Raw genomic sequence first — 72,089 nt, 5'->3', positions numbered from 1 at the left:
CACTGTCACTGTACTTCATATATATGTGACTGACATGTTTCTATCTATCTAATCTATGTGTGAAGCTCTATTCTGTCTGTTATAAATTGTCGGGTACCGCTGCTGAATTGCCGGCCGGCTTTTTTAAAGAGACTGTGCATGAAAACACTAATATTTTTTTTGATAAATCCTTTACACTAAATGACAAGTACAGTAAGCAACAGTGTCACTGTGCTTCTTATATGTGTGACTGACATGTTTCTATCTATCTAATCTATGTGTGAAGCTCTATTCTTTCGGTTCTAAATTGTCGGGTACCGGTGTATGCCGCTGATGAATTGCCGGCTTTTCATGTTTCACTGTTGGCACTGTTCCCATCGATTTGGGCAATCACTGTAATGCCACAACCACCATGGCTGTGGCATTACAGTGAGTGGCAGACAATCCCTGCATGATTGGTGCTCTAAATAGCGCCAGACATGCAGGACACGCTTTTGGTGCACGAACAGTTATCGAACATAACCTCGAACAGCCAAATTTTTTGCAAATCGTTCGGGTTCGTCGAACAACTCGAACACCGCCCAAAACAGCTCGAATTTGAGATTGGCGAACAGTTCTAGTCGAACACCGCTCATCTCTAGTCTGCACACGTCAGTATCTTTCCACAGTGTGGAATCAGCAGTACAGTTAGTGCTGTTCCCAAGCGCCGGGTGCTGAACACTGCCCTCATCATTGTCCCCTGCCAGGGATTCAATTAAATAAAAAGTCCTTTTACTCACCTGTCCGAAGATGTCCCCCACTGTAATCCATCTTACCGCTCACGCCAAGGAGCCACGGAGAATGTCTCGCTGCAGCGAGCGGGCCCCTTCTCTGTGCCGAGCTCAGTGAGTGACAGGACACCGCTCGCTGCAGCGTGTCATTCTCCCCAGCTCCTCGGCATGAGCAGTCAGATGGATAACAGCGAGGGACATCTTTGGATTGTACCGCTGATTCCCATGCGCCGATATGTGTGCCACACTTGTGCACACACACGGATATCTCCGGTACTGTTTTTTCGGTACCAGAAATATTAGGATGTGTGAAACTGCCCTAACAAAAATGTTCTTCTGCTATGAAACTGACTGCTGGGCAGTGTTCATAGCAGATCGGCTACGGGCCTGGTTTGTGACGCACTTCCAGCATGTTAATTGCCGCAGGTGGATCGCGATTCCATCCGCGGCTGTTGGAGGTACATGACAGCTGATCAGATCAGTTGTCATGTCTCCGGAAAGGTGCAGCGATGAGCCCGCATCAAAGCGGGAGACACAACACGCGCCGTATATATACGGCGCATGTTGTGAAGGGTTAAGCATTGCATAAGCCCCGATCTTGAAGTATTTAGAGACACATCCAGTGAAAACGGATGCAAATCTGTGAACAAAGTGTGCATTTGTTTTAGCTCTGTAACAGATCCAGTTTTTTTTTTGAACTAGTGGATCCATTACAATGACAGCTTTACATGTGAAAAGAGCCTTACCTAGTTTTCTATACAAGTCATACACTGGCTCTATACAAGTCAAAAATTGTAATGTCGAATTTAATCCACTAATATGTAGTTGAATAATTTGACACTAATCCAGTCTTAAAAGGGGCTGTTACATGATGCAGCTCCAGGAGTGCAATGCTCCTGGTTTCTTGGTTTGCCGGGGCCGGTGCACTCCTAAAGATTGACAGTTCGTACCACAGCATGGTCAAAATCGCCGCTAGTGTTCTCGTCCAGGCTCCTAGCAGAGGGAACTTTATCTCTGGAGCCTAGGAGAAGGGGACAGACTGCTTCAGCGCAACGTGAGCAGTCTGTAAAGCAAACAACCTGCCCATGCTCCTTTCCTAGTTAACAGCCAAGAAGTGACTGCAGGGTGGCCGGTAACTAGGCAACAAGCTGTACACTACAGAATTAAAAATCCCTCAGTTCTTCAGACCTGAGAGGAGTTTTAGTAAAAAATAAATTGCACAGTTTTTGTTTCTTTACAAGCACTTTGCACTTTTAGCCATTTATGAGCTGTATATTTATTTTTGATTTATGCTTTAGCATTTCTTCAATTTTAGCACTCCAAAAAGTACGAGATGCAAAGCAGATTGAAAATGCATTTATCCAGAAATATTATATTTCTGACCTAATATCCCCTTGCATAATCCTCATACGGTTTCATCTTTTAGAAATGTGCATTTAAATGATCTTGACTGCATGATTAACCTTGTTATTGCTTCAAAGAGTAGCCATAAGGTTCCCCTCAGCTTTTGCTGAGATGATAGAAAAGTTGTAAGGTGAAGCTTATGATCAAACAGCATTAAAGTAGCTTAGTACAGGATTATAGATTATTATAAGACAGCTACAAACTGACAATGAATATCTAGTGTTCGGTGACTTGTTTCTGTTGGAAAAGGAAAAAACTTGATACAGTTTTACAGTGGAAGAGCAATAATGGCCAGATATACTGTACCTTATAGTTTATCGAGAATTCTCTGCCAAATCACTGCTGCCTAATCGTTGCCTAAGGAAAATAAAGGGCAACTACAGTGAAAACTGTCTTTTCAAATGTGAGTAATAGTCTTTGCTTCCATTGAGGGCATGACAAGTCTCCATCATACTAAGTGAAATGGCATCATCACAAAGGAACTCTGGGCTCTTTCCTATCTCCCAGTACTCTCCCGAAAAGAGCTTAGCCCCTAGGCTATCCATAGGTGCCAAATACTGGTGCTACTCTTCTGATTCCAGCTGTGGACAACCAGTATGATTTCTGCAAATAATATAGTGACCAGAACGGAGTCACATATGTCCTCTGATTACCGTTCATACCCAGTACATTAGTAATGGAGTGCTACGTCCTTCCTACAATGAAGTCCATTGATGTTTGATGGACTCCATCAAAGTTGATAAACTCTTAGAAGACGTCATAGGATGCAGGTGTTAATAGAGCATTGTAGTATTACAATGAAACCAAGCAAATTTAGATTTGTTTTTGAGAGGTAAACAGAGCAGCATTATGATTTTGTTAGGTTAGGGGTTGGAGGGGCAAATATCGGAACACTGACAGATTTTAAGTGAAAGTGAAACGTTACCTTTGGAGTATTCCTGTGATCTAGGTCATGGCAGGATATGATATATCATCATTTGCTATTAAACTGCCAACTACTTATTAAAATTAGCTCAAATGAGATGTCCGGTGAAAACACCAGATAGACAATAACATGGCACTTTCATCCAAGCAGTTCACTTGCTCAACATCTGCTCTGTTCATTCCTTATGGGTACACTGAGCACTGCACTCGGCTTTTTCCAGCCTCCCCATAGATTTTTTTTGGTTGGGCATCCAACCTGCCTCTCCCTTTTGTAACCGCGATAAAAATTCCACAATCTGCCGATTTGTGCTGATCCGAGTGGTGGGACACACACAAATCAGAAAGTTATCACCTATCTTGAGGGTAAGTGAGAACTTGTTTTAATTGGACAACCCCTTTAAATTTATTTGCAATTTGCACCAAAAATAGAGTACTTGTCATGCACCAGATTTTTTATGTGACTTAGACAATATTTACACCTTCCTCAAAAACAGCTAGAAAAAGAGGCACGATTAAAAATAGTCTTAGAATGTGCTATATACAGATTTGGCCATTTATATGGATACACCTAAATAAAATGGGAATGGTTGGTGATATTAACTTCCTATTTGTAGAACATTAGTATATGGGAGGGGGAAAACTTTTCCAGATGAGTGGTGGCCCACCCTGTATATTAAAGATATGCACTGTTTTTCATGTTTATGTACGTCTGGCTTGAGAGGACATAAGGAAGAAAACTGTCTAATAAGCATGTGGCATCAAATTCATTTTGTCATGTACTATTTTATATATTGCTGCATTTTCACTGAAACCAACGAAGATTAGAATTGGGACTTTTAGTTGATATGCAATAAGGGAAAACACTGTTTAGTCTTAGCTTTGTGATAAATACCTTCCTTACCTTTCCCCTTTTGGTTTGGGATATTTAAGGTCAGTGTTTCCCAACTCCAGTCATCAAGATCCACCAACCGATCTTGTTTTCAGGATTTCCTTAGTACTGCACATGTGATCATTTCCTCACCTGGGCAATACTAAGGCAATCCTGAAAATATGATCTGTTGGTGACTCTTGAAGGCTGCCGTTGGGGAACATTGTTCTAACTGGTGAAAGATGACAAGCGTTGAAAAAAACACACACCGCTCTGAGTAGATGATGATCCCAGCCGAAAGCCTCCATGCTTCTTTACACATATGATTACAGACTGCGATGTACAGAACAGCCGCAGGTCTCATGACCCAAACTCAACTCCTCACCCAAGCTCAAAAGTTTTATAGGCAAATATGAGGCTGTTAATATTGGGTCAGGAGACCCTTGGCTGATCTGCAGTGGACCAATGGAAAATCAGGCTTAGTCTGTATTATTAAACAAATCTGATGGCAGCGTATGCTCTTCTCATTTGTCTGGGGCAGTGTCGTCATTCATATTACTAGATCCCTATGACAACAAGGCTCACAGCAGAAGTTAGATGGAGACATGGTGTCCTGAAAGGCTCTAGGTAATGTAGCATCAGGCACATACTACTGTAGGTATCCATAAGCATCTGTGTACTCTAGTACAGAATTGTATTATTTGAGGTTTTCACCAGTATAATGAATGTGTTTATAATATCAATAAAACATTTTCCAGTACGTCCCCATGACAGCACCATATGAGGAGTAATCCCATATCCTCTGTAGGGACAGGAAGCACAAGAGGTTAAAAGCCCTCCCACCCCCAACCTCCCCAGTGTTTTTCTTGTCACTACACAGGACAGGGAGTACAGGAGGAGCGCTGGTGCAGAAGAACGCTGATACTTACAGGGCCCCGGGGGATCAGGGGGACCGTGGCTCTCTCCTTCCCGCCGTCAAGCGGGTCCTGGGCTGACACTCCCTGTCAGTAATCCCTCAGCCCTCCTGTGTGCTGGAGCCTCTGAGTGCCTCTTCCCCATGGCTGGGGCTCTCGGCATCCTGCTCAGGGTGGGCCCGGGGACCGCCCAGCGTCGAAATCGGAAGTTTGGGGATGACTACTTCCGGTCAGCATTTGCACGGAATATTCAAGTGCGGATCGACTGTGGACGCCAGTGAAGCAGGAGAACATGACCGGACGACCAGGTAAGGTACAAAAGGGGGGCTGGGGAGCATCAAAGGCAGGCTTACAGCTTTGGCACCTCTAGCAGTACGCTACAATGGCTGATATAAGTGCACCATTATTTTCATAAAGTCATGTAAGTGCACCATTACTTTCATAAAGTTAATGGAACTTGCCCTCCATATTTTTATAGGATGTCTCTGTGCAGTTACCACCTCCTTCTGAAAAGAAGGATGCAGGAAAAAAGGCCATAGTGAAATCCAAGAGGTGCCTGGATTGTAACATCAGGCTTCCCAACTTATATATAAAGCGTCTATGTGCTGAATATAGCGCCTCCATGCTAAAGGAGGAGCACGGAGCTTTATTAAACGAGATGCATAGTATGATCAAAGAAGAAATTCAGGCTTCTATTACATCTCTGCAGCCCCCAGGTTCAGGGGTCCAGGATGGCCGGGGACCCAAAAGACCCATAGAAGATATAGTACCATCTTCTGAGGGTGAAGTCGACCCAACTGGCGACTCTGACAACGGTGAGACCATTAGTCCACCTCAGGGCGGAGTACATGAAAAGTATATGTTCCACTCAGATGGTATGGAGATTCTTCTATGAGCGTCCAAAACGCAATGCAGGTAGAAGAGCAGAAACATTCAAGATGAAATGTTTGGTGGACTTAGAACCCAGAGATCCATGGTTTTCCTTGTTAATGCTCATGTGAAAGACATGATCCTGGAGGAATGGGAGGATGTGGAGAAGAGACTCTCTATTTCACAAGACTTCCGCGTCCGACTCTCCTTTGATCCAGAAGACACAAATGTTTGGGACACTATTCCTAAGATCGACATCCCAGTGGCCAAGGTGGTCAAGAAAACCTCTATCCCCTTTGAGGATTCATCAGTACTTAAAGATCCTATGGATCGAAAGGCGGATGGACTTTTCAAAAAAGCCTGGGAAGCCTCGGTGGCAGTTATTAAGTCTAATGTCGCTGCTACATCTATTGCCAGATCCATGAAAGTCTGGCTGGATGAGTTAGAGGGTCACCTACAGGATGGCACCCCGAGGGAATCTCTCCTTCAATCATTGCCCCTATTAAAAATGGCAACGAATTTTACGGCCGACGCTTCGGCAGAATCGGTCAGATTTGCTGCCAGAAATAATGTGCTTTCCAACTCGGCCAAAAGAGCTGTTTGGTTAAAGACATGGTCTGTGGATACATATTCTAAGAACAAGCTGTGCTCCATTCCATTTTCAGGGCTCAGAGTATTCGGACCAGTGTTAGATGACATGGTAGAAAAAGCGTCCTATAAAAAGAAGGGTTTCCCTGAGGAGAAAAACAAGGAGCAGCCCTTTTGCAAACCTTTCCCCTTCCGTAAACATAACACTCAGAAAAAAGGGGGATCCACGAGCTGGAGTTTTAATAAGGGAAATAAAGATAAAAAATACCAGTCCAGTACCAGCTCCCATACAAAACGACATTGACTATGTCAGAGTAGGGGGGCAGTTAAGGTTTTTCAAAAACAGTTGGCATCGGGTCACTCAAAATCCCTGGATATTAACAACTATAGCGCAGGGTTACAGGATAGAGTTTTCTCAAAAATTCCGCCTAACAATGGATTATCCTACCTCACTTTCCCGTATATGTGCAGATGTAGAGAAGCTTCTACAACAGAAGGTTATTGTTCCAGTTCCAGAACAAGACCAACATCGGGGCCATTACTCCTCTCAGTTTTCAGTAAAAAAATAAAACATCAGGGGAGTTCTGTACAATTATCAATCTGAAACCCCTAAACCGATGGGTCCTCTACAAAAAATTCCACTTGGAATCAGTGAGATCAGCCATTTCCCTGATAGACACAGATGCGGTAATGTGCACCATGGACCTCAGGGATGCATATTATCACCTGCCGATACATTCCTCAAGTCAGCAATATCTGAGGTTTGCGCTACCATCAGGCAGTCAGATTCTACACTAAAAATTCCGATGTCTTTCCTTCAGCCTGTCATCTGCTCCCAGAATCTTTACGAAGATTATGGCAGAGGTGGTAGCCTATATCCGACTCAGGGATATTACCATCATTCTGTACTTGGACGACTTCCTTTTGGTGGCAGGATCCCCTCTAGATATGACTCAACATCTGGAATTTGTCCTACAGACATTAACCAGCCTGGGTTTGATTGTGAACAAAGAAAAATACAATCTTGTTCCAGGTACTTCACGCATCTTCTTGGGAGTCTATCTCGACTCCCGAACTCGAATGTCTTATCTCCCGGAAGACAAGATGCTCTCAATCTCACAAAAGATTCGTTCTTTTGCAAGGGAAAAAAAAAAACATTAATTCAAAAGGCAACGAGAATTTTGGGAATCATGACGTCATGCATCACCTGCGTCAGATGGAGCCAATTCCATTCCAGGCCTCTACAGAAATCCATCCTGGAAGTGACAGACAAACATCAGAATTACCTAGACATTAAGATGTCTTTGTCCAGAGGCACCCAGGACTCTCTACACTGGTGGCTCGAGCAGCAAAATCTACAGAAGGGAATGCAGTGGACTCTGGAACCTTGTCTTTTAGTGACCACTAGTGTTGAGCGAGCATGCTCGACACTGCTCGTTACTCGCCCGAGCATCTCACTACTCGGGATGTTCGGCGAGCACCGAGCATTTCCGGGTTACTCGGGTGGGAGCTCAGGTCTCCGCCCTGCACATTTGGTGCTCTTTACAGAGCCAATGAACATGCAGGGATTGCCAGCCAGTCACTGTAATGCCGCAGCCATGTTGTTTGTGGGCATTACAGTGATTGGCTGACCGCACAGCATCGACCTCGAGTATTTAAAACCGGGTGCCGCCATCTTGGACACAGTCGCTCCAGATTAGCCAGTGTAGGGTCAGTGCTGCTGAGCTAAGGAGAGATTTATACTCCGAAATAGCAAGTTTAGGGTCTCTAAAGACTGCCAAATCAAACGAACAGTCCTTCTCAGGACTAATATCCGTCCCAGATATCAGGCAGGCTGGCTGTATAGGAGACGCAGTGGTTATACCAGCAAACGCTGCATTACAGTCCTGTGTGCTCCTGTTGGTCAAATTGTTAGACTCATCCCCCGGTCTCAGGGGCCAGGAAGAAATCCTTTTTTTTTCCCTCAGTCAGCCTGTACAAATACGCATCTTAGTAACCTTTTGGTATCCCCCCCCCCCCCCCCCAAAAAAAAATAAAAATTGAGTGTGTCTGTGACTGTTCAGATACCAATATATCTGTTTAAAAGATTCTGGTGTACGCCACATAACTACAACTGTGGTTTTGCAGTTCCACGGGTCAAATCTCTGTATTATCCTGCTTTTGGCATTTTTTGACGTAAAAAAAAACTGTAATAGTGTCTCCCTGACTGGTCAGACACCAATATATCTGTTTAAAGGAGTCTGGTGTAGGCCAGAGAAATAGAACTGTGGTTTTGCTGTTCCATGGGTCAAATCTCTGTATAATCCTGCTTTTGACATTTTTTGCCGTAAAAAAAAAACAGTAATAGTGTCTCCCTAACTTCTCAGACACCAATATATCTGTTTGAAAGATTCTGGTGTACGCCACATAACTATAACTGTGGTTTTGCAGTAACATAGTTCAAATCTCTGTATTATCCTGCTTTTGGCATTTTTTGCCGTAAAAAAAACCCAGTAATAGTGTCTCCCTGACTGGTCAGACACCAATACATCTGTTTAAAAGCGTCTGGTGTAGGCCAGAGAAATAGAACTGTGGTTTTTCAGTTCCATGGGCCAAAAAATGGCAAATGGGGTTCAATGCCGATAAATGTAAGGTCATGCACATGGGAAAGAAAAACAGCAGTCACCCATACATATTAAATGGGAAACCGTTGGGGAAATCTGACATGAAGAAGGACCTGGGCGTCTTGGTTAACAGCAAATTAAATTGGAGTGCCCAGTGTCAGGCAGCAGTTGCGAAGGCAAATAGAGTCATGGCATGCATCAGAAGAGGAATAGGGGCATATGATGAGAACATTGTTCTTCCTCTGTATAAAGTGCTGGTAAGGCCGCACTTAGAATATTGTGCACAGTTCTGGGCTCCGGTGCTCAGGAAAGACATATTGGAGCTAGAGAGGGTACAAAGGAGGGCGACTAAGGTAACAAAAGGGAATGGAGGGACTAGAATACCCAGAGAGGTTGTCAAAGGTTGTCAAAATTAGGCCTATTTACGTTGGAAAAGAGAAGGCTTAGGGGAGACCTCATAAACATGTATAAATACATCAGGGGGCAGTACAGAGATCTCTCCCATGACCTGTTTATACCAAGGATGGTGACAAAGACGAGGGGGCACACTATGCGTCTGGAGGAAAGGAGGTTCCTGCACCAGCATAGAAGGGGATCCTTTACGGTCAGAGCCGTGAGACTCTGGAACTCTCTGGGAGAGGAAGTGGTGATGTCCAACTCACTTAAAGAGTTCAAGAGAGGCCTGGACGCCTTTCTTGAGAACAATAAAATTACATCTTATGCTTAGTTAATTAATCCAGGGATTTAATCTGACTGCCAGATTGGTGTCGGGAAGTGAATTTTTCCTCAATGATGTAAATTGGCCTATACCGCATGGTTTTTTGTTGCCTTCCCCTGGATCAACGCTGCGGAATAGCTGCAGTGCACAAGAAATAGGCTGAACTGGATGGACGCTTGTCTTTTTTCGGCCTTATAAACTATGTAACTATGTAAATCTCTGTATTATCCTGCTTTTGGCATTTTTTACCGTAAAAAAAAACTGTAATAGTGTCTCCCTGACTTGTCCGACACCAATATATCTGTTTGAAAGATTCTGGTGTAGGCTAGAGAAATAGAACTGTGGTTTTGCCGTTCCACGGGTCAAATCTCTGTATTATCCTGCTTTTGACATTTTTTGTCATTAAAAAAAACTGTAATAGTGTCTCCCTGACTGGTCAGGCACCAATATATCTGTTTGAACGAATCTGGTGTACGCCACATAGCTGTAACTGTGGCTTTGCAGTTCCATAGTTCAAATCTCTGTATTATCCTGCTTTTGGCATTTTTTGCCTTAACAAAACCCCAGTAATAGTGTCTCCCTGTATGTTCAGTCACAAATATATCTGTTTAAAAGATTCTGGTGTAGGCCAGACAAATAGAACTGTGGTTTTCCTCTTAAACGGTCCTAATCTCCTTTTTATTACGCTTTTTCCATTGATAGTGTGAGTGTAAGCTATTTTACTTCATTTACAATGGGCAAGGCACGTGGCAAGGGACGTGGAACTGGACGTTCTGGTGATGGTGCATGTAGAGGACGGGGCCGTGGCCAAGGTGAAAATGTGCCACAACCAACAGCCACAATCTCGCTCTCACTTCTTGACCGAATTACTAGGGAAGCACACTACAACACCAGTATTGCGAACTGATCAGTGTGAACAGGTTATTAATTGGATAGCAGATAATACTTCCAGTTACCTGGGCACCACCACCTCCGGTCTGTCTTCCACACGGTCAAGTTTTAGTAGCCGTGAGTCTCGACCGCATACTCCTCCTCACCCTGATGCTCCTTCCTCCCACCAGGCCGAGTGTCGTCAGACAGCAACTGATCCCACACTTGGACACTCTGAAGAGCTGTTCACTGGTCCATTTCAATATTTGTGCCCCTCGCCTGCTCCGCTTGAAGTGGTGGAAGAGGAGATCCCATGTAGCGATGCCCAAATATTTGAACAGCCACGGCCACAGGAAGTCGACGCTGGCAATTTGTCACAAGAGGTGGATGATGACGAGACACAATTGCCACGAAGTGAGGAGTAGGATCGTGGTGCGCAAGTGGAAGAGGAGGAGGTGATGGATGATCTAGTAACTGACCCAATGTGGCAGGAGGACAGAAAGAGCGAGGCCAGCAGCACACAGAGGGAGGGAGGCAGAGTACCCCAACAGGCACGAAGAAGCAGTGTGGTGGCCACACACAGAAGGAGTGCAACAGTTCCCCGTAACACCAACACGAGGGACGTTGCCAGTACAACCGGCAGGTCTTCCAGAGTCTGGAATTTTTTAAAAGACTCTGCTGATGACCTCAAAAAGGCCATTTGTACCACCTGCCATGCCAGCATCATCAGGGGTGACAAAACTACCAGCCTGACCACCACCAGCATGATCAGGCACATGACAGCAAAGCACCCGACTTTGTGGGGTGAACCCCATTTTCCACGACCAGTGTCAGCGGGTGTCACCACTGCTTCTTCCGCTGTTGTGCGTGTGATAGAACCCCCTGTTGTGCATGCAAGGCAATCCCCTGTCCATACTGCATGCAAAGATGCCCCCTCCTCTCAGTCTTCACTTGTTATGGCAGTTTCTCAAGAAACAGCATCAACGTCCACGTCCCACCGCAGCATTCAATTGTCCATATCCCAGAGCTTTGAACGATATCGCAAATTCACAGCCAACGCCCCAGAGGCCACAGTCCTAAATTTGCACATTTCACGACTGCTTGCATTGGAAATGCTGCCTTTTAGGCTGGTGGAGACGGAATCCTTCCGCAACCTTATGGCGGTGGCCATCCCTCGGTACTCTGTCCCCAGCCGACACTATTTTGCCCGGTGTGCCATCTCCGCACTACACAAGCACGTGTCCCAAAACATCTGCCGTGCCCTCAACAACGCAGTTACTGGACTGGGAGAGTCCACCTGACAACGGACACATGGACAAGTGCTTGTGGCCAGGAACTGTACATCTCCCTGACGGTACACTGGGTAAACTTAGTGGAAGCCGGGACCCAGTCGCACCTTGGGACGGAACACATCCTCCCCACACCGAGGATTGCGGGCCGTATGTAAGTCAGAGATGCCCCCACAGTGTACAGCTCCTGCGCATCATCCTCCTCCTCCTCCTCCTCATGTTCAGCCTCCATCTCAGATATCACCACATCAGTTACAAGCTGGAAGCACTGCAGTACTGCCTCAGCCAAGCGGCAACAGGCTGTGCTGAAACTCATAAGCTTAGGTGATAAACCTCACACTGCTTGTGAGTTGTGGACAGCTGTGAAAGAGCGGGCAGACCTGTGGCTGAGACCGCTGAACCTACATCCAGGCATGGTCGTGTGTGACAATGGCCGTAACCTGGTGGCGGCTCTGAGGCGAGGCGAGATCACACACGTACCATGCCTGGCTCATGTGCTTAACTTCGTGGTTCAGCGGTTTCTTAAATCGTACCCCGAGTTGCCAGGTCTGCTCGTCAAAGTACGCCGCCTGTCAGCTCATTTTCGCAAGTCGGCTACAGCTTCCGCCGCCCTTGCTGTGTTGCAGCAACGTTTGCAGCTTCCGGCACACCGAGTGGTGTGTGATGTCCCCACACATTCGAACTCTACCCTCCACATGTTGCAAATGATTTGTGAGCAGAAGAGAGCAGTTGTGGAGTACCAGCTGCAACAAGGCTATCGATATTCAGGTCAGACTCCACACATAAGACCTCAGGAGTGGACCTGGATGTCTGATATATGTACCATCCTGACAAACTTTGAGGAGTCCACCAAGATGGTGAGTGGCGATGATGCCATCATTAGCGTCAACATCCCACTTGTCTGTCTTTTACAATGCTCTCTGCAGAAAATTAAAGAGGAGGCATTGCAGCCAGAGTATGATGAGATGGATCAAGAAGCCATAATGGGCGATTACACACAGCCCAGCCTCATCTCATCCCAATGTGCATTGGGGGACAATGAGGGAGAGGAGGAGGAAGAACAGGAGCTGGTATCATTCGCTGTAGACTGTAGTACCTGTACAACTGTCATACAGTCAATTCAGCGTGGGTGGCCTGAGGACAGAGGGGAGGAGGAGGAGAGCATGGTCAGTCATCATCTTGGTGAGGACACGGAAGTCTTGCCCATTACCAGTCTGGCATGAATGGCTGACTTTATGTTACACTGCCTTAACCGTGACCCTCGCTTTGTCAAAATGTTGGGTGACAATCATTACTGGTTGGTGACACTTTTAGACCCCCGCTACAAGGAGAACTTTCGCTCTCTTATTCCTGAGGTGGAGAGGTCTACAAAAATAGGGCAGTAAGAGAAGGCCCTTGCTGCAGAACTGTTAAAAAAAATTCCCATCTGAACACGCTAGCGGCAGAGGTCACAGTTCGTTGACCAACCAAGGCATACAGAAGAGAGAGACGCAACTCCAATCCAGCAGAGGCAGGGGAACACTGTCAACATTCTGGGACAGTTTTCTGAGACCCGCCCAGCTTACAGGCCCTGAGGTGCGGGGTACTTTCACAAGGAGTGGAAAGTTTCAAAAGATGGTGAGGGAGTACCTTGCCGACCGTACCAGCGTCCTCCGTGATTCCTCTGTGCCTTTTAATTATTGGGTATCCAAGCTGGATACTTGGAATGAACTCGCTCTGTACGCCTTGGAGGTCCTGGCCTGCCCTGCCGCTAGCGTGTTATCGGAGCGTGTTTTTAGTGCCGCTGGGGGAATTATAACTGATGAGCGCACTCGCCTGTCAAATGACAATGCTGACCCTTATCAAAATGAACAAGGGCTGGATTAGGCCAGACTTCTCATCACCACCAAATGACACCAGAGTAACATAAAGTCAAATCCACTGTGTTATTTCGGGAGGTGTATTCCCATGCACCGCTTCACACCCACACATGGCTATACGCTTCCTCATTTTGGCTGTATTTTGCTCTTCTCCTTATCCTCAGCCTCCACCACCACTATCCCACCAGGGTGACCGTGGTCCGTGTTGCCAGCATTGCAAGTTCCTCAGTCCTAATTTTTGGCAGCTTTTGCTTGGAAGGCATAAGCAAAGACTATGGGAGACTTACTCCCCAATAATGGGAATAATATTTCAAATATGCTGTACTGCATGGCTCTTGTAAGGGGCATGAAAACCGTCTTAAGCTACTGCGACCTCCACCACTTTTCCCAGGGGCATTGATATTGTCTTTTTATTCCACTGCGACCTCCACGTCTCTTCCAAGGGGCATTAAAACCGTCCTTTCATTCCACTGCGACCTCCACTTCTCTTCCACGGGGCATTAAAACTATCTTGTTAAGCTACTGTGACCTCCACCACTTTTCCCATGGGCATTAAAACCATCTTGTTAAGCTACTGCGACCTCCACCACTTTTCCCAGGGGCGTTAAAACTGTCTTGTTAAGCTACTGCAACCTCCACGTCTCTTCCAAGGGGCATTGATATTGTCTTTTTATTCCACTGCGACCTCCACCATTCTTCCAAGGGGCATTAAAACCGTCTTGTTAAGCTACTGCGACCTCCACCACTTTTCCAAGGGGCATTGATATTGTCTTTTTATTCCACTGCGACCTCCCACCATTTTTCCAACGGGCATTGCATTTCCTCCTAATTTTAGTCATCTTTTGCTTTTCAATTCATAGGCGAACACTAAGGGAGACCCACTCCCCAATAATGGGTAGAAGGTTTTTAGTATGCTGTAATTTCACATCTGTTTCAAGGGGCATTGCAGTTCCTCATAATTTTTGGAAAGCCTTCCATTCACTGCTTAGGCCAACTGTGCACAGGAGACCCAGTTGCTATAAATGGGAAGAAATGGTTTAGTTAAGGCCCTCTGACCTCCATGTCACTTCCAAGGGGCATTGGAGTGACTCGAAATTTTTGGTAGGCATTGCACTCACTGCATGCCCTATAACTGTGTAGCCGAACCGCTCCTTTTAGTACAGGAACATATCCTACAAGACATGTGCAGTTGACTGGCCTGATATTGATGTGAATGGCCCCTGTTCCTCCTGCTCTTTCTCCTTTGCCACCATCTCATCCGTCATTCATCACCTGAAGCTTTGTTTTAACGCGAGTCATAGAACTGGGATAGTAGTAGGAAAACATCCAGCAATCCTCGGAGGAGGTAGGATATGCGCCAAAACGCTGACCACCTCAGGCCTAGCCGCTACTACATACATTTGCTTGCATTCCAAGAAAACAAAGCAGATGCTAACTTCTATCATCATGCTCCTCACCTTGGCACTCTCAACTCCCCTGATGGAGAAGCCAGGGCCCACCGGAGGAGTCTGGTTCTCTGGTGGGCTTGTCCAATGCTGCCCTAAAGCAGGTCAGGCTAAGAAAAGTGTGGGGGAACTTCTAAGGAGAAATTGGTGTGGCTGGGGACCTTTTATGGACACCCGGCCGCCCCCGGGCGGCTGGGAGCCGAGCGTGGACTCCCGGCCGACGGGCGGCTGGGGACTGAGTATGGATACCTCGCTGCCAAAGCAACCATGAGATAGTGGCCAGCTTCGGCCTCCTCCAAACTAAAAGGCCCCATTTCAAGTGCAAGCTAGCAGTATGGTATTGCAGCCTGGGTGTGGGTGGGTGGCAGGCTGCATACTTGCACTTGCATTTCAAGGCATGGGGGAGGTACAATTGAACACTGCCCTGGGACAAGGACTTGCACGGGGATAGTTGCAAGTCTGCATCTTCTGATGAGGCAAGGATCACTTCTGATGGGCACACTTTTAGGCAGTGACCTGGGTGTCAGAGATGCTTCTAGGGCTCTTCCCCATGCTGTTCCCATGTCTTTTCAGCACTGTATGCATGTGTCACACAGCACATGGCCAGATAAGATTGTAAAATGTTAAAATTACATTTCCCGGTGAATGCATTTATCACGGTTGAAAGCAATACAAAAGTGCAAAAATGCATAAAAAATGCTACTTGTGAACATAGCCCAAGGTGTAGAGGAGTAATTTTGTTTTTGGTTATTTATTTTACCTTATACACAAGTCTTTACCCTGGAAAGGAAGTAGACTATCATTGGGCTCGTTGCTCTGGTCGAGCACCCGAGTATCATGGTGAGCTCGGCCCAAGCTTCGAGCACCCGAGCGTTTTAGTGCTCGCTCAACACTAGTGACCACAGATGCAAGTCTCGGGATGGGGAGCTCGAGTGGGAGATCATTATATTCAAGAAACATGGTCCACAGAGATTCGGACCCGATCATCGAATTTTTGGGAACTACAGGTGATTTGGGAAGCTCTACAGAGAAGCCGGTCTGTCTTGAGAGACAGACATGTGAAGATTTGTCAGACAACATCATGGCAGTCGCCTTCATCAAACATCAGGGCCCAGTTCCTAGACCAAGTACCTTGAAGGTACAGATTGCGGCACTAAATGCTTTCTTCGACACATCATTGTCCTCGCATCCCTGGATAATCAGATTCGTCAAGGCAATCCAGAGACTTAGGCCTGCCCAGAGAATTTCTTCCCCTCCGTGGGATCTGAATCTTGTCCTGAGAGTCCTTTGCAAACCTTCCTTCGGCCCTGTTCATGAAATAGAAATCAAGAACTTGACTCTGAAAACAGTCTTCTTGGTGGCAATTACCACGGCTAAAAGGTTGTGTGAGATCCAGGCTTTCTCTGTTGTCGAGCCATGTATGCATATTCGGGATGATTGCATCTTTCTCAAACTGGATCAAAGTTACTCCCCAAAGGTGGTGTCATCGATGACTTTAAACCAAGAAGTGGTTCTTCCATCGTTCTGCAAAAACCCTAGAAATCCGAGGGAGGAAGAGTTCCACCATCTCGATGTCCACAGAGCAGTGTTGGCCTATTTGGAAGCCACTCAGAACTGGAGATTAGACGCTAATCTTTTCATACAGTTTGGAGGGAAAAATAGTGGCTGGAAGGCTTCAAAACCATCCTTAGCTAGATGGGTCAGATCCATGATTAATCTAGCATACTTTTCAGAAGGACAAGTCTCCACCTGAAATTATCAAAGCCCATTCTACCAGAGCAGTTTCCACCTCATGAGCAACTAGAGCAGGGGCTACCATTGAACAGATGTGTACCGCAGCCACATGATCAGGACATACTACATTTTGCAAACACTACAAACTAGATATTCTCTCTGTGTTTGGTAGGAAGGTGCTTCAGGCAATTATCCCACGCTAAGCTATGAGTTCTTGGGTATACTCCTATGGTGCTGTCATGGGGATGTACTGGAAAACCGGAATTAGTCTTACCGGTAATGATGTTTCCAGGAGTCCACATGAGAGCACCCTTATTTCCCTCCCTATATTGCTACTGTATGTGACTTTAACATATGTCTAAGTAGTCTAGAATAAAATTGTGTTGTACCCAGCCAATGTGGTTCTTGGAAAATCACTGAGGAGGTTTGGGGTGGGAGGGCTTTTAACCTCTTGTGCTTCCTGTCCCTACAGAGGATATGGGATTACTCCTCCTATGGTGCTGTCATGTGGACTCCTGGAAACATCATTACCGGTAAGACTAATTCCGGTTTTTCTTTCTGTGCTATTTATTTGGAATTTAACAGAAAATGTCCACGTAATTCCTTATGAAACTGATGGTATACTTTTTATACTAGCTATATAGTAGTGTGAAAAAGTGTTTGCCCCCTTCCTGATTTCTTATTCTTTTACATGTTTGTCACACTTAAATGTTTCAGATCACAAAACAAATTTAAATATTAGTCAAAGATAACACAAGTAAACACAAAATGCAGTTTTCAAATGAAGGTCTTTATTATTAAGGAAAAAAGAAATCCATACTTACAGGGCCCTGTGTGAAAAACTGATTGCCCCCTAAATTTAATTACTGGGTGGGCCACCCTTAGCAGCAACAACTGCAATCAAGCATTTGCGATAACTGGCAATGAGTCTTTTACAATGCTTTGGAGGAATTTTGGCCCACTCATCTTTGCAAAACGGTTGTAATATAGCCACATTGGGGGATTTCGGAGCATGAACCGCCTTTTTAAAGTCATGCGACAGCATCTCAATTGGATTATTGTCAGGAATTTGACTAAGCCAATCCAAAGTCTTAATTTTGTTTTCCTTAAGCCATTCAGAGGTCGACTTCTGCATAACCCAAGTGCGTTTCAGCTTCAAGTCACAAACCGATGGCTGGACATTCTCCTTCAGGATTTTTTGGTAGACAGCAGAATTCATGGTTCTATTTACCACAGCAAGTCTTCCAGGTCCTGAAGCAGCAAAACAGTCCCAGACCATCACACTACCACCACCATACTTTACTGTTGCTATGATGTTCCTTTTCTGAAATACTGTGTTACTTTTAAGCCAGATGTAATGGACATACATCTTCCAAAAAGTTAAACTTTTGTCTTGTCAGTCCACAGAGTATTCTTCCAAAAGTCTTGGCGATCATCAAAATGTTTTCTGGCAAAACTGAAACAAACTTTTATGTTCTTTTTTCTCAGCAGTGGTTTTCGTCTTGGAAATCTGCCATGCATGCCATTTTTGTCCAGTCTCTTTCTTATGGTGGAGTTATAAACACTGACCTTAACTGAGGCAAGTGAGGCCTGCAGTTCTTTGGATGTTGTTGTGGGGTCTTTTGTGATCTCTTGGAGTTGTCGCTGCGCTCTTGGAGTAATTTTGCCACTCCTGGGAAGGTTCACCACTTTCCCATGTATTCGCCATTTGTGGATAATGGCTCTCACTGTGGTTCGCTGGAGTCCCAAAGCTTTAGAAATTGCTTTATAATCTTTTCCAGACTGATAGATCTCAATTACTTTGTTTCTCATTTGTTCCTGAATTTCTTTGGTTTGCAGCATGATGTCTAGCTTTTGACTATCTTTTGGTCTACTTAACTTTATTAGGCAGGTCCTATTAAAGTGATTTCTTCATTAAGAACAGGTGTGGCAGTAATCAGGCCTGTGTGCGCCTAGGGAAATTGAACTCCTCTTCCCAAAGATGTGATACCACAGATAATTTATGTTTGGGGGGGGGCAATCACTTTTTCACACAGGGACGTCACGCTTGCAGGCAAAACACCGGAAATGGGGCAGTGCCTGACACTGGCACTGAACCGGAGAAGGGTGAGTACCTGCTTTATTTTTATTCCTGTTGGATAAATCATATTGTATGGACTGCGCCACTGAAACAAACAAATATTCACCAGTAAAGAATCAGGTTTTTTTTTATTCCCTTCTTCTTTACTGGTGACGATTTGTTCCAGCGGTGCAACCTATACAACATGATTTATCCATCTGGATTAAAGCATCTCCTGGAGGGTTTTTTCCCCAGCCATGGGGCAGCAGCAGCTTGCATTCATAGGAGTTGTGTCTCTCACAATTCCCGCAGGTGAGCGTAATCATGTTAAACCTCACTGTACCTAAATCGGATCTATTTTTGTGCACTCTGTTCCACCTCTAGTTTACATACCAGCTTAGTTATTTTAGGTATTTTATACAGTTAAGGGCCCACTTTCCTGAAAGTGGACAACCTCCTTAAGCATTCCATTATTGACACATAATTAACAGAAGTATAGAGCTTAGTGCTGAGCGAAAGTGGTCGGATAACGAGTTATCCGAGCATGCTCTGTCTTATCCGTGTATTCTCGGCGTGATTGGCTAATATGTTTGCCTCTCTGCGACTGCATGTTTTCCAGTGGTAGATAGATGCAACACATGCGAGGATTGCCTACCAAACAGGCAATCCCTGCATGTGTTGCATCTGCCTACTGCCAAAAAACGTGCAGCCACAGGGAGGCAAACATAGTAGCCGTGTACGCCGATAATACTCGGATAAAACCAAGCATGCTCAGATAACACATTATCCGAGCACATTCGCTCAACACTAATAGAGATCCATTTTGAATGGGGGAGCATCTCTCTCCAAAAGAGTAATGAGGTACTTTGCTGTAGTAAGGATATGGAGGAACAGTCTGGTATAATTCCTCTGAATGTCCTTTAGGCGGACAAGTAATAGGTAAGTGAAAGGATTAAGAGGGATATCCTGATTAAGACGTTCTGAAGCATGGAAAGAATCATCAATAGTGGGTAAAAAGGCACTCCCAGAAAATATGCTTTAGGGACTCTGACTAAGATTGACATTGCAACATGTCTCTATAATGGTGGCATTGAGTTTATGCAGCAATGATGGTGTATGATACAATGAGATTAATGGGGTATCCCCTCACGCTCTGTTCCTTTGTACACAGTGTGTGCGCCAAAGAGAAGACATATCTCCGCTGCTCAAAACATCAGTGAAGATAGTGGGCAGTGCGCAAGAGCGGTAGTCATGACTGAGTTGCTGTCTGGTTAGGCTCTGGTACGTTACAGACAAACAGTGCCCCAATCCCAGTGTGCTGTCAAGTGCTGGGTGCATCACAATCACTTGTAGGCTGCAGGCCTCCATTGCCTCTAGGCTTCCATCCTCAGGAGCCACTGCACACAATTCAGGGGGTATCAAGTTCTTTACAACGGGCAAACATTTACTAGTCAGTTCAAGTTCATCAGGTGGTGACATGTGAGTTAGGGAAAAGCATTTCATGTTTCTTCCTTCCTTAGTACAGTACCTCTTCATTCCTGCCACTCATTCATTCTGGACTACTCTTAAGCCCGCTGACTCCATCAGCCTTAGGGATTTTATGTCCACTTCAGCAGTGCACCAGGGACTGGCCACCTGCTCCCCATGTAATTCCACATACACCAACCTCGAGATGTCAGAAGACAAGGTCCGCTCCTTGGTACCCGAGCCCTAGGCTCCAGACTTACAGGAATCTGCATTAGGAATATCAGTATGGATTCACTGCCTCTAACGATTGGCCCATGCTGCCCCTAGCAGCCCACTGCACTTGAACTTGACTTTTGACACTGCACTTCTCTAACCACTCACTCGCAGGAAATGCCCCACCTTATATTAACACTAGTTCCCACTCACTGGGCTAGTTCTATCATTAACTATTTCCTATCCTATAAACTAAACCTATTGTTCGTATCTTATGTCCTATGCTGTTGCCAAACCACTTACTATATAAACCGTACTTATTCTAGTACTATGCTTACCTTGCAATATATACTACTCATGTTATACATTAACACTTTACATTACTTATGCTGTACATTACCATAATACATTACATAAGATGCACATCACTATTACAGGTAAAAGTACATGTCTCTATACACACAGCGCGATTGTTGTCTTCAGGAGCAGGAACAGGGTAAGACAGTCCACATCCCTATGCATGCGCAGATTAAGAACAAGGGAATAACTTGGAGATGCGACTGAGCATTTGCTGCCAGTTCCATTTTGTTGGAGACCATGTTTTTTTTTAGAGACCACAGCAATTATTGTGCCGGCATGATATTTAAGATCTTAGGCAGGTTACTGACGGATCAGTGATCTGTCATTCAAACAGAAGGATGAATAAAGGACCAGGATGAATAAAGGACCAGAGCACCAAGAAAAGACCCTGCCCACAATCTCACCCTGATCCACGAAGATATCATTAAATTAAAACTTTACAAAAAGATTACACAAAAAAAAACGGATTTCTTCACCACATGTATCATTTTAATCAGTATCACAGCATCATTATGGCTATGTGTGTGCTTTACTTTGCAAAATCCTGCAGATAGTTTCTCTTTAAGTATGATCTAAGATAGAAAATTGATTTGGATTCCATCCCCACTACTCCCACTGGATAAGTAGTTTCCACTGTGCATGATTAAGCGCACACAGAAACACTGATCAATTCCTCATTGAATATTAGGATAGATGAGACAGCATACCACATACTCAGTTTCGCCTGGTAATAAATGCAGATGCCTCTGCTTTAAATTGCAAATGGTGTGTTCTCTCATCTATCCTGATCTCGGATTCTGTAGCATTACAACTACATTCTGCATAAAGATTACCATCTCTGTGACTATTGATATGAACCATTAACCTCTGTCATGCTGAAAGTATGATGCAGCTACTAAACTCCACAGATTGGTCGACTGCACACATTTAGTATACTAAATAGGAAATAGTTTTAAATTGCTGGCTGTGGGCTTGTTTCGGGTTTATGATCACAGTATCTCCTAGTAAAGCTAGATTAATGGCTGCATTTACTAATGAGCTATTTATAGCCCCGTATTAAGCAAATTGCCTTCTCCCACAACGTAGTGAAGCAATAGAAATATACTCAAATGTTGTTTCCATATATTGTATATAATTATGCAATTACTTTTTTATTGAATTATGATTGTGTGATAAGCTGATTTCTACCAGTTCTGTGTTGTTGCACATACTCCATTTATTCGGATACTTGCTAATAAACTAGTGTTATAATTTTCTTCTTTAGGTTTTCTTGTATTTTAACAGAACTTAAAGATTAGTTTAATTTGTTGATTGCAGCTTTGGTTGATTTTGTGTAGAAGGAAGCGAACTAGCGTCAGTAAGATTGAATCGAGTCATTTACTGTTGCACACGTTTTCCGTTCAAGTCAGATGATATTTTTATGAAAGAAGGTTTACTTATTCATTAAATCAAGTCTTGTTAATGCAAAATATAATTCTTTAATTTGGCAAGAGGAAGAATCATTCATCTAACAGCGTTTGAATCAGTGACACGAAGAAAAGCATCTGTTTGGAGAGGATTTAAATATTTTATATTCAGGGGCCGCATTATAAAAAACCCAATTCTAAGTTAGGCACATTCATCTTAGAAATAAAGACAGATGGAAGTTTCCCTAGCTTCTCCTACCAACCAGTCAGCGAAAAAGGGTCATCACTTATCACATGCATGTAACACAGATGTCATCTGTGTGCCCTCTATTTTTGGACAGAAAAAAAACAGACACAAAACTGTGGCCTTCACATAATTTCAAATGATACACTTAAAGCGAACCTTTTGCTAAATAAACTATATACACTGTCAGGTTGGCGCTGTTACACTGATTAAAATGATATCTGGGTTGAAGAAATCCATCTTGTGGTTGTTTAATCTTTTGTTTGCAGTTTCCAGTTAATAATATTTTCGTGCTTTGGGGCAGGTCTTTCTTTGGTGCTCAGGCATTATCTTCATCATTGTGGCTTAAATGACAAGTCAGTGATCTGCTTTCTATTACAGTTAATAGTGTGGTCTTTGAAATTTTTTTTTACCTCTAGCAAAATGGCGTTGGTGGCCACACATGCGCTGTAGCATCTATCTGTAAGCGATGCTCTTAATCGGCGCAAGCCCCTCCCGTTGGTGGGCAGTGCTTGCACAAATTGAGGGCATCGCTTGCCGGTAGATGCTACTGCACATGCACCGCCGCCATTGTTTTGAAGCAAAAAAAAATTTGGCTCCAGCAAAATGGCGGTGGCACATGCACAATAGCATCTATTGGCAAGCGATAGATGCTGCTGCGCACACGTAGCCGCCAGCGCCATTTTGCTGGAGGTAATTTTTTTTTGTTCAAAGACCACACTATTAACTGCAATACAGGTGCTTCTCACAAAATTAGAATATCATCAGAAAGTTAATTTATTTCAGTTCTTCAATACAAAAAGAGTAAGAAGTAGATTAGAAAAACTCCAGCACCTTCTCCATATCCATCACAAGAGATGTAAAGTTAAAACGTCCATTTTATTAGTTTTTAGTTAGTTAAAAAAGCGCCATATGTAAGGCAGACCTTACGCGTTTCGAACCAAACAGGGGTTCTTAATCATAGGTTACATTGCTGTAGTTAAAAGACATATACCTGTATATACATATGGACTGAAAACAAAAGAGAAAATAGGGTGGAGACAACAAAGAACAGGAAGTTCATTAGTGAATGAAAATCCTCCTGAGGATAATTGCTCAGTAATATACATAGATTAAACTTATGTGCATGGTATGCTGGCAAATTATGTACACCATTAAAAACAAGTATCAAAAAATGTACATTAGATCATTGCAAAAATTGATTAATTTATGCATATTACTGAGCAATTATCCTCAGGAGGATTTTCATTCACTAATGAACTTCCTGTTCTATGTTGTCATGTCATCTGCTGGTGTAGGTCCACTGTGTGTGATCAAGACCAAAGTCAGCGCAGCCATCTAGCAGGAAATTTTAGAGCACTTCATGCTTCCCGCTGCCGACAAGCTTTTTGGAGATGGAAATTTCATTCTCCAGCAGGACTTGGCACCTGTCCACACTGCCAAAAGTACAAACACCTGGTTTAAAATCAACAGTATCATTGTGCTTGATTGGCCAGCAAACTCACCTGACCTTAACCCCATAGAGAATCTATGGGGTATTGTCAAGAGGAAGATGAGACACCAGACCCAACAATGCAGATGAGCTGAAGGCTGCTATCAACGCAACCTCGGCTTCCATAACACCTCAGCTGTGCCACAGGCTGATTGCCTCCATGCCACACCGCATTGATGCAGGAATTGATGCAAAAGGAGCCCTGACCAAGTATTGAGTGCATTTACTGAACATACATTTCAGTAGGCCCCACATTTCGGCTTTTAAAATCATTTTTCAAGCTGGTGTTATAAAGTATTCTAATTTACTGAGATAATGACTTTTGTGTTTTCATTGGCTGTAAGCCATAATCATTAACATAAATAAACACTTGAAATATATCACTCTGTTTGTAATGACTCTATATAATATATGAGTTTCACTTTTCGTATTGAAGAACTGAAATAAATTAACATTTTGATGATATTCTAATTTTGTGAGTAGCACTTGTATTTAAAATAGGAGGCAGGTCACTGAAGGATCAGTGACCTGCCATTTAAGCCATAATAATGAAGATGATGCCAGAGCACCAAAGAAAGACCCCCTCCCCACAGGCCCACCCCAAAGCACAAGAATTTCATTAACTGGAAACTGCAAACATATATTAAACAATAAGCACAAGACGGATTTAATCAACCCAGGTATCATTTTAATTAGTGTAACGGCGCCCAACTGACAGTGTATGTAGTTTACTTCGCAAAATCCTGATGACAGGTTTGCTTTAAGGACCATATTACTGTGATTTCATTAGAGGGTAAGGACTAGTGATGAGCGAGCACTAACCACCTTGTCCAGCTATCGCCCCATATCGCTGCTCCAATTTGCCTCCAAACTCCTTGAGCATCACATTCACGCTGAACTTTCCTCCCACTTCTCATCGAACTCTCTCTTCGACAACCGACAATCTGACTTCCGCCCCCACCATTCCACCAAAACTGCCCTTACCAAAATCACCAATGACTTACAGCCAAAGCTAACAGACAATTCTCTGTACTCCTTCTTCTTGACCAGTCCTCTGCTTTCGATACAGTTGACCACTGCCTCCTACTACAGATCCTCTCTTCCTTTGGCGTCAAAGACCTTGCCATATCTTGGATCTCCTCATACCTTTCTAACTGCACATTTAGCGTCTCCCACTCCCATACTACCTCCTCACCCTGCCCCCTCTCTGTTGGAGTCCCTTGAGGCTCTGTCCTAGGACCCCTACTCTTCTCAATCTATACCCTTGGCCTGGGACAGCTCATAAAATCCCATGGCTTCCAGTACCATCTGTACGCTGATGACACCCAGATATACCTCTCTGGCCCCGATGTCACCTCTCTGCTGTCCAGAATCCCAGCATGTCTAGCAGCCATATCCTCCTTCTTATCCTCCCACTTCCTCAAGCTCAATGTGGACAAAACTGAGCTCATCATCTTTCCCCCATCTCGCATATCTTTCCCACCTGATCTTTCTATCACAATAAATGACATCACTCTTTCCCCTGTACCGACAATCCGCTGCCTCGGAGTAACCCTTGACTCTGCCCTGTCCTTCAAATTCCACACCCAAGCTCTCCCAACCTCCTGTCGCCTCCAGCTCAAAAATATTTCCAGAATCCGTCCTTTCCTCAACCCTCAATCTACTAAACTGCTTGTGCATGCCCTCGTCGTCTCTCGCTTTGACTACTGCAACATCCTCCTCTGTGGCCTACCTACTAGCACTCTTGCACCCCTCCAGTCCATCCTTAACTCTGCTGCTCGACTGGTCCATCTCTCACCTCGCTACTCCTCTGCTACTCCCCTTTGCAAATCCCTTCACTGTCTCTCAATTGCCCAGACTATCCAGTTCAAACTACTAACACTGACCTACAAAGCCATCCATAACTTCTCTCCTTCATCCACCTCTGAACTAATCTCCTGATATATTCCCTCACATAATCTCTGGTCCTCCCAAGACCTCCTTCTTTCCTCCACACTTATTCCTTCCTCATGCAATCACCTCCAAGATTTCTCCCAAATATCCCCATCCTATGGAATTCTGTGCCTCAACACGTCCGATTATCCGCCACACTTGGATCCTTCAGATGGAACCTGAAAACGCATCTCTTCAAACAATCTTACAGCCAGTCATGACCTTGCTTGCTGACACCTCAACAACAGCAGAGCTACTGCAACCCCTCAACCTACTGTCTCCTTCCCCATTCCTGTAGAATGTAAGCCCGCAAGGGAAGGGTCCTCTTCCCTCCATACCAGTCTATCATTGTTAGTTTGTTTACTGTAAGTGATGTCTGTATTTGGTATGTAACCCCCTCGTATGCACAGCACTATGGAATCAATGGCGCTAAATAAATAAATAATAATAATAATAACTTGACCGACACACTGCAATAGAATAGAAATGGAAAAAATGTCTGACTTTGGAACACTCTTATAGGTGATATGTCTGACAGAGAATCAATGTTTTAAATAGCAGGACTGTAATTTACTAATATTATTCTACACAGAGACCTAGTGTGAATAGCTTTACCGACACACTGCAACGAAATGAAAATGGAAGAAAAGGCTGATTTTGGAACACTCTTATAGGTGATATGTCTGACAGAGAACCACGGTTTTAAATAGCAGGCCTGTAATTTACTAATACTATTCTTCAAAGACCTAGTGTGAATAGCATGACCGACACACTGCATTGAAATTTTACAGCATAAATGGCTGATTTTGGAATGCTGTTATATATGTGATACGTCTGACAGAGAATCACGGTTTTAAATAGCAGGCCTGTAATTTACTAATACTATTCTTCACAGACACCTAGTGTGAATAGCTTGACCGACACACTGCATTGGAATGAAAATGGAAGAAATGTCTGATTTTGGAACAGTCTTATAGGTGATATGTCTCACAGAGAACCACAGTTTTAAATAGCAGGCCTGTAATTTATTAATACCATTCTTCACAGACACCTAGTGTGAATAGCTTAACCGACACACTGCAACAGAATGGAAAAGGAGACCAATATTTTCCATGTTCAGTTCAAATTTCTGGATTTTTATCTTTGAAATATGGAACAGATCTGGCTTTATTCTGCAGTGAGAACAAGCAAATGGAGCAGAAAAATTGTGTACCCTGGATTGCTTTTTAAGCAAATAACCAGGATTAAGATAAAAAAATATTTGCCCTGGCCCCTGATATCTGGTGCTATGTCTACAAATATCTGTAATTATTACAGCAGCAGCAGACAGGATGTTCAATGGAACCTCTTGTGCTGTATCATACACTGTAGTCTGCCACATATACTGCCTGCCTGCCAAGCACTGATTATATGCAGCTGGATTAGTCCTCAGGACTGTTGTTCAGATGGATATATGTGTATGTTGTGGAATAACTATACTAACAGGACTTCAATGGACCCTCTTGTGCTGTATCATGCACTGCAGTCTGCCACATACACTGCAGTCTGCCACATACACTGCCTGCCTGCCTAGCACTAATTATATGCAGCTAGATTAGTCCTCAGAAGGACTGTTAGTTCAGTTGGATATATATATATAAATGTTGTGGAATACCTATACTAACTATAAACAAGCAAATCTCTCCCTGACGCAGCAGCACCTCTCCCTACTCTGCCTGATTCCGGGGTACATTGTGACGAGCATAGCGGTGCCAGGTCTTATGTAGACCTGATGATGCTGTGCGGCCAGCCAATCACTGTAATGCTCACAACCAACATGGCTACGGCATTACAGTGCATGGCAAGCAATCCCTGCATGTTCATTGGCTCTCTAAAGAGCGCCAAACATGCAGGGAGGGGACCCGAGTTCCCGCCCGAGCAACCCGGAAATACTCACCAAGCGCCAAGCTTGTCGAGCACAGTGATGCTCGGGCGAGTACCGAGCAGTGGCGAGCACGTTCGCTCTTCACTAGTAAGGGCCTTTTCCGCTCCCAAAATATCCTATTTCCTTTTAAAATGGTGATCTTTTTAAGGGTTTGTCCCATGAACAAAGTACATTTTAATATAATATATCTTGGAATACTAATAAGTTCCACAATTGGACATGTTAAAAAGTAATGTTCCTGTGCAGAGATAAACTTATAAATGTGCCCCTGCTATGTACTGTGTAATGGCTGTGTCCAACCATGCACAGCTGATCCAGTTCATGGTTGGAACATACCACTGCTCCTGACCATGGGGAAGGATAAGTTACTTATAATAAGTGAGCATACAGATGAAACAGCAGTGACTGTCAGATGCTAATTTCTGAGGTAACACATGTTCCTTGTTTTATCACAGGTGTTTCTGCAATGTCACTAGTCCTGTGAGCTCATAAATCAAGTCATTGACAGATAAGCTAAGTCACTACTTCACTGGCTTAATTTATGATGTGCTCAGAAGGCTGGATATGTGGCAGAAACACTCACTCCTGTATTAACTTAAGCAGAGAAATGTGTTATCTCAGAAAGCAGCACAGAATAGTTGGAGAAAAGTGAAGGGATAGTAAGGGGGAATAGTGCGAGGGGCAGCATAAGGGGACGAAAAAGTTGAGACAGTATGGGGGTTGAGGAAGTGTATGAGGGGACAGTATAGGGGAGAAATGTGAAGGAACAGTATGGAAGGAAAAAGTGAGAGGACAGTACAGGAAAAAAAGTGTAAGTTGACACTATGAGGGAATAAGTGTGAGGAGACAGTATGGGGAAATGTGTGAGGAGTAGTATAGAGAGCATGCAGCATGGAGAGATTATATGAGGGCACTGCAAATAGGGGAAGTATGCAGAGGGAAAAAGTGTGAGGAGGGGGCACATTTTAGAGACTTGGCTGCATAAGTGGGACACAGTGTGAGGGGACAGTTTAAAGAGGGGGCCCAGTATGGAAAGGGAGCAACTTGATGTGGGGCCCTTAAGATAAAGACAGTTTGGTGATTATGTTATAGTTCATAAGGATGATTGTGTAGAGGCAATATTTTACAGGAGAGGGTAATGTGAATTGCATGCACCATAAAGGAGATGTGTGAGTATCATATTTTGTGCAGAGTATACAGTAAAGGGTAATTATTTATTGAGGGGTGCAGTATACGGAATATATTTTTATTCAGGGACATTATAACCAATAGTTATTTTAAGGCCACTGTGTCTAGATGTGCTGCAGAAAACAAGAGAAGATAGTAGTCTGCAGAGAAAAGCTGTGGATGTGAAAAGTCATTGTGACATCTGGATAAGATGGAGAAAAAAAGAAAGAGAATGACTCCAATCAGAGAAGATGTCATCCATAAGGTACCTGGATGTAAATGTTTTTACAATGAATGAGGAGAGGGAAAGCGAGCGGTGGATGCTGGGTGTGATGCGCAGGGTTACCCCGCCCACAGTCCAACATCCACCGCAGGGAGCGCGTCACTGATGTCACGCCTCACTTGACATGACATCAGCGGAAGGAAGACCCGGGGGTCAAGTGATTCCTGTGAGCGGCCAGTGATAGCGCCACTCACAGGCAAGAATATTGGTGCAATACTAATTTGTATTGTACCAATAGGTATTTACAAAAACACTTATCGGCACATGCTAAATACATTGGGGCCGTTGTAAAGAGTTGTGGACAACTCCTTTAAGCACTGTAGCATGTTGAATCCTTATAGCGAGTAACATACTCACTGTTAGGATTTGGCTCTGTTCGGCGGCTCTAATGCTCATCACATGACCGACCACTCATATGCGATTTTCATACTTACCATTACATGCCAAGTAGTTTCACTTCTCTCATTGAAGCAGTGACTGTAGTTTTTCACTGAACATTGAGAGAATTAGGAAGATCAACTAGTTGTTACGTGACGTAACTGTAAGTATGCAAATCGCATATGAGTCGTCACGTGACACCTACTCAAACCGCCATTGCTGTGTATAGGAGGGGTTGACAAACTGAATTTTTGCCCCAAGTGCAGGAAAACCTATATTCGCCACTGCCATCTGTCCTTTTTTTTTTCTTTTCTTCTTTTCTTTACCTCCCTATATATAAAATTATAGGTTCTTTGCTTTAATCGTAATAATACATAGCAGGACAATTTTTTTTCATTTTTTTTCTATTCTCATAATTTTTATGGTCTACTTCTAATATAAAGCAGTTTAGTCATATGCATCTTGCATTGTATGTCATAAGATATTCATGATTATACTTGTTGATTATGTTGTCATTGGTTAGGATGGCAATGGTAACGTTATGTTGCACTGACTTTTATCTTCAGTTACAATTGCGTGCTATCGGCTTCTTGTTTTTGATGAAACTGTATTTTGAAAATAAAATAATTAGTAAAACACAAAACTGGGGTTTATCAGGAGTGATTCTGATAACATTATAGGGCGGCAGTAGAGAATAGATTTTTTTTCAACTTATCCTTATAGACAGAGTTAGCAGAAGAGATTTGTTGAAAAAAACTGGGGACAAAAAGCGCAATAGGGTCTTATCCGATGATAAAAGGCTAAAATTAGCAAGGAGTTGCTCACCTGGTGCAGTTGTGTTACACACAACAAAAAAGGAGCTTGAATAGATCAGCTGCTGCAGATGCACAGGTTAAAAAACCATAGACAAAAGTACAAGGAATATGTGGTTCTTCTGTGCTGCTAATGAAAATCCAAAGGAGAAATCAAGCAAACATCATAAACTTAGTGCCGTTTTATTAACTGTGCTGTCACGAAACTGTAGCAGGATTTCCCGGGGCAATGGGGTCCTTCCCTGTCCTTTAAGCTAGGAGGACCCTAGGCTATCCCTGTTCCCCAGATTACCCCTGATGGTGGAAATGCTGGGGTCTCGTACCTTGCTATGCTCCTATATTCACGCTGATCTGTTTCTTTTCCCACCCAGGGAGATATGGGACAGAAGTATATAGGATAGCACAAACCTGACAGGGGATACAGACAGGGATAAAAGAAAGCTACAATCATACAAATACACTCACAAAACAACCAAGTGAAAATCAAGGGAACAGTAGTAGGGGCAAACCAAATAGGTAGAGGATTAGGATAACACACAATAACAAATCCACGCACGTATCTCCTGAAACAACTCCAACTGACTGCTACTAATTCAGAACTCTCATTCAACACCAAACCAGGAAGTTGTAAACTATCACCAGCAATTCCCTTGTGCAAGAGGTGAGCATATATACCTGAGAGGAGTGGCCAACACAGAACAGCTGGGACAGTTTAGGACAGAGAGCTCCAGGAGATAGACATAACGGATTAACCCTTGCAATAACAGAGCAAGAACAATCTGCACTGCTAAAAGGAAGGTGAGCCAGATGTAATACGAGCAGGGGTTTGTGCAACCAGAAACCACGATCTTCTGGCCCCTCTCTTCATAGTATTCCCGTGAAAAGCACATTTTGAAGTCATCTGCCTTCTTTATCAGGGTACAATCACAATCAGCAGCGCAGATGAACCACATATTCTTTGTACTTCTAACAGAAGAGATTTGAAACCTGTATTCTGTTGATAATAGGCACATTAGGACAGTTTCTTAATGTGATCCATTCAAAGACTTTTCTAAATTATACAAATATCCCATAAAAAAAAATATATTTGAAAATGGAAAAACAACTCAGAAGCGTCACAAGTAGTTTGTGATCTCTTCTAAATCCTGCAATTTGGTAGAATAATCTCAGGTGTGTTGTACGGCAGAAAGGAGCACTGAGCCAAGTCTCAGGTATTCATGATGAAATAGCCCATAATGATTGGAAATCCAGTATTAAAAAATTTAAATAATTATTTGTTATTATAACATGATTATAAATATTTAAAAAAAATGTACATGATTAAAAACTAATTCAGTATTTTTTTTTCTATACGTTACTTGGTAAGAAGCATATCTTCAAGTATATACAATCCTAAGAAGTTTCAAAGCCATTCAAGACCAGTCATTCCTGTGATCATGGTGGTCACAGCAGTCAGACATTTATCGATCAGCAAGTGGTAGCATTGATTATTTTATCACTTAATGAGATAGGAAAATATCTTTACATTTAGGCATTTGTCCCATCTTGTTAACTGGATAACACTGGAGAGTGATCGTTAAAACACATAACTTTGAAATTTACCTCTTATTAAAAATTCTAGGAATGGTGAGATTTTTAATTCTGTAGTGTACAGATTGTTGCCAAAGTTACTGAAGTTTCTGGCCACTTCATTAGTGGTATGGTCTCTTAGGCAAGGGGTGCATGTTTACAGGCTGTTTGCTATATAGCTTAGAAGCTATGTCTGAAGCCCAGTGTCCCTATACTTGAGAAAGGCTCTACGACGAAACGCGCGTCGAGGGACGTACACATTGCGGTGGTCTTGGTCTGTTACTCCGTGAGGTAATACATAGGTGTGGACTCTGACCCTTATTGAATATATGTATGTTGGGGTTATTTGCTATATTTGTGGCACCCCAGGGGTCTGGTTTCCACAGTAACAGCAATGTTATGTCTGAGAGCAGGTGGGAGGTCTCTTGGTCAGGGATCCTATGCATGCCACACCTCCTGCCCAGTCCTGGGAGGGGAAGAACTTCCCCTATATAAACCTAGAGCTGAGGCAGGGTTAGTGAGTAGAGAAGAAGTAGAGACAGAGAAGAGAAGCAGATCTAGGAAAAGAACATCAGGAGCTCTGGGGGAGCAGTGCTATAAGGAGTCAGGGGCTGGCAGCTGCAGAGCTCGCCCTGACTGAGAAGCTATCACCGGACCCGGAGTCCGAGGCTGTGGGGACTAATCTTTACCCAGCAGCAGAAACCGCCCGGCAGGGGATTTCAGGTCCTCTGGCCAAGAAACCCGAAGGCACGGTCACGCGCGTGGGACCAGCACCGCCGTCGTGGAGCGGAAGCCACTAGAAGGCCCCGAGTCACCGGCCATACGGGTGAGCACCACACGGTACACTCAGGGACGTGGGCTACTTATACCCGCCTCTAGCAAGGTAGCCAGAAGAGTACAGTCAGTTTGGGAGGCCTACAACTCCGCCTGGCCAGGGGAGATCCCATCTGCTCAAGGACTGACCAGGCCCCGTTCGCTAGCCAGTACTCCGGGAGGGTCTATCTTTATCACCAGTAAAGACCCTGAATTACACCGCATCGTCTCTGAGTGGTTCCTGCTACCCCCATCATCCACGTCGGCTGCCCTGAGGCCATACCCCTCCCGTTGGGGGTGATACTATCACGCTGCACAATCCTACCACCGGCCTCAGCGGTCTGCCCTGCAGCGGCAGCTCCTTCGCTGCATTCAACGGGTGGCGTAGTCGTCCAACATCTACCGCTAATACATCGCCGCTCAGTTTGACTCCCTGGGCACGGACCGGGTCACCGCCACGAGACTACAACCCTCAACAGATCCGGCTCCAGGTAAGCTCCCGTGCGTGCGAAGGCCCAGGGGTGCGTCAACTTTTGGCGTAGTCGGCAGGATTTCGTGCCCGCAACCACCGGGTACTGCGTGCCTGAAAAAGACTGTTCAAACTTACCAGTGGTGAAGATTCCCGCCATCCGGCGCCATCTTCTGCCTTCTTCCCGCCATCCGAGAAGTTTTCCCGCCATCCAACGCCATCTTCTGCCTTCTTCCCGCCATCCGTGGAGTTTTCCCGCCGTTGGACGCCATCTTGAAGACGCCGCGCGGGAAGAAGAGGGGCGTGGACTCTGAAAGCGCGCGAGAACTGAAGACCCGCCTCACGTCCGGACGTTGCGTAAGGTCCTGGAAGGAGCCCAGCAGACGCCGACATCACAGGAGCGCGACGGAAGGTCCTCAACCCTGACGATCCACTGCGGAGCCGCGGCCTATGGAAGAGGATCATCGCAAGGTAGGCCACGGTCCACTAGGGGGGAGGAAGATGTCGGATACGGAGGAGAGCTTCACTGCCTCAACCCCCGCCAGCGCCACCGCTGCTGCAGTCATGCCTTTCACCATGCCCTATATCCCGGGAGCAGCCTGGCTACCCCAGTACTCAGGGGAGTCACATACCCTGCATGACTTTAGAGAAAAGCTGGATAGCCTCTTCCAGGTGTATCCCCTCACAGAAGAGCAAAAAGTGAGCATCCTGGTGGCCCAATTAACCGGGGCAGCCCAAAGGGAGGTAAAGTCCTGGCCACCTGGGGGGAGGACTGTTGCAGGGATACTAACCCGGCTGAGGGACACCTTTGATACCCGCACCTCAGCCGAGATCAAGCTTAGATTCTACGGGTGCAAGCAGCGAGCACACGAGAGTATAAGGGACTATGCCCTGAACCTACAAGAGGCCCTGAGAGCCATTAAGCAGACCGACCCTGACGGCGTGGGAGACGAGGACAGGCTGTTGACTGAACAATTTATAGAGGGTTTATATTGCAATGCCCACCGAACCCAGTTGCGGGCAATGGCCTTACAGGACCCTCATCTGGGATTTGCACAGTTCAAGGACAGAGCCATCCGGGTGCTCCGAGAACCGGCACCAGGTGGCGTTGTGACCCACAGACGCCCCACTACCACTTACCACCAGGAGGCGGCACCCTTGTCGGCAGGGCCTGTGGGAGCTGATGCGCAGGCTTTGAACAATGACCCGGCTCCAGACCTGCACCATCAGGTCCAAGAGCTAGCTAAAAGCGTTGCCGCGCTAACCCGAACTGTGCAGTCTTTACAGGTTTCCACTCCAGGGAAGATCCAGCTGGCATCCGGACCGGAGGACATCCCGTGGCGTCGACCAAGGAGGACCCCACCGGCCAGAGGAAGACCCAGCGACCGATACAACGAGGACGGACAACCCATCTGCCGCCGCTGCAATCAACCCGGACATATGGCAAGGTACTGTCCTTTAAACTGGCACAACCTGGGGTAGAGGGCCAAACCCCAGGAAAAAGATCATCAGGCCCATCGAACTGGCGCGACAAATATGTGGGAGGACGTCCAGTCTTGCCTGTGGTACTGGATGGCATCCCCATGAGTGCCCTACTGGACACCGGGTCACAGGTTACCACTATCCCGTACGTGCTCTTCAAGCAGTACTGGAATGACTCGGATATCACCCGCTACCCTGACGACGACTTGAGTATCATCGCCAGCAATGGTCAGCCCGTGCCACAGATTGGATTTAAAGAGGTGACCATTAAAATCGGTAGAGTCGAATTGGCGGCACAGGGACTGATCATTGTAGACATTGACAAGCACGAGAGTCACCCAAAGATAACTCTAGGAACTAATGTAATTGAAAATTGTCTTGCAGAGGTGATTTTCCTTTTACAACAGGTTGCCAAGAACGCCAGCTCCGGCCAGCAGCGAGTGCTCCAGAAAGAGATCCGGGCACTGATGCGACGGCAACAGATAGAACTCTCCGGTGGTGAGATTGGTAGCGTAAGAATGTGTGACCCTTTTCCTATTGCCATGCCCCCAAAAAGTGAAATGATGATTTGGTGCCGGGCAGCTATTGGTCTGAGAGGTAGAGATTACCAGGCAATGGTAGAACCAGTTTACTCAGACAGTAGGCCCACCATTTTGACAGCACGGGGGGTGGTCAATGTACGCCATGGGAGGGTGCCCGTTCGCATAATAAATATCGGGAAGAGGGAAGTGTACCTGCCCCGGTATGCCACGCTAGCCAAATTGTATACCATCAATCAAAATTCCATACAGTCCGTAGAACCCTTGCCTCCATCTTCCCCGGAGGAAAGTAACGGCTCTAAGGAAACAATGGAGGACTGGTGTCAGCAACTACATTTGGGTACTGACTCCACTCCCTCACACCAGAGACAGGGAGTCTATCGGGTGGTTCAAGAGTACGAGAGAGTGTTTAGTAAACACCCGTTAGACTTCGGGCGAGTCAAGGGGGTAGAACACCACATCCCCACGGGAGACCATCTTCCCATAAAAGAGAGGTATCGACCCGTACCCCCTGCACACTACCAACACGCCAAGGGGATGCTTAGGGACATGAAGGAGGCTGGGGTGATCAGGGATAGCTGTAGCCCCTGGGCAGCTCCACTAGTCTTAGTCAAAAAGAAAGACAACACCATGAGGATGTGTGTAGATTACCGGAAAATCAACCGTATCACACACAAGGATGCGTACCCCTTACCAAGGATAGAGGAGTCTTTGGCTGCTTTAAGATCTGCTAACTTCTTCTCTACCTTGGATCTCACTAGCGGGTACTGGCAGGTTCCTGTAGCAGAGGCGGACCGGGAGAAGACCGCATTCACCACCCCGATGGGACTTAGCGAGTTTACCTGCATGCCGTTCGGACTCTGTAACGCACCAGGAACCTTTCAACGATTAATGGAGTGCTGTCTGGGCCACAGAAACTTCGAGACGGTCCTGTTGTACCTGGACGATGTCATCGTATATTCCAAGACTTATGAGGACCACCTGAAACACCTGGCGGAAGTGTTCGAAGCTCTGGCAAACTACGGCCTAAAGGTAAAACCCTCCAAGTGTCACCTCCTAAAACCAAAGGTGCAGTACCTGGGACACGTGGTGAGCGCTGACGGAGTGGCTCCCGACCCTGATAAGATCACCGCAATTAAGGAATGGCCAAGTCCCTCCAGTGTAAAGGAAGTGCGGCAGTTCCTCGGGTTGGTAGGCTATTACCGCAGATTCATCCCCGGTTTCACCAAAAAGGCAGCTCCTATGCAGGACCTCCTGATAGGCCAGTCCCGGAAGGCCAAGAACCAGAAGCCGCCCTTCAAATGGGAGAAGTTAGAAGAAGAGTCCTTCCGCCAGCTGAAGATGGCCCTCACGGGGGATGAAATCCTGGCGTACCCTGATTACAGCCAGCCCTTTATCCTCTACACCGACGCAAGTAACATCGGGCTAGGAGCCGTACTGTCCCAGATCCAGCAGGGGAAAGAACGAGTAATCGCTTACGCCAGTCGAAAACTGCGACCCACCGAAAGAAACCCTGAGAATTACAGCTCATTTAAGCTAGAGTTCCTGGCAGTGGTGTGGCCAGTCACTGAACGCTTTAAGCACTACCTCGCTTCTTCCCGGTTCACCGTGTACACGGATAACAACCCGTTGACACACCTGGACAAGGCAAGACTCGGTGCCCTAGAGCAGAGATGGATGGCCCGTCTGTCCAACTACGAGTTCACAATCAAATACCGGGCAGGACGCTCCAATACCAACGCGGACTCCCTGTCCAGGATGCCAAACCTACCGGACGTAGGAGAAGATCCAGAGGGATTGGAAGAAGTCGAACTCCCCGCGTTCCACCGTCATGGGACTATCCAGTATTCCCATCGGGTAAGGAGTAAGCAAGCCGCTACGTTTAACCCCTTGCCTCACTACAACTGGGAGGAAACGCAAGACAGTGACCCTGCCGTCCGAATGGTGAAGGAGATGCTGACTCGGCCAGAGGCTCGCCTTGACCCCGACGCTCCGGAGGAAGCCAAACAACTGTGGGCTGAGAAGAGTCGACTGTTCCTTTACAAGGGGAAGTTGTGCCGCAGAATGGTTAACTCCCGGACGCATGAACTAATCTGGCAAGTAGTGGTGCCACGAAGAGACGCAGCCATGGTGATGGAGGCATACCACGACGGGGCTGGACACTTCGGATGGAAGAAGCTGGAGTTCCTGCTGCGCGGGCGGTTCCACTGGGTAGGCATGAGGGGAACCATCGAGAGGTGGTGCAGAGACTGTGGCCCGTGCAACCTAAGAAGGAAAGACCGTGCCAGCCAGAAGACCCCCCTTCAGTCCATCGTCACCAAGCAGCCGTTGGAACTGGTAGCCTTGGATCATGTAAAACTGACCCCAAGCAGAAGTGGCTACGTCTACGCGTTAACCATTGTGGATCATTACTCCCGGTTCTTGGTTGTCGTCCCCGTTAAGGACTTAACAGCTCAAACAGCAGCTAGAGCCTTCCAGCAGCACTTCTGCCGTCCACACGGGTACCCGGACCAAGTGCTGACGGACCAGGGACCTGCCTTTGAAGCGGAGGTCTTCCAGGAATTCTGCAATCTGTATGGCTGCCGGAAGATAAGGACGACACCCTATCATCCGCAAACTAATGGACTTTGTGAGAAAATGAACCAGGTGGTAATGGATCTTCTGAAAACGTTGCCCCTGGAAGAACACAGTCTGTGGCCTGAGAAGCTGCCCGACCTGGTGGACCTATATAACTACATCCCTGTAGGTTCCACCAACTGTACCCCGGCTTACCTAATGAGGGCAAGGCCTGGTAAGCTACCTGTTGACCTGGAGATGGGAGTCCTGACACCCGAGGACACTTCACCGGAAGCAGACTGGGACACAGAGAGGCAGCAGCAGTACCGGAAAGTACAGGAGAGCGTGGAGCGAAGTGTCTGTCTCGCTACGGAAAGACAAGAGAAAAATTACAACCAGTATGCTCCCGCTGTTCCCCTGGTACCCGGAGAGCAGGTCTTGAAGAGGAAGAGACGGCTCCACAAGTTGGACGACCAGTGGGAGAAGGACCCGTACACCGTACTGCCCTCAAGCCACGACAACCCAAAGGTTTGTACCATCAGTAAAGACGGAGGGGAAACCACAGCCATTGTATCCCGGGATCACCTGAAGAAGTGTCCCGAACAGCTACGGAACCCAGAAGGAGAGCAAGAAGACCCTCGACCCGTAGAGGAAAGGGAAGATATGGTTAGTACTGTGCTCGGAGACTTCCCTCGATCCTGGACTCAAGTCAATGGTGCAGTTGTGGTACCCGTCCTCACGTTCCTCCAACCAGCATCCCAAGTGCCTACGGAGCAACAGGTAGAGCTGGAAGAGCAGCCGGTCCAGGAGGCAGCAGACTCCACACAAGCAGAACAGGAGGATCAACCCTCTGCTCATAGTGAGCCTGCCGTACCCCTAGTGAGCCAAAGAGCTCGTAGACAGCTGCCCAGTTTACCCTTGACAGCTCCTACACCCTGTAGTTCAGGGCCAGACAGTCAACTCCGTAGGTCCACTAGGGCCACTAGAGGACAGTTACCCGCACGTTGGAGGATTTGAAGTGTTTAAATTGTTTTATTTGTGGTCACCTGTCTGTTACTTGTAAATAATTATGTGTTTCTAGTTATTTTTAGGAGTCCTTGGTGGATTTACCGGGAATCCTTGTACAATTGGTTGGAGCGTAACCCAGGAATGGACTAAAGACTGTTAAGGACTCGGGGCAGGACAGACCCCTACCTGGTTACGTCTCCCTGTTTTGGTGAAATGGACACCTTTGTTTTCTTCAAAACTGCACCCGGTTGCGGACACGTCGTAACCATCTTATTGTGTTTTTCTTATTGTATTATTATTGTTTATACCTTGTTATGTTTAGTCCCGGAGTACTAAATTTCACTAGGGGGGAATGTGGCACCCCAGGGGTCTGGTTTCCACAGTAACAGCAATGTTATGTCTGAGAGCAGGTGGGAGGTCTCTTGGTCAGGGATCCTATGCATGCCACACCTCCTGCCCAGTCCTGGGAGGGGAAGAACTTCCCCTATATAAACCTAGAGCTGAGGCAGGGTTAGTGAGTAGAGAAGAAGTAGAGACAGAGAAGAGAAGCAGATCTAGGAAAAGAACATCAGGAGCTCTGGGGGAGCAGTGCTATAAGGAGTCAGGGGCTGGCAGCTGCAGAGCTCGCCCTGACTGAGAAGCTATCACCGGACCCGGAGTCCGAGGCTGTGGGGACTAATCTTTACCCAGCAGCAGAAACCGCCCGGCAGGGGATTTCAGGTCCTCTGGCCAAGAAACCCGAAGGCACGGTCACGCGCGTGGGACCAGCACCGCCGTCGTGGAGCGGAAGCCACTAGAAGGCCCCGAGTCACCGGCCATATGGGTGAGCACCACACGGTACACTCAGGGACGTGGGCTACTTATACCCGCCTCTAGCAAGGTAGCCAGAAGAGTACAGTCAGTTTGGGAGGCCTACAACTCCGCCTGGCCAGGGGAGATCCCATCTGCTCAAGGACTGACCAGGCCCCGATCGCTAGCCAGTACTCCGGGAGGGTCTATCTTTATCACCAGTAAAGACCCTGAATTACACCGCATCGTCTCTGAATGGTTCCTGCTACCCCCATCATCCACGTCGGCTGCCCTGAGGCCATACCCCTCCCGTTGGGGGTGATACTATCACGCTGCACAATCCTACCACCGGCCTCAGCGGTCTGCCCTGCAGCGGCAGCTCCTTCGCTGCATTCAACGGGTGGCGTAGTCGTCCAACATCTACCGCTAATACATCGCCGCTCAGTTTGACTCCCTGGGCACGGACCGGGTCACCGCCACGAGACTACAACCCTCAACAGATCCGGCTCCGGGTAAGCTCCCGTGCGCGCGATGCCGCGCGACGAAGGCCCAGGGGTGCGTCATATACCCACCTGTAATCTTCTATTATTAGGACTGTGTCTATATACATCTATGATGGGTTTGTGAGTGATCTTTTAAACCCGCCACTTATTCTTTTTAGTATAGGAGCTTGCTTTATTTCTATGTTTGGTGATAATTAGTGAGTTCTTATGACTGGGTTTCACTGCAATGCGCACACTTTTGCTGTTTTTAGAGTGTATATTGACCCATAGCATTTTTTCCATTTAACTTGTATATGTATGATCAATAAAGAGTTTTTTCATGTTGACAATATGACCTTTTCTGTCATCCTTTATGACCTTAAGGTCATCCCCCTATCTATGCAACAGAGGCAAAGCTGACTCTACTAGCAGCATGGGAGTGCGGATAGGCCATGCCTCCGGCCGGGATTGTCACTCTACAGCGCATGTGAAGGCTGAGAGCGGTTTGCTCCCGAAGAAAGGAACATGAGATAAGCCCTTTAAATTAAATTCTGCACATTCTTTCTGCCTTTTCTCTACTCATTTCAGTTAACTGAAGACTTCAGCAATCTGTGATATTCTGTTTGCCAGAATGTACTCTCTGATTAGTCTACGTGTAGAAACTAGTCTTTTACCAATCTGTGTTTCCCTCTGTAAATACTGTAAGAACACTGGGAATTGGTGGGGAAAGGTATAATTACATGAATGATTTTACAATACATCAAACGGTTATCATGCTGACCATCAGTAACAGGAGGTAATGATTGGTATGCCCAAATTACTGCCTTGGACACCAACAGAGCATGTCTCATCCCTGCTTATTCTATTAACCATACAGAGAGTTAACTCTTTTGTGTTGTCAGTGCTTGAACACCTACAGAATTTGGCCAAAGCAACTGAGCGAAAGGTAAATCAAATATACTCGTCATAGTCAAAAATATAATTATTAAACCTATAAAAAAGTCAACACATACCATAAATAATTCACAAACATATATCTTTATTATTAACATATATCTAAGGGGTAAGATTTCTCATTGTGGAGAGTGACATGCCAGATCGGGCATGCCAGTATGAGGAGACTTAAACACCTTGCATGCTTCTTTGGGAAATTAAATATGCAAATTGTCTCTTCAGAGAGGAAAATAACTTGAATTCTAGTGCCATCTGTTGGAAGTAGCAATCCTACAAGTCACTTTATCAATTTCTGTATTTTGGAGCCATTTTTTAGATACATTTTGATTTATTCAATTAATGTTAGCATAACTTATTTCTTAGTTGATATTTGTAAGACTGTCTCCACACATATGTTTTAAATGCTTTTATATGTTAATAATAAAGCTATATGTTTCTGAATTATTTATGCTATGTGTAGTCTTTTTGTGTAGGTTTACTAAGTCAGTGCTTCTCAAACTGGGAAGTTGGCTGCACCAGTGAGGAGCCTCCTAGTTGTTGGTGAGGCATAGCTGGAGATGTAGTTTTCATAGAAGCAATAATATTTTGCAAAGTTTTTTTCTCTGGCTACAGAAATCTCTGGTTTATTAACAGAATTCACTAATTCTGTACTTATTGTAAGGTTATACGGAGTTCAGGACATTAAATAAAGAAAAATGTAGATTTTTTTTTTATCTGAACTTCTGCCACCAATGGTGAGATTCAGGTATTAGCTTTGTCTGGTGAGGCTCGAGAAGAAAACATTTGAGGGGCCATGGTTTGCTTCAATATGTAGTCTCCTTTTCAACTTATTTATTTCACAATATTTTTATTGAATTTTATCAAAATTGAAACACGAACTCGAACATGGTTCGTATGGGGAAAGGGAAAGGAGAGGGGAAGGGAATGTGATTGGGGAACGAGGGTAGTCAGGTGTATTAACACAGTTTATCCAAGATAAAACAAGTCAAAACAAAACAAGCAAAAAGCGAATACAATTAACAATGACACATTGGAAAAGCATGTTAAATCTGTGTGAAAGAGATTTGGGAATGACAATTATCTTGTTTCTAGAAATTCCCCTTAATCTGGGAATTTTTTGGACCATAGCGACCATTTTTTTAAGTTTCTTGTTGAGCTGTTTATGCTGGATGCATACCTAAACTCGTACGATTTATGGAGTGAGATTCTGCCTAAAAGTTCAAAGAAACGGGGAGGATCTGTTTTTTTCCAATTGTATGCAATTGAATTTTTTATTACCAGACATATGTGAATAATGAGGTATCTAGTATGTGAGGTTAATGATTCCAACTCTATGGATAAAAGAGCTTTCTGGGGTGTAAGGACGATTTCTTGACTAGTTAGATTATTAATTAGTTTAGACGTCTGAGCCCAGATTTTTTTAATTTTAGGGGAATTCCAGAAAATATGTATCAGATCTCCATGTTGCCCACAGTTCCTCCAACAAAGAGGAGAATTGTTGGGGTCTATATGCGAGAGCCTTAAGGGGGTAGAGTACCAGCGTGATAGAGTTTTATAGTATCCCTCATGTAACGCCATGCAAATGTTAGAGGAGTATGATGAGCAGAGGGCATTTTCCCACATTTCTAATGTAAAGGATGTATTTAGGTCTGCTTCCCATTTTTCATAAATGTGGTTTTATTTAAAAGTACATCTTTGTTAAAGCAAGTATAGATATACTTCAGACTCCAGAAGATATTATGATTTGTATTACAGAGTAGGTTTATAGAGGCTTCAGACAGAGATTTTCTGTTGGAAAGAAATAACATAATCAGGTCCTTAGTCATTGAGTAGTAAAAGAATTCATCAAATGTCAATTTAAATTTGGATTTTAGTTCTGTGAAGGAAATAAAGTTGGTACCATTAAAAATGTCCTTAATTTTGGTTATGCCTATGGAGGGCCAGTGAGAAGGAAACGGATGATTGTAGATTTCTGCGATATATGAAAGAGGAAAATTCAGTGAGCAATTGGAATTGTTTTTGATTCTATTGAGAGTAACGAACTTTTCCCATGCAAATAAAGCTGCTTGGAAGATAGGGTGGAATGGAGTATGGTGGGATTTCTTGAAAAATTTGCTAAGGAGTAAACTTTGAGGGGGAAGGTTACCGTTGAGTAATGTCTCCAGTTCTATCCATGCTGGAGGGTGTTTTTGCTATAGCCAGTATTGGCTTTGTTTTATTATATTAGCTAAGTAGTATGAGTTCACATTGATTAGTCCTATGCCACCGTTCGCTTTGCTTTTATATAGCAAAGCTGTCGGGGTCCTCGCTTTTTTACCTCTTCGGATGAAAGAATTGATAAGGCATTGCATTTTGGTTATGTATGGGGTGGGAATAATTAAGGGAAGGTTTCTCAGGACATATAAGATTTTAGGTAGAACAAATGTTTTTAGAATTAACGACTTGCCTAACCACGATAAATCTTTGTCGCTGTAGTAATGTGTGTCTTTATTTATAGTCTCTACAATTGAATCCATGTTTTTAGTGATGATTGAATTTATATTTTTTGTGATGATGATTCCTAGGTATGTGAATTCCTCCTCTTCCCAATCATAGTTAAAGTCTTTTTTGATTCTATTTATTATATTGTTGCTTAAGTTGAGTTGGATTATTTTTGATTTATTGTTGTTTATCTTAAAGTACGAAATTTCCGAGAATTCTTCCAGGGTATTTGTTACCTCTTTGATGGAATTGAGAGGATCAGCTAATGTTAGTAGGATATCATCTGCAAACAAATTAATTTTAAGTTGTCGGGAGCCTACTTGTATGCCTTTGATATTTTGGTTTTCCCTAATTTTCTGTGCGAGGGGTTCAATTGCCAAGACAAACAACAAAGGTGATAGGGGGCAACCTTGCCTGGTTCCATTAGTTATTTTTATTGGGTTAGAGAGGTGGTTGTTGGCGTATATTTTGGCCGAGGGGTTAGAGTACAAAGCTAAAATGGAAGACAAGATTTTTTCATTGAGGCCAAATTTCATTAGGGTGAGTTTTAGATAAAGCCAATTGAGACTGTCAAACGCTTTTTCGGCGTCTAGTGTCAGGAGTATTGAAGGGATCTTTGATGAGTTCAGTAATTTGATGATATTAATGAGGCGTCTCGTTCCATCTGTAGATTGTCTTTTTTCGACAAAGCCAATTTGGTCGCTATTTATTAGGGTAGGTAGTATAGATTTTAATCTGTTTGCCAGCACTTTGGAGTATAATTTAACATCAGTGTTTATGAGGGAGATGGGCCTGAAGTTTTTGACGTCCTCCAAATTTCCTTTGGATTTGGGAATAAGTATGATTGTGGCTTCCAGCATTTCGGCTGGGAATGAGCCCTGGGACGCTGCCTTATTGAATACTTGGGTAAGGTGAGGGGTTAGAATAGGTTAGAAAGTTTTAAAATATTCATTGGTAAAACCATCGGGGCCTGGGGATTTATGTGGTTTTAATTGTGTTATTGCCTCGGATATCTCTTTTCCTGTAAAGGGAGATGATAAGAGTTCTAAGTCTTGATTACTGGCATGTGGTAATTTAATTGAGGAGAGAAATTTGTTGATTAAGTCTTTATTGGGTTTTGGTACGGAATCGTCTGTATTGATGTTATATAATTTATGATAATACTTCGCAAAAGTAGACAGTATCTCTTTGGGGTGATGATTAAGTGTGCCATCCTCCATTAAAACTTTATCTATTCTATTGTGTATCCTCTTTTTCTTGATGCGGTTCATCATAAAGCTAGTCGGTTTATTCAAGGAGACATATATTTTAAATTTTGAATTTTTAACTAGAGAATCAAAGGGGGCGAATATTTCTTTTTTGAGTTCTACTCTTAAGTTGTTGATTTCTTGGCCAATTTTTTGAGAGGGTGGATTGGCGTTGGCTTGAATTTCTTCTTTAGATCTAATTTGGGATTGGAGTTCTGTAATTTTTGCCCTATTTTTCTTTTTGATGGAGGATGACAGTTTCCTCAATGTCCCTCTGAGGACTGCTTTATGAGCATTCCAGTATGTAAATGGGCTGATGTTATCATCTTCATTTTCAATGAAATATTGTTTTAAATTTTCCTCAATTATAAATCTGTACTCCGGTGAACAGAGGAGGGTAGGGTTGCACTTCCAGAGAAAATTATTTGTGAGGGAAGGGCCTAACCTAATTTCTCCCAACAAAGGAGAGTGGTCAGAAATTCTTTTTGGGAGAATTGAGATTTTTTCAATTTTTAAGATAGAAAAGACATCAGTCAGTATAAGATCGATTCTGGACGCTGTCTGGTGGGCATCAGAAAAGAACGTGTACTCCTTTGAAGTGGTGTTGATACACCTAAAGGTATCAAACAGCTCATTCTTTGCTAGCCATGGGTTCAGGGAAGCAGACCGACATCTTTTGGGTGATGAGGAGTCCATGCGACTGTCAGGAACCATGTTGAAATCACCTAGTATAATTAGTTCCCCCTTTCTAATTTTAGAAATCTTTGTCATTACCTTATTAAGAAAACTAATCTGTCCTTTATTGGGGACATAGATATTTACAATTGTACATATTTGGTTATTGAGTCTACAAACAAGAATATGATATCTACCATTTGGATCAGTAACCTCTTCTTCAAGTTTAAAGGGGACGGTGTTTTTGATTATAGTGGCGACCCCCACCTTCTTTTTATTCTTGTTTGTAGACTCAAAAATATTTGTGAATTTTTTATGGCCGAATTTGGGATGGTTAGATTCAGAGAACTTTGTCTCTTGCAGACAGATAGTGTCAGCTTTTTGGGAGTTAATTTCTTTCCAGAGGGTGAATCGTTTATTTGGGCTGTTTAGCCCCTTAACATTGTATGATGATATTTTAATACTCATTCTGGATTACGCTTGTACCAGGTAGGTAAAGGTAGGTAAAGTTTGAGAGTTGGAATCAGGTAGTGTGTAAGAGTTATTTAGATGGCTACACAGGCAAACTTTTATATTTGTGTCATGAAATGTGTGAACAAATCACAATGCAAAAACAAATCAAATAAAAACAACAGTACAACTTTTAAAATGTTCGTGAGGATCAAAATAAGTATTTGTACTTCACGACTCCTAGACAAACCTCCAGGGAATACCTACTAATCCGCAGGGTTTTTTTTTCTGGGGAAAAAGTTCGTGAAATTGTCCGATGTAGAGCAACCAAGTTGCTAAGAGAGGAAATATGAAGAAGTCCAGTTAGGATTGCATACCTCTAGTATATAAAACACAACAAAATACATATTAACCATAGGGTGAAAAAGTTATATAGTTATAACATGACATAAGATCCTTCAAGAACAGGGAAAGAAGATGCAGCTTTAATGGAATAAGCAAATTTTTAGAAAAGGTAAAGATAAGCCGGAAGATCAGCGGTTGTCCCTCTGGGAGAGAGGAGGATCTTTAAATGAGGAATCATCTTTCAGAGAGGCCACAAATTTATGTCCTTCCTCTGGGGAGAAAAGAACGATGGTTTTCCCTTTGTGAAACACTAGTAGTTTTAGTGGGAAGCCCCATCTGTAGGGCACTCCTGCTTCTCTCAGGTAAGTCGTCGTGTCCCTGAAAGATTTTCTGGCTTCTATCGTTTCCTTAGACAGGTCAGTGTAAATTCTTAAGTCCTTGTATGGTTCAGGAAAGGTTTTTTCTACCTTGATGAAGTTTTGTATTTTTTCTTTTGCTTCGTAAAAGTGGATTCTTAGTATTGTATCTCTTAGGGTGTCAGCTGAGACTGAGTTGGGACGGGGTAGTCTGTGGATCCTGTCTATAGTGAGTTCTTGGTTTGATAATGAGGGCAGAGCTTTTTTGAAGACTGATTTAGCGTAATCGGAGAGGCCATGTGGTGGGACCGTCTCCGGGATGCCGCGTATTTTGAGGTTGTTTCTGCGATTACGATCCTCAAGGACTGCCAGTTTTGCTCTGAGCTTATTGATTTCTGCCTGGGTGTTATTTTGGTCATTTGTTGTTTTTTCAGATTTGGCTTCTATTAAAGTAAGTCTTTTTTCGTAATTCTCCAGCCTTTTGTTAAACTCCAACATGTAGGTTTCAGTGTTGTTTGAGGGTGGAGAAAACTCTTTGAAGATACATGGATTGTGAGAAGCTTTCTCAGGAGACTTGTGCCTGTGCTCTGTTTTCTGTTTGTTTTTCTCAGGGCTAAGATTTGGAGATGAATCTGTGTAGTCAGGGTCTGAGTCAGATTCAAGATGTTCCTGATAGACTGTGCCCTTGTGACCCCAATTTTCTGGTTTCGGTCTCTTATGAGAGACGGAAGTGTCCATTCCCTCGAAATTCAATTTATTGGCTGTGATTGAAGGAGGGTGATCCTTGTTTGGATCTATTGATAGGGACGTGCTAGAGGGAGGAGGATTTGGGGATGAAGATTGTGGGGCTTCTTTTTGATAGTTTTTTCTGGAGGTTAGTTTTTCATCTCTTTTAAGGGGTGATCTGGACTTAAGAGGGCTTGCCAGGCTTGGAGAATCCTCCAGGGGATTGCAGTATGTGTGGTATTGAGTGTTTTTCTCATTCGAATTTTTGGATTTGTTTGTTGAGCTAGGAAGTTTGTTTCCTGCGGAGGCACCTTTCTTAGTGGAGCTCATGGTTGACGGTGTCAGCTGAGGCGTGATTTGATAATTTTCCAGTCAGGGTTTGGTTGAGACTTCAGTGGTATTGAATTGCGGTGCCAAAATTGAGGAGGTCGCAACTGTGACTTACAGTTTATGTCAGAGATTCTGTACGCAGTTGTGCTCTGTGTTCAGAGTTAGTGGCAGTAGGGTAGAGTGCACCAGGAGCCAGGAGGGATACTGTTGCGTTTCGCGGTTCCAATCTGTGTCGCAGGACACAGTTAGGCTCTGCACTTATTGCTGTTAATGATCAGGCACGACACTGAGTGTTTGGGGGGACGCAATTGCGACACGCAGATGCGATGTGTCACAGGACGCAGTAGAGTTTTGCAATCGCAGTAGTCAGCAATCAGATGTAACACTGTAAGTGCTTGGGAGGACGCAGTTGCGACACGCAGATGCGATGTGACACAGGACACAGTTGATTTTTGCGATCGCAAAGGCCAGAAATCAGATATAACACTATAAATGCTTGGGAGGACGCAGTTGCGACACGTAGATGCGATGTGTCACAGGACGCAGTAGAGTTTTGCGTTCACCGCAGATTCAATTTGCATTTACAGCTCGCAGATAAGTCTTAATCTTAGGGCTGGTCTGGGACAGTGCATGCACTCCAGGTTTGCTTTTTCACCACCCGAGAAGCCTGTCTGCAACGTGTAGGTGATAGAGGTGGAACAGGCTTGTATGGGACTATTCGCATAAGCGACGCAGCTGCAACACTGGAGAGGGGGCGGAGCGATGTTGCGGATCAAATCTGCGTCGCCGACCGGTGTCGCCGAACGGTAGTCCCCCGCACAGTTCAGTGCGATCGGGTGGTTCCCTCGTACACCGGGTATGGCGGGACGGGTCGGGGGGGACCGTACTATCCTGTGGTAGGCTCCGCTGTTCCGTCGTCCGCACCGCTCCCTCCGCTCGATCCTCGCTGTCCTCTCCTCAGTGGTGCTGGAGCTTCACCTCCATACTTCACTGTGTGGAGCCGCGACCCTCCGCTTCAGGATCCAGGGGTCTCAGGTGGGATGAGGGTCTGTGATGAGGCGCTGCTTAGTAATAGTGCCTGTGAAGATGTCACCTTTCTTTTTCTCCTTTGGGGACTTAAGCTGTACTTCCTGTCTCTCCAAACTGCAGCTGCCTGCTTCCAAAGCATATAACTTCTTCAATTTTAGGGTGATTTTCACGGGAAGGTCTCAAAATGCTCCTGAGATGGTCCCCAAGCGAATTCTGTAGGAGCTTTAGGGATTTCTTCTTTTAAATCGTGTTAAAGTAGCGTTGAATTGGTTGTCTGCATGGTGCTCAGCTCTCCTGCTTCCTACATCAGCCGAGCCCAGGCCACGCCCCTCCCTTTTCAACTTATTTATACAAACCCAGAGGTCAATGAACCAAGGCTAGCATTTTGTACCCCAGCCTTGATCCAAAGTTTACTGGAGTAATAGGCACCAAACTCTTTTAGAGGCATGTGCCTCTTAAAGAATTTGGCACATCTTTCAGTTTCATGGAATGGAGTAAATTTCTGCTTTAATTTATTCTACTTTTGTAGTGTGAGTTATGATGAATTTGTTGTCTGCGTTGTACCCCGCCCCCATGCTAAGCTGTACCTACTTTTTAAAAAAATTCACACAGCTGACGTAAGTATGCAAAAAGTTGCAAAATTTATAGTCAACTTTTAGTTGATCAAACAGTTTTGTGACATTTCAAATATTTTTAGAAAAAAATTTTGGTTCAAACTGTGGTTTTTTTTTCAATTTTTTGTTTGCATTTCAAAAGTTGTTAGTGGCCTGATGATTACTTGCTGTGAGAAATATCTGTACTCCACTTTGTAAAAAACAATATTATACTTAATGAATGAACAGATTGGAGGTACTATCATCACTGATTGGGCAGCATCAGAGTTTTCAGGGACACATCCTCAACAGGTAACAACCAGTTGTCAATTTATTTGTAAATTTCTAGGGGGAATATCTTAGCAACAGTACAATACAGAGTTATAGCAAAAGATTTATCAGGATTGCCAATTCATAAAAAGTAGAAGTATTTGCTAAAATAGTCATATAAAAGATGACATGTCCTCTTTAAAATGCATTTACCCCAGTAATTGGCCTTATTTTGTACACAAAAATAATAGGACTTACACAAAAGTGTGTGATTATTCCACTAGCTATTTTTTCATACAGATTCCTGAAAAAAATGCATTAGATCAGCTTTAGGGGCAAATTTCTCTTTATACATAGTGAAAAAGTGTATCATACTTCCTGTCTTGAACCATAAGCTCGATGAAGTAGATTGTTCAAAATTCATGAAGAATCCATCTTTAAGTTGGTTATGCACCAGCGAAATTTACTCCGGCAATGAGCTGGCGTAGACTTTGGAAACAATGTATGCTAGTTTTCTGCTGGATATTATAGCCAGTTCATTTTTTGCTGGCTGGTTGGTAACCCGAGAGACAGCACGGCAATCAGAGACGTCTGGAACCTATTTGAGCCGAAACCAATGGCATGGAGTGAAGAGGCCAAAGCGAATGCGGCAGGGGAAAGGGAAAAAAAGAGTTAAAGAGGACCGGACGGCAGGATGCAGTAACAGTGGGACCATGTCCTTAGTTTTCTTGTTTTCAGCAAAGTGTTTGCGGGCTTTCTTGTGCATCATCTTTTGAAGAGGCCTCCTTCTGGGACAACAGCCATGCACACCAATTTGATGCAGTGTGCGGCGTATGGTCTGAGCACTGACTGGCTGATCCCCCTCCCATTTAACCTCTGCAGCAATTATACATCTATTTTGAAAAGATAACATCTGGATATGATGCTGAGCATGTGCACTCAACTTCTTTGGTCAACCATGACAAGGTCAGTTCTGAATGGAACCTGTCTTATTAAACTGCTGTATGGTCATGGTCACTGTGCTGCAGCTAAGTTTCAGGGTGTTGGCCATCTTCATATTGCCTAGGCCATCTTTATGTAGAGCAACAATTCTTTTTGTCAGATCCTCAGAGTTCTTTGCCATGAGGTGCCATGTTGAACTTCCAGTAACCAGTATCAGAGAGTGTGAGAATGACAACACCAAATTTAATACACCAGCTCCTCATTCACATTTGAGACCTTGTAGTAATGAGTCACATGACACTGGGGAGGGAAAATGGCTAATTGGACACAATTTGGCCATTTTCACTTAGGGGTGTACTCACTTTTGTTGCAAGCGATTTAGACATCAATGGCTGTGTACTGAGTTATTTAGAGGGCACACCAAACTTACACTGTTATATAACCTGTACACTGTCTACTTTACATTGTATCAAAGTGTCATATCTTCAGTGTTGTCCCATGAAAATATATGCAAATTTTACAAAAATGTAAGGGGTGTATTCACTTTTGTGAGATACTGTATATATACAGTATAGACCAAAAGTTTGGACACACCTTCTCATTTAAAGATTTTTCTGTATTTTCATGACTATGAAAATTATACATTCACACTGAAGGCATCAAAACTATGAATTAACACATGTGGAATGATATGCTTACTGTGCCTTCACTGCCTTCACTGACCTGCCTCCTATTTTACCTAGCCCCCCACTACTAGATACATTATATAAAATAAGAGGCAGGTCAGTGAAGGCACAGTGAGCTGTCATAAAAGCATACAGATGAATACATAAGCAGAGCACCAGATAGAGTGCCCCCCACAGGCTGCCCCGAAGCACAGGCTTATCATTATTAGTGTTGAGCCACCCCCGCAGTGTTCGAGTTCGGTTCGGTTCGTCGAACACCCGTGTGTTCGCCGAACTGTTCGTCGAACTGTTCGTCGAACACCTTCGAACACCGTTAAAACCAATGGCAGGCAAACAAAAACACATAGAAACACATAGAAAACACCTTCAAAGGTGTCCAAAAGCTGACAAACTGCTCAGAAGACACAACTAACACATGGAAAAGTGACAAGTACATATAGTCATGCGAAAAGAAAAGAGGTGGAGGAGTAAAAGGAGGGGGAGACACAGATATAGGCATGTCATGCCCTTCTAAAATCCAAAAAGTGAGAAGCCGACACGGCCAGTCCGTTCCTGCCTGTGCCACCTCTGTGTCGCCGGGTTTGTGCCAGAGCCGCGGTGGACCCTGACGGCCAGCCCCCCTATCCCAATACTTGTGCCTGTCCGCCGGTGGGTCGAGGCCCCCCACGGTGGGGGGGGGTAACATCTGCAGAAGAAAGACCATCTTCCAGCCAAACTAAGATGTCGACTTCTTTTCGTGGACAATGTGATACGATCCCATTCTTACGGACACGCCCATCGCTACAAATTCTAGATGAGGCACAAAAACAGCAGGTGCTTCAATGGATATCAAGTGCTCCTTCAAGTGGGCTCTCCATCACCTCAATTTCAACATCACAAATACTCCAGTCCTCAGAGGTGTCACCCCAATCGCACTTGCTTCCTCACAGCTCCCAAGTCTCCAGCTGCCCGTCTGAGTATGGGGTGACACAGATGGCTGAGTCTGCCCAGCTGTTTACTCATACTATAGCCTGGGAAATGGAGGTCTGCTCCAGAGCTTCTGTTAATCCAGATGAGGAAATGATCTGATCCGATGCCCAGAATCTTTATAAGTTGGATCCAGGACCAGATGAAGAAGGTTCTGAGCATAATGTAGACCCTTGTTCCCAAACTGTAACTCCTGTTGGTGGAGACAATGATGAAGACGATGATGAGACTCAAATACCTGATTGGAGCGACAACTTGACTTTTCGGTCAGGGCAGGAAGAGGTTGGCTCTGAGGGCGACGGGTGTGATAAGACACAGGGTGATGATGACGAGGTTGGAGATCCCACTTACTGTCAACCCACAGTCAGACAGTCGATGAGGTCAGCAGAGGAGGTGGAGGAGGATGTGACTAGCCCTGGGGATGGGGATGACTCGGTACCTGGGCATTTGCCTGGCCTTGGGGATGTCGCGGTGGTCGGCTCCCTGGCCCGTACCCTGGGGTCTCTCTTTAAAAGGGTGGATAATTGTTAATTTTATAAGAGTTCATGACGCCACCTGTGGTATCTGGTGACAAGCACCAGCGCTGCAGCAGTCCACTGAGGCCGGTGATAAGGCAGCTCGATGGTATAGCTCCCCACAGGTGGAGCTAGGTCTCAGGGCAGCGTATGCAGGGGGAATGCAGGACAGGCGAGACCCAGCTGGGTCAGAGCAAGAACGGGAACGGACACGGTAGTCACTTCAGTACCTTTTACTGGTGGAAATTCAGGCACATCCCGGAGCACTGTAGGGTGAAGGGTGCATATCAGGATCCTCCCCAATGAGCGGGTGTAGGGCCTCCTGTTTCTTGCCTCTGCGTAGTAAGTTTCTGACCTGCCTGGAGCTAGGCCTAACTTTGTCTCTGTCCTGCGCTGGCTGACCTTGTGGTAGGGCCTTCTCTTGGAGTTCACGCTCCCAGTATGCGGGGCCTAAGCGTCTCCTGGCTCTGTTACATATCAGCACCTTAGCGATCCTGGGACTTGTAGTTCTCCAGGGATTCCGGTTATGCCTTACTGGGTCATAGAGATACCGGTAAGCTCGGATCCTGTGTCCAGTAAATGCTTTGGGGTGAGCTGGTTAAGCTCCTCTGCCCCTTATGTACTAACTCGCCACTCGCCTTCGGCCTACTCGGGCCCTCACTAGGCTATACACACTAATGGCAGCTTGCCGCGCTTCACTGATCTTACGGCACCGGCACACCTTAAGCTCTATCTGGGCTCCCTGAATCTAGCAAGCAGGAGCCTCGTGCTCCACTGCTGAACTATTAACTGCGTTCTCTAGACTAGACTGAGCTTCACTGCAGACTGACCTCTCTTAGGCTTCTCTACTGCAGGAACTCTTCAGAGGAACTGAACTGCCTAGCTCCACCTTCCCTATTTATATCCCTAACGGGCTCCCTCTGCTGGTCTGAGGTGGAAGGTGGAGATGTGTGAATGTTTATGGGGGCCTCTTGTGGAGGATTCCATCAATGCACTCTTGTAGGATCTGTGATACCAAGCGCAGCGGGGCATCACAGATGCTATTGACGACGAGGTTAGGTTGCGCCTTCCTGAACAGAGACGGAGTACTGGAAGCACGTCAACAACTGCATCCTCAACCACAACTCTGCCTCTGACCACAAGTCGTAGTGGCTCTTCAGGTCACATGGGCTCTAAGCCTTGCATAGCCTGGGCATTTATTCAGATCGATAAGGATGACCCAACTCGTGTTATCTGTAATATTTGTCAGCAAAAGCTAAGTAGAGGCCAAAAAATACATAGTTTGAGTACTTCATGCATGTACCGTTACATGGATATGAAGCATAAGTTGCAGTGGGAAGCTCACTGTGCTACAATGCGGCCTAGCCGGCTGGGCCAACCACCGTCTGCCCCATCTTGTGCATCCGCAGCCTCTTCATCCTCTGTGACTGGGGGGACAGCAGTCACACATGTTTTTGGACGCAGACCTGCCACCTCTTTACCCGCAACAGCCAGTGTGATTGGCAGGTCGTCAGTTCATTGGGAAGTGGAAACACCTGCTAGTGTTGAGCGCTCTCCGACATCGAGAGCACCACCTTTGGATCAAGGCAACCTAACATGTCTGCCTGCATCTTCCTCACAGACCGGCAGTTGCCGGGGACACCCTACTCAACACGGTCTAAGCACAACAGCCAGCCCTCGGTCCCTCAGATGTGGAATAGTAAAAGACCATTTCCTCCTAGCCATGAGAAAGCTAAGAGGTTGAATTTCACCATCTGCAAGCTGTTGGCTACAGAAATGCTGCCTTTCCACCTGGAGGACACAGAGGATTTTCAAGACCTTATGTCCATCACAGTGCCCCAGTACCAGATGCCCAGTCGGCACTACTTCTCAAAGAAAGGTGTGCCTGCGCTCCACTAGCATGTCGCACACAACATCACCGCTTCTTTGAGAAACTCTGTGTGTGACAGGGTGCACTTCACCACAGACACTTGGACGAGAAGGCATGGACAGGGGCGTTACATGTCGCTGACTGGGCACTGGGTAACTATGGTGACAGCAGGACAAGGGGCTGCTGTCCAAGTCTTACCGTCTCCACGAGTTGTGTGTTAATCCTCTTTATCTCGAACTTCCTCCACTGCTTCTGCCTCCTCAACCTCCTCTCGGTCCTCCACCTGCACCCAAAGCCTGTCTGGTAATGCCACCTGCTTTCTAACTGCGCAGAAGGAATCCTGCACACCTCCTTACTATGCTGGCAGCAGGGCTCAACGCATCAGTGTTTACTTTGAAATGTCTGGGAAATGTGAGTCACACAGCTGAGGAGTTTTGGTCAGCTCTGGAGACCCAGTTTCATGAAAGGTTGTCTCCACTGGACCTGCAACCATGGAAGGCCATGTGCGACAATGCTGCAAACCTGGGTGTGGCACTTCGCCGGGGCAATGTCACACACGTGCCTTGTATGGCTCACGTGTTGAACCTGGTTGTCCAGCAATTTTTAGCCCACTATCCCGGACTAGATGGCCTTCTGCAGAGTGCACGGTCGCTGTGTGCTCACTTCCGCCGTTCGCATCCCGCAGTTCAACGACTTACATCTCTACAGAAGTCGTTGGGCCTGCCAGTTCACCGGCTGAAATGCGATGTGCCGACACGGTGGAATTCAACTCTGCACATGTTGCAGCGACTGTGGCAGCACCGACAAGCCCTGGTGCAATACGTTCTGACGTATAGCCTGGGCCAACGAGATCCAGAAGTGGGGCAAATCACGCTGGAGGAGTGGTCTCAGATCAGGGACCTATGCACCCTTCTGCACAGTCTTGAAATGGCGACGAAGATGTTTAGTGCTGACGATGCCATTATCAGCATGACTATTACGGTGATTTACATGCTGGAGCACATGTTAAACAGAATTCGGAGTCAGGTGGTGGGACAAGAGGAGGTGGAGGAAGTAGAGGAGGAGTCGTATGCGGAAGGGATAACATCTCCAAGGTCCAGACGGTTGGCAGCACCAAGGCGGCAGGCATGGGAGGGTGGGGGAGAGGGATTAACCAGGGTGCATGGTAGCAGCCAAACTGTTGAGGAAGGTGCAGGAGCCGAGGAAGAAGTGGAGGACGAACTGGCAATGGGCATGGAAGACTCATCACATGAGGGAGACCTTGATCACATTTCTGTTGTGCGAGGTTGGAGGGAGAGGGCAGAGAAAGGAAGCATGATTCTTACCTCGCTACCAACACAACAAGGACTTGGTCCTTCTGGATGCGCAAGACACATGAGTGCCTTCTTGCTGCGCTACCTGCAACATGACCCCCGGATTGTCAGAATTCAAAGTAATCCCGACTACTGGGTTGCCACACTCTTAGATCCCCGGTACAAAAGTATATTTGCCGAAATAATTCCTGCCATAAAAAGGTATTGACGAATGCAGGAGTATCTGTTGCAGAATCTTACATGTGCTTTTCCACAAAACACCAGTGGTGCACGTAGTGAATCTCACAGTTCTAACTTGCTAACGGTGGGACTGTCGAGTCTTCATCACTCAAACAGTAACAGTAACACAGTATCTGCTGGTAACAGCAATTTTGTGGAATCGTTTCACCACTTTTTTAGACCATCCTTTGCAAGGCCACAGGAGACAAGAAGTCTGACACATAGTCAATGCCTAGAGAGGATGGTACAGGAGAATCTCCAAGTGAACATCGAAGCCATGACTGTGTCACTGGACCCTTGCTCATTTTGGTATTCCAATCTTGAAAAATCGCCGGAGCTCGCCACTCACGCCTTGGAGATCTTGTCATGTCATGCAGCCAGCGTTCTCTCTGAACGTGTGTTCAGCGCTGCTGGTGGTGTGCTGACAGATAAGCGCACGCGGCTGTCCATTGAGAATGTAGACAGACTCACGTTCATAAAGATGATCAAATCATGGATTCGCAAGGACATTTCTACCCCTGTGTCATCCTTGGGAGACTAAAAGCTTGGGGATTTGGTAAAATCACCTCACCATCCGTTTTAAGCAACAGTGGGGCAATTGATGCCACTTAACCCTAGAACGCATGACCATAAAAATCTACACTTTCACATACCTGGGGCCCTTTAGGCCCGTGTGCAAATAACATGGAATAACTCAAACTCAAATGACAAACAACCATATACATGAAGAATACCTAGAGTTTCAAAATTCTAACTAAAGCAATCTTGCAGAAAATAGAAAACAATTAACTGGGCGGGCCTGCAAGGCCACAGGTATGCGTTCTAGGGTTAAGTGGTGTCTGTGCCACAATTTTGGGAGTCCCCTTGCTGTGTCTTACGTGACGTTGGCATTGTCAATTCCAGGTGGGTTGGGTCGCACCCCCCCCTTTTAACTGTAAGAAACTACATACACTATGGCTTGGGGTAACACAGATGGTTGAGTCTGAAGAGCTGTTTACTCAGAGGTCTGCTCCAAATCTTCAGTGTCTGCTAGTCAGCGTAGAATTTTTAACTGCATCTAGCCTAGGCAATACTTTGGGCGTAGTAGCCCAGCTGCGAAGCAAGCTGCACCGCCTGTGTATCTAATAAGAATTTTTAAATTAATCTAGCCTAGGCAGACTGTGGGGACACCCAACCAAACCCAGATGCTCAGCCCCCCTACCGCCCCCTTTTCATGGACAACCCAATAATGTAACTCTTACAACTGGATGGGTGAGGATCGGTCATAGCTTTATTAACTCTTTATACTCATTCCATTAGAAAGGCATTTTATTTCTAAAATAATTCAGCTTGTTGCAGCATGCCCTGGGTCCCCACTCCGGCAAGTTGGCCAACAAGTGTAACTCTCCAACATGTCCTTTCTATTTCCAGGCCACGGAGGATCCAGCGTACTCGTATGCAGAACTCTGACCCCCACCCATCACTCTTAACGCTTGTTCCACTCCGTCCTGGAGTCCTGACAGGAATATGTCCAGTCCAATATCTATTAAGTGAACACCGTCGGGCCGTAAGAGGCCTGCTTTATCTCCTTCCAGTTGTCGGTGTCGTATCACTACACCGCCTCTGTCTCTTCTAAATTTTGCCATCCGAATATTTATTACCCGCCTTGTCCATTCGATGGCCGTGATGTCTCGCGCACCTTGCCATACCGCTATCGGCACAATCTCTGACCATACTATAGCTAATTTTGTGAAAAATTCTCTGAAGCGCTCAGTGTCTAGTTTCATTATTGCCATTAGTTATGCGCTCTTGTGATGACCTAGGTTGTTTCCCCCGGCCTGTATAACTAAGATGACCGGACCTCTTGCCTCTCTCCCTACCTTGATTACCTCCATTAGTACCTGTGGCCATAGCAGGCCTCTAATACCTCTCCAGTTGAAATATGTGTTAAGAAACTCTAATTTCCTCCCGCCTGGGCGGACTTTCGCCCTTTTTTGTGCCCAATATATATACGAGTGGCCTATCACTCACACTGTTGGCTTAGCGTCACCTGTAAAAGAAACAAACCACGTTAGGATAACAAGTCCGGTCTTATGTATCTCGCCAAACACGTGGATCGCCATCTCCCTATCCTCTGAACTTCCGTTTCTGACAGTCCTGCTCTTGCTGCTTCCGTGGCTGCACCTATGCGGAATGAGTGTGTCCCGTAATCTTTGGGGTGGTTCCCTGCCGATGTTATGCATTTATTAAATATAGCTTGGAACAGGTATCTTGATAATGGCGTTCCATCAATGTGTGATACGAAGAAATTACTTTGTGATCTGATGGTTAGATATGTTTTTACTATTGTTACCCGACTCAGTGTACCGTTTGTGGGTTGTAGAAGTACCCAAGTACCCCTGCCCGCTGGAACCGTTTTCGATTGGTGTATGCGTAGACGTATTGCATTATTGGCTATGACTACTTCCTGGTGTAATAAGCGTCCACTGGTGGTAATTTTGGATTGAGGGACTAATTCGCTTATACATAGCGCCCCGAAGAAGGCGATCACAAATGCAGTAGACATTAGTGTTGCTTCAAATTGTGAGTGTCATGTTAATGGTGTTAGGGATAAGATGTGAGAAATCAGTTTTAGTGACACGGGACGGGACGTCTACATTCCTGACTTGGCTGACCCCTTTTCCACCCTTTTATGGATTGTCTGATGATGAATCTTTGTCACATCTCCCCAATTCAGTAGTTGGAAGTGAAATGCTACTCCGGTCAGACACCGCTGCGCTGACGCCCTTGATATGCCCCTCATCATTAGCTGGTGGAGAAATTCTATGGTGACTTGTGATCTGGCTTGTTCACATTGGTCAACCCATCTGCCTGCTACTAGTCGTGTCCACTCTTCCCATGCCTTACCGTATGCTTGCCACGTTGACGGCGCAACTGACGCTCTGATTAATGGCATCAACTATTCGCCACTAGATCCCATAGGGAGGGTGGGCAACTGTTGCCCGATGGGTGGGCGTTGTGGAAGAGCTCTGTGAAAATCTGCCAATTGAATTGTTATAAAGCGTTAGCAGCAGCTTTATACCCCTCAGCATAGTGGCTAGCGCGGACCAATACATTGTGTTTTAGGCACAGGAATACTAGCCTGCGTAGTAGGCCTAGCACTGGGAGAGACGATGATGCCATCTTATTAATGCAGTGCGCTAGGCTGGTGTTTTGAAGCGTATATTTTTGTTAGCCAGGCGCGCGCCCCATATTTCTATTGCTACCACTATTGGGAAAAATTATTTTCAGGGCTAGATGCAGCTAAAAATTATTATTAATTTCAAAGCTGGTGGAGCTTAGTATAGATGGCCTAATACAATGAGTCCCACACACTGATAGAAGCCCAAATATTTTTTCAGAGGTAGATGCAGATAAAAATTATTTTTAATTTGCAACCTGATGGAGGTCAGTATAGATGGACTAATAGAGAAAGTCCCACACACTGCTAGAAGGCCAAATATTTTTTCAGAGCTAGATGCAGATAAAAATTATATTCAATTTGCAACCTGATGGAGGTCAGTATAGATGGACTAATAGAGAAAGTCCCACACACTGCTAGAAGGCCAAATATTTTTTCAGAGCTAGATGCAGATAAAAATTATATTCAATTTGCAACCTGATGGAGGTCAGTATAGATGGACTAATAGAACAAGTCCCACACACAGCTAGAAGCCCAAATATTTTTTCAGAGGTAGATGCAGATAAAAATTATTTTTAATTTGCAACCTGATGGAGGTCAGTATAGATGGACTAATACAACAAGTCCCACACACAGCTAGAAGCCCAATATTTTTTTCAGAGCTAGATGCAGACAAAAAATTATTTTGAATTTGCAACCTGATGGAGGTAAGTATAGATGGACTAATAGAGAAAGTCCCACACACTGCTAGAAGGCCCAATATTTTTTCAGAGGTAGATGCAGAAAAAAATATATTCAGTTTGCAACCTGATGGAGGTCAGTATAGATGGACTAATACAACAAGTCCCACACACTGATAGAAGCCCAATATTTTTTCAGAGGTAGATGCAGAAAAAAATATATTCAGTTTGCAACCTGATGGAGGTCTGTATAGATGGATTAATAGAACAAGTCCCACACACTGCTAGAAGCCCAATATTTTTTCAGAGGTAGATGCAGAAAAAAATATATTCAGTTTGCTACCTGATGGAGGTCAGTATAGATGGACTAATACAACAAGTCCCACACACAGCTAGAAGCCCAATATTTTTTCAGAGCTAGATGCAGAAAAAAATTACATTCAATTTGCAACCTGATGGAGGTCAGTATAGATGGACTAATAGAATGATGCTATGCCCAAAAGATTTTACTTCACTAGGTGCAGTAAAAAAATTGGTATTCTATACACAGGTGGTATATCTTGCAACACAGATAGGCTACTCCACTGACTAACACACTCTGCAATAGGCCAAAAAGGATTAGCTTTGCTAGATTCAGCCAAATGCTGTGAAAAAAACTTGCACAGCACTGGCACAGACCTGCCTGGCAAAAACTGATAGAAACTGATGTAACCTAGTCCTGAAAAGGACTCCAATTACAATTAGTCTTTACTCCCACAACCTATCTATTTAAGAGCACAGACCTGCCTGATAAAAGTCATAGGAAATGCTGTAACCTAGTCCTTAAAAGGACTGCAATCACAACTATTCCCTACTCCCAAGCTATCTGTAGATTTGTGCGAAAATTGGCTTGAAATTAACAAGGTATAGCGCACACAGCAACAGCGGTGCCGTCTAACACGCAGCTGCAGCAGTGAGAAAATGGTGGCGACGGGGAAAATGGCTTGGTCTTATAGGGCAAGGACATGTGACATACACTGCCAATGACACATGCCCTTGCTTGTGTGAAAAAAAGCACTTCGCTCCGTGTGTGCACTGCAGATAGGCCCACAGATTGCACCTCCCCACTGTAAATGCGGGAAAGAGAAAAAAAAATGGAGATCTTCATTGTTCCTGCAGAGATCCATCCCCTGCCCCTCCCCCCACCCCGCTGTACACTCAAACTGCGTATTAACATTAATTTTCATCATTACTGAGAAAAAATCCAGTTATGATTTTGGTGCACGAACAGTTATCGAACATAACCTCGAACAGCCGAATTTTTCTCAAATTGTTCGTGTTCGCCGAACGGCTCGAACACCGCCCAAAACAGCTCGAATTTGAGATTGGCGAACAGTTCGAGTAGAACAACGCTCATCTCTAATCATTATCTCCAAACTGAAAGTAAAGATTACATAAGAACCACAGGACGGATTCATCAACCAAGGTATCATATTAATCAGTGTAATGTCGCCCACCTGACAGTGTATGTAGTTTACTGAGTACAATCGTGCTGAGAGATGCACTTTAACTGTTCACAATAGCTGTAATTTTTATCAGGGGTGCCCAAACTTTTACATACCACTTTACCTTGGTTTCTAGCACCACTTCAATCCTCTTCTCACTCATATGACTTCAATTCTGATTTGCCGGATCAAACTGGGGTGTATGTGTGAGTCAGAAGTCGCTTTTACGATGAAAGTTAACGGAGCATCAGAAGGAGGCTTACATTGTAAGGCCATGGCCCCACAATCAGTATTTGGTCAGTATTCGGTCAGTACTTTTTCTCAGGAGTGGGAGCCAAAACCAGGAGTGCGTGATAAATGCAGATACGGTACACTTTATTTATTATACCTTTTCTCTGATTTTTCCTCACCTGGTTATGGTCCCACTTCTGAGAAAAAATACTGAACAAATACTAAACAAATACTGATAGTGGGGCCATGGCCTAGAAGGGACTTCTGGCTCACACATAGACCCAGGTGTGATCTAACAAGTCAGAATTGAATTCAAGTGTGTAAGAAGAGGATCAAAGTGTCGTTGAAAACCGGAGAAGATCGGTGACTATATTACCGCACTTACACTACATTAGACACACATTTAGGCCTTATTCAAATGTCTGTTTTTCTCACATACAAAAAAGCCAACTGATAATTTTGATCTGACATTGATCAGAGTTTGATAAGAGTGTGGTTCTAGTGTCATCTGTTTTTCTTGTACATGTAGAAAAAAAAATGTCTCCACCTTCTCCTATGTGACTGTCCTTGAAAATCTGACCACACTGGGATGGCATTCAAGTGTGGTCTGATTTTTTAACAGATCTATAGACTCACATTGCCGATTTTGATTCAACCCTTGGAGCAAAGTGGGACATGTCTCTGCAATTTTCTGCTGACCACTCGGTCTGCGAAAATCACGGACATGTGAATAGCCCTATAGCCAATCACAGGTAAGAGTGCTATCTGTGAAAATCATGGACATCGGAATGAAGCCTTAGGCTATGTTCACACACGTTGTGTTTTGCTGTGTATTTTGCAGCAGATTTTTATGCAAATTTTCAGCTGCGTTTTGCAGTACCAGCAAAGTGTATAGAGCATGTCATTTCTTTCAGCGTTTTTTCACCTATAGGAAGTAATGGATGGTGAAAAAAATGCTGAAAAAACGCATCACAAAACTCAGCTAAATTTTTTTCAGCGTTTTTTCAGCGTTTCACAAAATATGAGTTCTATTTTGTTATTTAGCCATCTTGTTACTGAGATGGTTGTTTGTATTTGGAGAGTTTAAATAAATTAGTGATGTGTATAGTGTAAACAGTAGCTGACCTAGGTGTGAGACTGAACAATACCTGTGGCCCAGTGAGGTTTGAATTTAAACAATGCCTGTGGAAATTGAATGGCAGACCCCATAGTGTGCAAGCAAATAGTGTCATACAAACTTAATGCATTGCCAGTGTCTAAACTATTCCTGAACAATTCACCTACGCCACTATGCCAAAAACAGAATGAGATTTTTTTTTCCACAGAACTTTATGCACATGCATGAATAGAGGCAGAAGAACAGTGAAAAAAACGCTGAAAAAAACGCATAAAAAAGCAGCAAAACCTGCGTTTTTGATGCAGCTGTTTTTCTGCCAGAGAAAAGTTGTCAGAAGATTTGCAGATTTAGCTGCAGAAAAAAACACAACGTGTGTGAACATAGCCTTACACAGGTTTAGTTAATACAAAAGGTTATTGGGAAGAATCTGAAAACAGAGGCGGTTCCCGCTGTCATCCTCAGTCCCTCTATGGCATAATTACATTGTTGCCAATGGGTTTTCATGGCAAACAGGGGCATAATAAAGACTCACCTGTGTGCTATCATATTACTGTATTAAATCCTACTATTAAAACTCAATCTCTTCTAATATATTACATAACAATATTTTAACAAACAGTGAACAATCAAGTGGCCACTTAAAAACTGACTAAGATGCTGTCCCGTGAGAGTGGCTTTGAGTGTTTTTTTCTTAAGAGTTTGAAGATTCTGTTCAGCTGCTTTTTCAGCTACAATTGTTTGTTCCCTCATGTCTGCCTCTTCAGCTATATTGTCACCTATTTTCTCACACTTCTGAATGACTAATCTGCCAACTTGGCAAAGAACGCACCAATAATGGACCAAGCAATATCAGTGCATAACAAGGCAGATTTATCTCAGCATGAGTCTGATAAATTTGGTGATAACCCATAAAGAAGCTGTAATAGCTATCATTACCTTTTGTCACAACTGAAGGAGAAGAAACAGCTATAAGTAGAAAATTGCTGAACAGAAACCTTACAAACTAATTGGAAGAAAAGTAACTCGGGGTTATATTTCTTGGTATCTTTTATTTAGGTAGAAATGCTCTTTAAAGGAATTTCTCAAATGCAGCTGACATGAATGAGCACTACACATTGCTCTAATTTCCTCATAAGTCTCTGTTGTACAAACATGGCCGAGTGTGCTGGAACTCTTACTGGTCTCCATGCTTAGTGTGGCACACTCAGACACACAATGCAATGACTGAGTCCATTTCTTCATTTTTTACCTGGTTTCGGGTGTGATTTTCTTATTGCCCACACCTGTTACTTGCCACAGGTGAGTTTGAACGAGCATCACATGCTTAAAACAAAGTTGTTCACCCACAATTTGGAAAGAAGCCAACAATTTTGTCCTGTCCATTTTTGTGGTTTTGAAATTATGTCCAATTTGCCTTTTTTCATTTTTTGTGTTGTCCCAATACACATAAAGGAAATAAACATGTGTATTTGCAATAATTTTCTGGGTGAAATGCTTCATTTTCAGGAACAAATTTCAGGGGTGCGAACACTTTCGTCTATGACTGTAGTTTAGTGGAAATTGCTGAAGTGAGAGATGATCTTCTCTGTGTAAACAGTGTCAGACCAGGGTTACTGGTCCACTGGGAGATAGCACTGTATGTATACCAGGGATGCACAACATGCGGCCCTGGGGCTACATATAGCTTATCATGCCATTTTGTGTGGCCTCCAATCTTCTGTGTATTGTCATTTCCATTTAAAAAATTCATGTCAGAGGGAGGAAGAATAGCACAATGCTCAGGAGCCGGCATGGGCAAGCATGAATAGATACATCAAGAGAATAGGGTTACTTGAATAGATACATCAAGAGAATACGGTTACTTGACTTGTTTAGCACTAGAGATGAGCGGTGTTCGACTAGAACTGTTCGCCAATCTCAAATTCGAGCTGTTTTGGGCGGTGTTCGAGTTGTTCGACGAACCCGAACGATTTGCAAAAAATTCGGCTGTTCGAGGTTATGTTCGATAACTGTTCGTGCACCAAAAGCGTGTCCTGCATGTCTGGCGCTATTTAGAGCACCAATCATGCAGGGATTGTCTGCCACTCACTGTAATGCCACAGCCATGGTGGTTGTGGCATTAGAGTGATTGCCCAAATCGATGGGAACTGTGCTCACAGTGAAACATGAAAAGCCGGCAATTCAGCAGCGGCGTACACCGGTACCCGACAATTTAGAACCGAAAGAATAGAGCTTCACACATAGATTAGATATAATAGATAGTGTTGCTTACTGTACTTGTCATTTAGTGTAAAGGATTTATTAAAAAAATATATTAGTGTTTTCATGCACCGTCTCTTTAAAAAAGCCGGCCGGCAATTCAGCAGCGGTACCCGACAATTTAGAATGGAAGGAATAGAGAATCACACATAGATTAGATAGATAGAAACATGTCAGTCACACATATAAGAAGTACAGTGACAGTGTTGATTACTGTACTTGCCATTTAGTGTAAAGGATTTATTAAAAAAAATATTAGTGTTTTCATGCACCGTCTCTTTAAAAAAGCCGGCCGGCAATTCAGCAGGGTACCCGACAATTTAGAATGGAAGGAATAGAGCATCACACATAGATTAGATAGATAGAAACATGTCAGTCACATATATATGAAGTACAGTGACAGTGTTGATTACCGTACTTGTCATTTAGTGTTAAAATAAAGGATTTATTTAAAAAAAAATTGGCGTGGGGTTCCCCGTAATTTTAGGCTCTAGCGGAGGTTAAGCAGACAGCTGGGGCAGATGTTTGAAGCCTGGGAAGGGGTAAAACCCATGGAGCTTCCCAGGCAACTAATATCAGCCCCCAGCTGAATGCCTAGCCTTTACTTGCTATTAAAATGGGGGACCCCCCAAAAAATTGACGTGGGGTCCCCCCTATTTTAATAGCTAGCAAAGGCTAGGCAGACAGCTGGGGGCTGATATTAATAGCCCAGGAAGAGAGCCATGAATATTGGCCACCTCCCAGGCTAGAAACACCAGCCGTCAGCCACCCCAGAAATGGCGCATCCATAGGATGCGCCAATTCTGGCACTTAGCCTCGCTCTTCCCACTGCCCTGTAGTGGTGGCAGTGGGGTAATAGGGCTGGGGTTGATGTCAGCTTATAATGCCAGCTGACATCAAGCCCAGGTTAGTAATGGAGAGTCGTCTATAAGACACCCCCATTACTAACCCCGTAGTCAAAGTTAAAAAAAAACACAAACACCCAAAATAAAGTCCTTTAATTGAAATAAAGACACAATTCTTTATTGTTCTAAATTAAACCATACTTACAATCACGCCCATTCCAGCTGAAGCCAACGATCCCCTGCAATAAAAGAAAAATAATAAAGCAACATAATCCTTACCTTTCCATGGTTCCCACGACAGCTTCAGCTCTGCTACATCGAGATGACAGGCTGGACCGCAGCAGAAAGCTGCCATCCAGCCTGTCATCCCGCAGACACTGAGAAGCGCAGGCTTGCTTGCGCTCCTCAGCGTCTCTCTGTGACGGCATCCAGATGAGCCGAGTTCATGTCCAATGAACTCGGCACACCTCATGCACGTCACTGACAGCATGGGAAAATTCTCACGCTGAAGCGCTGAGTGCAGGAGAATTCTCCCACGCTGTCAGTGACGTGCATGAGGTGAGCTCATGTCCAATGAACTCAGTTCACTTCATGCACGTCACTGACAGCGTGGGAAAATTCTCCTGCACTCAGCGCTTCAGCGTGAGAATTCTCCCACGCTGAAGCGCTGAGTGCAGGAGAATTTTCCCACGCTGTCAGTGACGTGCATGAGGTGAGCCGAGTTCATTGGACATTAACTCGGCTCATCTGGATGCCCTCACAGAGAGACACTGTGGAGCGCAAGCAAGTCTGCGCTTCTCAGTGTCTTCGGGATGACAGGCTGGATGGCAGCGTTCTGTTGCGGTCCAGCCTGTCATCTCGATGTAGCAGAGCTGAAGCTGTCATGGGAACCATGGAAAGGTAAGGATGATGTTGCTTTATTATTTTTCTTTTATTTCAGGAGATCGTTGGCTTCAGCTGGAATGGGCGTGACGGTAAGTATGGTTTAATTTAGAACAATAAAGAATTGTGTGTTTATTTCAATTAAAGGACTTTTTTCTGGGTGTTGTGTTTTTTTTAAATACTTTACTAGAAATTCATGGTGGTCATGTCTAATATTGGCGTGACCCCATGAATTTTGGGCTTAGGGCCAGCTGATAATGCCAAGCTGGCCCTAACCCCTTTATTACCCAGTGAGCCACCGCACCAGGGCCCTGGATGAGTTGGGTACAGCGCCAGAAGATGGCACTTCTATGAACGCGCCATTTTCCTTGGTGGCTGCGGACTGCAATTTGCAGCGGGGGTGGCCCAGAAAGCTTGGTCCTCCCAGCGCTGCGGATTCCAGCCCCCAGCTGCCTAGTTATACCTGGCTGGACACAAAAACAAGGCGAAGCCCCACGTCAATTTTCTTTAAATTATTTCATGAAATAATTAAGAAAAAAAGGGCTTCCCTATATTGTTGTGTCCGGCCAGGTACAAATAGGCAGCCGGTGGTTGGGGGCAGCCTGTTCCTGCCTGCTGTACCTGGCTGGACACAAATATAGTGCGAAGCCCCACGTCAATTTTTTTTAAATTATTTCATGAAATAATTAAAAAAAAAAGGCCTTCCCTATATTGTTGTGTCCGGCCAGGTACAAATAGGCAGCCGGTGGTTGGGGGCAGCCCGTTTCTGCCTGCTGTACCTGGCTGGACACAAGTATAGTGCGAAGCCCCACGTCAATTTTTTTTAAATTATTTCATGAATTTCCTGAAATAATTTAAAAAAATTGAAGTGGGGCTTCGCACTATATTTGTGTCCAGCCAGGTACAGCAGGCAGGAACGGGCTGCCCCCAACCACCAGCTGCCTATTTGTACCTGGCTGGACACAACAATATAGGGAAGGCCTTTTTTTCTTAATTATTTCATGAATTTCCTGAAATAATAAAAAAAAATTGAAGTGGGGCTTTGCACTATATTTGTGTCCAGCCAGGTACAGCAGGCAGGAACGGGATGCCCCAACCACTAGCTGCCTATTTGTACCTGGCCGGACACAACAATATAGAGAAGGCCTTTATTTCTTAATTATTTCATGAATTTCATGAAATAATTACAAAAAAAATACGTGGGGCTTCGCCCTATTTTTGTGTCCAGCCAGGTACAACTAGGCAGCTGGGGGCTGGAATCTGCAGCGCAGGGAGGCCCAAGTTTTCTGGGCCCCCCCCCCCGCTGCAAATTGCAGTCCGCAGCCACCCCGGAAAATGGCGCGTTCATAGAAGCGCCATCTTCTGGCGCTGTACCCAACTCATCCAGGGCCCTGGTGCGGTGGCTCACTGGGTAATAAAGGGGTTAGGGCCAGCTTGGTATTATCAGCTGGCCCTAAGCCCAAAATTCATGGGGTCACGCCAGTATTAGACATGACTGCCATGAATTTCTAGTAAAGTATTTAAAAAAAACACAACACCCAGAATAAAGTCCTTTAATTGAAATAAACACACAATTCTTTATTGTTCTAAATTAAACCATACTTACCATCACGCCCATTCCAGCTGAAGCCAACGATCTCCTGAAATAAAAGAAAAATAATAAACCAACCTCATCCTTACCTTTCCATGGTTCCCATGACAGCTTCAGCTCTGCTACATCGAGATGACAGGCTGGACCGCAGCAGAAAGCTGCCATCCAGCCTGTCATCCTGCAGACACTGAGAAGAGCAGGCATGCTTGCGCTCCTCAGTGTCTCTCTGTGACGGCATCCAGATGAGCCGAGGTCATGTCCAATGAACTCGGCTCACCTCATGCACGTCACTGACAGCGTGGGAAAATTCTCACGCTGAAGCGCTGAGTGCAGGAGAATTCTCCCACGCTGTCAGTGACGTGCATGAGGTGAGCTCATGTCCAATGAACTCAGCTCACCTCATGCACTTCACTGACAGCGTGGGAAAATTCTCCTGCACTCAGCGCTTCAGTGTGAGAATTCTCCCACGCTGTCAGTGACGTGCATGAGGTAAGTACATGTCCAATGATCTCAGCTCACCTCATGCACGTCACTGACAGCGTGGGAAAATTCTCCTGCACTCAGCGCTTCAGCGTGAGAATTCTCCCACGCTGAAGCGCTGAGTGCAGAAGAATTTTCCCACGCTGTCAGTGACGTGCATGAGGTGAGCCGAGTTCATTGGACATGACCTCGGCTCATCTGGATGCCGTCACAGCGAGACACTGAGGAGCGAAGCAAGCCCGCTCTTCTCAGTGTCTGCGGGTTGACAGGCTGGATGGCAGCGTTCTGCTGCGGTCCAGCCTGTCATCTCGATGTAGCAGAGCTGGAGCTGTCCTGGGAACCATCGAAAGGTAAGGATGATGTTGGTTTATTATTTTATTTTTATTGCAGGAGATCGTTGGCTTCAGCTGGAATGGGCGTGACGGTAAGTATGGTTTAATTTAGAACAATAAAGAATTGTGTGTTTATTTCAATTAAAGGACTTTATTCTGGGTGTTTGTGTTTTTTTTAACTTTCACTATGGGGTTAGTAATGGGGGTGTCTTATAGACGCCTCTCCATTACTAACCTGGGCTTGATGTCAGCTGGCATTATAAGCTGACATCAACCCCAGCCCTATTACCCCACTGCCACCGCTACAGGGCAGTGGGAAGAGCGAGGCTAAGTGCCAGAATTGGCGCATCCTATGGATGCGCCATTTCTGGGGCGGCTGACGGCTGGTGTTTCTAGCCTGGGAGGGGGCCAATATTCATGGCACCCTTCCTGAGCTATTAATATCAGCCCCCAGCTGTCTGCCTAGCCTTTGCTAGCTATTAAAATAGGGGGGACCCCACGTCATTTTTTTGGGGGTCCCCCATTTTAATAGCTAGTAAAGGCTAGGTATTCAGCTGGGGGCTGATATTAGTAGCCTGGGAAGCTCTGTGGGTATTACCCCCTTCCCAGGCTTCAAATATCTGCCCCAGCCGTCTGCTTAACCTCCGCTAGAGACTAAAATTACGGGGAACCCCGCGCTAATTTTTTTTTAATAAATCCTTTATTTTAACACTAAATGACAAGTACAGTAATCAACACTATCACTGTACTTATTATATATCTGACTGACATGTTTCTATCTATCTAATCTATGTGTGATGCTCTATCTTTCTGTTCTAAATTGTCGAGTACAGATGCTGAATTGCCGGCCGGCTTTTTTAAAGAGACGGTGCATGAAAACACTATTATTTTTTTAAATAAATCCTTTACACTAAATGACAAGTACAGTAAGCAACACTGTCACTGTACTTCGTATATATGTGACTGACATGTTTCTATCTATCTAATCTATGTGTGAAGCTCTATTCTTTCTGTTCTAAATTGTCGGGTACCGCTGCTGAATTGCTGGCCGGCTTTTTTAAAGAGACGGTGCATGAAAACACTAATATTTTTTTTAATAAATCCTTTACACTAAATGACAAGTGCCGTAACCAACACTGTTACTGTGCTTCTTATATGTGTGACTGACATGTTTCTATCTATCTAATCTATGTGTGATGCTCTATTCCTTCTTGTCTAAATTGTCGGGTACCGGTGTATGCCGCTGCTGAATTTGCCGGCCGGCTTTTTTAAAGAGAGTGTCTTCTGAGCAGTTTGTCAGCTTTTGGACACCTTTGAAGGTGTTTTCTATGTGTTTTTGTTTGCCTGCCATTGGTTTTAACGGTGTTCGACGGTGTTCTAAGGTGTTCGACGAACAGTTCGACGAACAGTTCCTCGAACATCCCGGTGTTCGACGAACCGAACTGAACCCGAACACTATGGGGGTGGCTCAACACTATTTAGCACTCAAGAAAGACATATGTGAATTGTGCATGCAGCTCTCACTATTCTATTTTAAAGGGAATCAGTCAGTAGGAACCACCCTCCTAATCCATCTATATGGGCACACAGGTCATAGAAAGCTGAGTAAAATGCAATACGATGTCTTATTCCAGAGAAATCCATGGTTTTTTTATATGTAAATTATCTGCTAAGATCTACGGGCAAGACACTGGTCTTCCTTAGAATCTGCCTTCAGAGCTTATTTTAACTAAAACGGGGAGTTATCAGTGTGAGACATGTGACGCGCCCCCTAGGACCGTGGGGTACTCGCCACCGGGTTCGTCAGTTCCTTGGGATAGTCATGGTGGCGTGACCCGTTCTGGGGCCCTAGGCGGTTAATAAAAAGTACAGTTTATTTAGGGGAAAAGTTTTGTGACGCCACCAGTTGTATGCAGCTATAGGTGGCCGCCGCTGCTGAAAGAGACCGCTGGGCCGTTGGTGACGCAGCTGGGATGGATTTGCTCCCCACTGGTAGAGTGGGGCCCCAGGGCTACCGGTACGGTTTATGTAAGGGATTGTGGATGTTGGGGTGCAGGACTGAGGGTGCAGATAATGACCAGACGACACAAGAATGGCGGTTTCCTCTACCTTTACTTGATGTTAGATGGTGCAGACTGGGGCACGGGTAACAGACGGTAATGGAGATCCGGGCAGCCTAGAAGCAATTTGGGATCCACCTCGCCAGGTGCGGTTGTAGGCCTTCCTTCTGCGCTGTCCTCTTTGGCCCTGCTGCCTAAAGCTATGCTGCGTCCCTCTTTCCTGAGTGATTGTTAAATCCTAGAACGTATGGCAGGCAGCTCAAGCCTTTTACAGGTGTCGCTCCTTCGTGGTGGCTCTGGGCTCTAGTATGCTGCTGAGCCACCGTGTGTTTGGTGGGGCCAGGAAGCCTGCAGTCTCTTGCCCTCCGGACTACCTATTGAAGCTCATCAAGAGAATGCCAAGAGTGTGCAAAGCAGCCATCAAAGCAAAAGGTGGCTACTTTGAAGAACCTAGAATATAAGACATATTTTCAGTTGTTTCACACTTTTTTAAGTATATAATTCCACAGGTGTTAATTCATAGTTTTGATGCCTTCAGTGTGAATGTACAATTTTCATAGTCATGAAAATACAGAAAAATCTTTAAATGAGAAGGTGTGTCCAAACTTTTGGTCTGTACTTTATATAAGAGTAGTGATGAGTGAGCATGCTTGTTACTCGAGATTTACGAGCATTCTCGAGTGTTTTCCGAGTATCTTCAATGTGCTCGGGTGTTATGTTTT

This window comes from Phyllobates terribilis, unplaced genomic scaffold (genome assembly GCF_046119375.1).
Source record: "Phyllobates terribilis strain yellow unplaced genomic scaffold, ASM4611937v1 Scaffold_1__5_contigs__length_1240528914, whole genome shotgun sequence".
Taxonomy (NCBI): domain Eukaryota; kingdom Metazoa; phylum Chordata; class Amphibia; order Anura; family Dendrobatidae; genus Phyllobates; species Phyllobates terribilis.
Note: the sequence above shows the minus strand (reverse complement) of the source record.